The sequence below is a fragment of the Mus caroli genome, unplaced genomic scaffold (genome assembly GCF_978045245.1).
Source record: "Mus caroli unplaced genomic scaffold, Mus_caroli_1 scaffold_4, whole genome shotgun sequence".
In the NCBI taxonomy this organism is placed as follows: domain Eukaryota; kingdom Metazoa; phylum Chordata; class Mammalia; order Rodentia; family Muridae; genus Mus; species Mus caroli.
The window spans coordinates 60,101,470-60,173,558 of record NW_028227259.1 but is presented as its reverse complement, the minus strand read 5'-3'; the positions used below and the strand labels follow the sequence as shown (position 1 = coordinate 60,173,558).

The window sequence follows — 72,089 nt, the reverse complement described above, 5'->3', positions numbered from 1 at the left end:
GGCCAAGTAGCATATATAGGTAGACCTAAAACCACTTTGGAAATCAGTCTTGAGGTTCCTCAGAAAATTGGAAATAGTTGTACCTGAAGACTCAGCTATACAACTACTAAGCATATACCCAAAAGGTGCTCCACAATACCACAAGGACACATGCTCCACTATGTTCATAGCAGCCTTATTTGTAATAGTCAAAAGCTGGAAATATCCCAGATGTCCCTCAACCAAAGACTGGATGCAGAAAATATGGTTCATTTACATAATGGAATGCTTTTCAGCTATTAAAAACAATGACTTCATGAATTTTTCGGCAAATGGGTGAATCTAGCAAATATAATCCTGAGTGAGGTAACCCAGACCCAAAAGAACATACATGGTATATACTCACTGACAAGTGGATATTAGCCAAAATTTTCAGAATACCTATGATGCAACTCACAGACTATATGAAGCTTAACAAGGAGGAAGGTACAAATGTCAATACTTCAATCTCACCTAGAAGTGGGTACAAAATAATCACCAGAGGCAGAGTGATGGGGTAACTGGGTAGGAGAGGGAGGGGAAAGGAAAAAGGGTGGCTAGATCAGGTATGGGGAGAAAGGAGAGATGGACAGAGAGAGCCAGGAGAATGAATAGGAATGTATGTGTGTGTGGGATGAGGGTCAGGGGAACCTCTAGAAAGTCCCAGAAACCAGATATTTGAGAGGTTCCCAGAACCCAATGAGGATGACCTTAGCCAAATTGCCCAACAATGGAGAGATAGAACCTAAAGAGACCACCTCCAGTAGATATACATGGCCCCGTTTGAGGCATGAAACCACCACCTATTTTCAAAAATTTTTGACCCAGATTTGTTTATGTCTAAAGGAAATGCCGGGACAAAAATGGAGCAGAGACTTAAGAAAAAGCCATCCAAAGACTGGCACAATTTGGATCCATCCCATGCATAAGTACCAAACCCAGACACTATTACTGATGCCATACGCTTGCAGACAGGATCCTAGTATGGCTACCCCTGAAAGGCTCTAACAACAGCTCTCTGAGACAGATCCAGATACTTACAGCCAACCATTGGACTGAGATTGGAACCCCTGTGGAAGAGTTAGGGGATGGATTGAAGGTACTGAATGGATTGAAGGTAATGAATGGGATGTCAACCCCATAGGAAGAACAACAATATTAAGTAACCTGGACCACTCAGTGCTCTCAGAGCCTAAATCACCAACCAAACAGCATACATGGGCTAGTTCATGGCCCTAGTTAGGCAGAGGACTGTCTTGTCTGACGTCAGTGGGAAAGGATGTGCTTTATTCTGTAGAAACTTCATGTCCAGTGAAGGGAGATGCTAGTGGAGTGAAGTGGAAGTGGGTGGGGGCGCTTACCCTCTGAAGCAAAGTGGAGGGGGTTATAGGGGTAAAGAACTCATGGAGGAGTGACAAGGAAGAGGGGCAATAATTGAAATGTAAATAAATAAAATAATAAAATAAAAGCTATCCAGTAAAACAATATCATAATTACCTCCAATTTATCCAAGCTTATTCCTTTTCCCCCCTTTTCCTCATTCCATTTTGCTCCTTTGTCCTATTTCTCTGGCTTCACTCTTTATCATTGATTTCTAAGTTAAATGTCTTCCTACTTTCACATACACACACCAAACATGTCAATTGATAGATATTTCTCAATAGCTTCTTAGTTTTCTTTCCTTTCTTCCCTATTAAACATGATGGTTCCAACTACTTTTAATCCTGTATTTATATTCTTGTCCTGTACTGGTACTATTCTTGCTTTTCCACTGATTATTTCCATTGGTTTTCCCTGACACTGGCTCTGTTTTGTTATCTTTACTTGCTATCAGTGGCAGGTTACAATTTGGATCCTGATGATAGCAGTGGTGTTGGCTCTTGATCTTTCCTCTTGTTTTGTAAGTTTTAGGTAAACTAAGAACGTGACATCTCACTCAAAAACATGCCCTCTTTGCTCTTTGCCTTCTCAGTTTTGATTTAGGTAATTTTAATTTCTATTATACCATTTCTTCTCTTGGCTAATTATTTCCCAATCTAGAGTTCAAAGTTAAGAGGAGAACTTCAAAAATGCAAATAGATTGTAGGGTCTTTAAAGAATGTCAAAAACTTCTCCAGAACCCAGCTATGTAAGTATTAGCAATTATGTTGCCATCAAAGGTGTTTTGTTTTGTTTTGTTTTGTTTTGTTTTGTTTTGTTTTGTTTTGTTTTGTTTTTCCAGACAGGGTTTCTCTGTATAGCCCTGGAGGTTCTCGAACTCACTCTGAAGACCAGGCTGGCCTTGAGCTCAGAGATCCACCTGTCTGTGCCTCCCAAATTCTGGGATTAAAGGCATGTGCCACCACTGCCTGGCTGCCATCAAAGGTTTTAATAAATCTTGTGTGTGTGCATGTGTGTTTGTGTGTGTGTGTTTGTGTGTGTGTGTGTGTGTGTGTGTCTGTGTAAAACATTTGAAAGCAGAACACTCATCTTCATGACAGTGATTTCAGCATGAAAATGCAAGACTTAAGACTCAGAGGTAATTGGATCTCTGCTAATGTGAGACCAGTTTGGTCTACATCAGCAATTCTCAACCTGTTGGTTATGACACCTTTGAAAAACTAATGACCCTTTCAAAGGGGTTGCCTAAGAAAATCTGCTTATCAAGCATTTCTATTGTGATTAATAACAGCAACAAAATTACCATTATGAAGTAGCAATAAAAATAATTTTACACTTGGGGGTCACCAAAACATGGGGAACCGTATTAAGGGGTTGTAGAATTAGGATGGTTGAGAACCACTAGAAGACATAATGAGTTCTATGTCATCCTGGGATACACAGTGAGTCCCTGTATCAAATAATAAAATACTATCTGGCTTACAGAGTAGGAGTAAATATTTATTAAATAACTGCAGACACCATGGTCAACTATCATACAACTAACCCCTCAGATCTTACAAATATAGATGGAATACATGTGAATATCAGAAAAAACATCTTCATTATTTAAGAGGTTAAATACTGCTGCCCAAGTGAATGAATAGAAATGATGGAGCAAAGCATGAGATAAACTTTATTTCTGGTTCCCTTCCTTTTTCCAAGGTGTGTGATGGGGGGAATTACTACACAAAAGCCGCCTAACCCACCATCCACATAGACCCTGTTAACCTTTCCAGTATAGCCTATACTCTGGGGATATCAATGCCCGGCTACTACTATCTACATATCTAACTTTGTTGCAACTATTAAAGTAGCAGAAAGATGACTTTAATTTTTAAATTTGCACTGTTTCAGTTCTTTCCACTTTTACTCAGTTATCCATAGTTATTTTCAGTTACTTTCATTGTAATTTCATCCTGGGGTATTTGTATTTCTATTTTATATCTTTAAAAGCAGAATCTCAGAGCTTGCACTTTAATGTGTTTTTGCCTTGCTTCTTCCTGCTCAGAGAATCCAGGCTAAATTGCAAGTACAGCTGAACCACACTGACTGTATGAAACAAATTTTTCTGTAGTTTTCCTGGACCATGGAGCCATATATCAAATCTTGGAGTCATCATACCTACTTATCCTGCCAGTGAACCTCATTACTAATACCTCACCTCTGCATCTATTAGTACTTTCTAATTTGATTGTGTAACCATACTTTTTCACCATGCAAAATATACAATGGTTTAGAGATGGTCTAATAAGGACTTCTTGATTTTTTTATTTTGTTTTGTTTTTGCTTCATTTTGTTTTACTTCTTTGATTTTACTCTTTCCAATGTTCTAATGATTGGGGATAGTCATCCTGGATTTTTGTGAAAGCCATCACAGTAGCATGGACAGGTGGTAAAGAGTTCTCTGGTCATTTATCTGGCTGAAATCAATAATTCAAAATTCAATTCTATTACAATTTCCTTTGCCAATAACCTCATATTTATTTTGCAAAGCATCATTTCTTAATTAATAGTCAAGTTAATATAATTTACTTTCTATGTGGGTCTAGAAAATTTTGTTAATGTAATTTATATTCTAGTTGGTGAAATTACTAAACATCTCACCAAGAAAGAAGAAACTATTTGTGAGGCTTGGGTTTCTTCCTTAAATTTATGTCTGATATCCTAACTCTTAAGAATAGTTGAATTGAGAGAGTTGGTCTTTTTGTGGAGTTATTGTATGACTATAAGATCCTAGAGAGATTAAGGAATTTATGACTTATTCCAAGAGTGATGTTGTTAAGTGTTCTCTACTATGGCATGATACAGAAAGGAGACCTTAACTAGAACTTAAAGTCATCTTAACTGGAGAGAGAGAGATGAATACCAATCTTCGTGGAATTCCCAGCCTCAATAACTATATGAATAAGCTTCTGTGGTAGTTTGAATAAAATTGACACCCAGAGGCCCATAGAGAGTGACGATATTTGGAGATGTGGCATTGTTAGAGTAGGTGTCCTTATAGGGAGAAGTACTGCACTGTTGTTGGGCTTTGAGGTTTCAAAAGCTCAAGCCAGGCCCATTGCCACTCTCTCTTCCTGCTGCCTGCCAATCAAGATATAGAACTCTCATCTACCTCTATAGCAACATGTCTACCTGTATGCCACCATGCTTCCCAGCATGATGATAATGGACTTAACCTCTGAACTGTAAGTCAGCTTCAATTAATTTTTTTTTCTTTATAAGAGTTGCCATGGCAATGGTGTCTCTTCATAGCAATAGAAATCCTAAGTAACACAGCCTCTATTATTTATAAGTCATCTAGTTTTTGGTATGCAACAAAAGAAAATGAACTAAAATAGTACTAAAACAAGACAGTATATATATATATATATATATATATATATATATATACCTCTCAGAATAATACTACATATGTATCACAAAGCATCATGGGCAATGTAACACTGACTGTAATTTAAAATACCTAAAAAATGAAATCCTTCAGAGTTTGGAGGTTAAATAATAATGGCTATATTCACTCTATGGAAGAAAAAGGTATTTTCTTATACAACTTTGTATGATTTTGGTATGTTGACACAATCTCTCTTATCAGTCTTTTCTTTCTACCTTCTGTTAGAGTTTCTGTCTTCACATGATGATTTACAATGAGATATTTGTTGGATCTATAGCCATCCCCAATAAAGTATTACCTTTTCTTAATTTATTTAAAGTTACAAAGACATTATTCCCAAACAAATTCTCATTCAAACCTATAAGAAATAAGCTATACTGGTCCTTGAACATATCTTTTTTGAGGACAGAATTCAACATCCAACAAACATGTACTATGGCTCTGATCCCTTCTCTCCCACTGATAATGAGCAATTATTACATTTTAGAAATAACAATTTACTTGGAAATCATACTCTTCCTTTGTAAGATAAAATATCAAGAAAAGTGGACCTGGATCCGTAAAATTATTCTTGAATTATTAGTTTTAAGAATAATACTTACATTAATAATTGGAATGTTGCCAAAGTAGCTTGGTCCTGATGTGCATGACTCAGTTCCACACTAGATCCAAGTTTTCATTATCAAAATCCAATTTATTCTTCTTAATTATTTGGGACTCATTTCTGTGAGTTCATAGAAGCAAATTTCTTGTTGTGTCAAACAAACACTGTTTCTATGTAGTCACCTATCATCTTTTCTTCTTACTGTTCTTATACTTATTGCCATTCTTCTGTAATGACCCCTGAGTCTTGAGGGCAGGTGGGTGATGTTGTTGTCCTATTTACAGCTGAGTAATCTTCTAGTCTACTAGTTTCTGCACATTGATTATTTTCTGTGCTACTGAAAATTCAATTGAATAAAGAAGCAACTCTCGTAAGAGCTGAGAGGTGTAGTAATTAATATGTGAAATAGACATTAAGAATAATTTTTGCTAATATGTCCATTTAGCTGAATAATAGCATTAGACTTTTTTTTAGGGACTATTACCTATATAACAAGAGACTTTTAGTCTTAATAGTGTTAGATATAGATTCCACATATTGAAATGTGGCTTAGCATCACAGAAAATATAAAATTTATACTGTTATTGTAAGCATGGGCAGACATTTCCAGACCAGTAATGACTGTTGATTGTAGTATAAGACTGGTGATTATTTTCCCCTTGCAGTTCTGTGCCTTGTACCTTCCACTGTTAGACTTTTCAGAAAATTGTTAATTTCACAGATTTAAGGAAAAAGCTCATCAATCTAAATCCTCATGATCAAATTAATTAAAGCAATTTTTAATTGTGTACATGGGGTGTCTCTCTGTAGTTGTGGGTTTGAAAAGAAGAGCATTGGATGTGAGGAAGAGAAGAATTTTATACTTTAGGGGTAGAGGATTTGTTAGACTGATAGTGTGATTTCAGAAGCAGGATATAAGCATAACAAGGTGGTCATAACAAAGTCTTGTGAAACTAAGGCATGGATGCAGGATGGACATGTGAGGTAGTAACAAGATAGTCATAGCAAGATAGTCATAACAGCAGGTGGTAATAAAGGTTCTTTGGAACAAAGGTGTGGTTGCTGTTTTTCTGGGATAGGCACTACAGAGCCATTTGTAGTTAAAGTTACAGGTGGGGCATAGCCCAATCCTTGAGAATCAGATTTAATCCAAAATAGTAATGAATCTAAATTATCTTTTCTGTAGATTAGCTTTCAAGACTAATATGGAGGCAAGCATATTTAATCATATTTCTCTCTTACTGGGGTCTCTCTAGCATGTTGAAAATAAAATTAAGGGTTTTAGCATTCCTGACACAATAAAAAAAGAAGTTGATGAGTCTAGCTGCTTTTTCTTCTTGCTCTCCTCATACCTCTGTGTGTTGTTCCGCTCTAGTCACACTGCTACATTCAATCTTTTGACCCACCTCTTCCTGAGGTATACAAATCAGGCCCACACTACATTCAAGTTTTTGTTCACAAGATTTAGCTTCTTAAAGAGAAGCAAGCCTAATTTAAAATTATATTATTTCCCACTAAAGTCCCTGTTATTTGATATCCTATAAGTTTTCTCTACTTTCATTTCAAGATGCTGCATGAGCCATTAATGTCCCTAATTTACTATTATCTGGTTGAGTTATAGCATTAGTAGATAAGGGCCTATGCTCTATATGCTTATTTATAACAAGTACATAGATTAATACCTAGCTCAAGGGACATATGCAATGTCATATATTGTATTTTTAATTTTAATTTTAATTTATTGATCATGTTATTTGTTTACATTTCAAATGTTATCCTCCTTCCCAGTCTCCCCTCCATAAAGACCCTCCTCATCTCCATTCCCTTTGCCTCTAAGAAGGTGCTTCCCCACACACCCACTCCTACCTCAACAGTATAGCATCCCCTTAATAAGTGAATGAATAAATGATAATTTGGTTTTATAATTATTTCACAGCGGATACATTGAATATTATTTGACCAGTTTTTTATTTACAAGTAATCAATTACAAAAATGGGTTTCAAAGCAATAACTAATTCTGTTATTGTTGAATTACGCTTTCTGTGTCTAAGGATTGTGGAATAATTCAATTTGATATAGTATAATGTTAAAGATTTCTATAAGCAAGACAACCATCATTTTGTCAAATTAGGTAACTTGATAAGTTCTAAACGGGTTCTTAAAAGAGGAGTCTATGTGAACTGATAGATCCCCTAAATTCTTTTGGCATGATTCTACAGTTAGGAACACTGGGGAAGCAGGAAGGAGGTGTCTTTCTTTCCTCATACAAACCAGCTTTCTATGTAACCAAGTGACATTTATATGTGCAGAGGCCACTGGTGCTATGCATGGAGTTCTGAATTTGTTAGTCTGGATTTGTTAAAAGCACCACTCATATTGTTATTGTTGGTTTTATTCCTATTGTGATCAGCTTCCCTTTTAAAGCAATCTGTGACACATTGAGAAATACTTCTAGGAAATTGCTTTGCAACTCAAGAAGGGCACTTCAGAACTGAGTAATTGAATATTTCACAGAGGGATGTACTGAATGCATCAATTTTCTCTGAGCTTTGGTGAGACTCACCTACATGACAATGTGCTACTCTGGAATAGGTCCTGAGTGTCTTCACAATAGGTTTTTCTTTCTTTCTTTTAAAAATATATGTGTAGGTGGCCTAGAAATCATTGTGACTGTCATCTTTAAGATTCCCTATCATGTTATACTAAAGAACATGATGTCTGATGACATTTGAAGTTAATTTTCTAAAATAAATAATTTTCTTTTTTATGTATTAATATGACATTATTTTGTGGAAAAAAAAACCCCAAATATTTTCTTAAGGAGACATAATCATCTCATTGATTTAGACTCTGATTCTTTTTCTTATTTCATTAGCAACTTTATTTTAGAACTGTCTATATAACTTAAAATACATGGTAGGGAAGAAAAGAAAGAAAACTAATGTGCTGTATAATACATGCAAAAAAAACCCCACACAATATAAAGTTGTTGGAAATGTTAGCATTAAGTCCAAAATTACCAGGGAATATTGAAAAAAATAAAAAGATGCTCACATCCTGGTGGAACTGCAGATGTTTGCATTATGAAATATTTATAGTTCAAATAAAGTCACTTTTAGAAGTTAACATACAGCAATTTAAGCCCTTAAAAATCAAACTGGAATTGAGAGCAGAGTTTGGGCACTAACCTATTTGAAAAGCATTTACCTAAAAACTACAGGCTGGAGAAACACACCCGATTTCTTTTCCTAGTGATGTTTACCCATGAAGATTTATGGCATACACTACAGTCTCCTACACACTGCGGACATCACCTCCAGAGGACCACAGATCTTCCCTTCAAAGCTTCCTTGCCCACACTCATCCCATTATATCAACCGCCAACTCCAACAGACAGTTTCTAGAGGCCAGAGGTCACTCCTGCCAGTGAATCAAGCAGGTTAAATGCAGATCTTCACATCTTCCTCTTCTCTAAATTCAATAGCCCAGGCAGAGGAGAGGAAACTGTACTCAAGGTGTATTTGATGAAAAATAAAGCTGTTTCCCATAAAATAGAAAAAAAACCAAATAATTTAAATATATAATAGTCATTTGCCAGATAAACATAATTTAAAAGCAATACTTCTGATTATTCTGTAGGAAAGAAGGCAGGCGTGTTGGCAAAAGGTTCCGAAGAGCATGCTGACAAGCAGATAAACAGATGTTGCAGTAGACAGATAAACAATGCTTACCCTGAAGCCAATATTCATCCCTAGAGTAATATTAATGGGGTGTCTCTCCTGTGAATGATTTTACTTCATAAGTGGTGTCTTCACAGTAAACATTATTTTATCCTTAACACTCTTTGATGAAGTCAAAGATATATTTCTTTAACAATACTGCCCCCCCTTTTTAGGTATCATTCCAACTTTATGGAATACGTTTTCTCTTATTCTGGGACATGGACTGTAACTGTGTGTGAAATTGTGAAAAACCATAGAAAATATCCACAGGGGGAATAAAATCTGGAGTGTAAAAAAATAAATAAATAATAAGAAAAAAGTATCCATAGTCACATCCCAATTCAACCTTGTTTTGATATCTTATTCTTGAAGCTCACAGAAAAAAAAATAAAGATTTTGATTGGTTTGAGTCTGATATAGCATTTAAATATTAAGACATAAAACATTGTTTTTCCCTTATATTTTGATAATGAGAAAATATAAAAGTTTAAAGAATGTATATTATAAAATAAAAAGTCTGGTGAGGGATAATTTGGGTTGTTACAGTTTTCTTTTCCTTTTTTTTTCTTTTGGTTTTATTCAAGACAGGGTTTCTCTATGTAGCCCTGGCTGTCCTGGAACTCACTCTGTAGACCAGGTTGGCCTCAAACTCAGAGACTTAGTACTCAGAGATCCATCCGTCTCTGCCTCCCAAGTTCTGGGATTAAAAGCATACGCCACCACTGCCCAGCACTACAGTTTTCCTCAGTACCCTTCATTACTTTCTTTTTTCATATATAAGACAGCAGCATTATTTCTATCAGAATCAATAAACCAACAAATATGATTGGCATGTTTCTTTTCCAGCTAGCACTTTGCTTTACTTCAAGAAAGAAAGTAGTTCTTTATACTTATAGTAGTTTATTTTATAAATGACACTAAGAAGAACATTGCCAAATTTTCATCTTAATGAGGAAAATCTTGCTTTATGATTGATTTACTTGATTGATCTTGTAACACATCTTTTCAGTATTTGCATATTTATTTAGTATGCTTGAAAAATTCAAATATAAAATATATCCTGGTAATTAGTTATAAGGTCTCATCAGAGATAAAGGTTTTCATTTTAAGTCCTTTCTTTGGATAACACATTATCATCATTAACTATTTTTCCAGGTGTGAACTATTGTCTTGGTTTATGTAAAGTATAAAACAGTGAGCACAAGTCAACTACAAGAAGCATCAGTGAAGTACCACTGTGTTCAGTCTTCCAAATACCTGGTTTATTAATACTGATTTCTCCATTTTGTAGGTGAAAATAAATTTAAAAATAGTTATACCACATGGCTTCTAGATGATGGTGGTCAAATCTAGTCTCACTACAGTATCTGAGTCACAGTTCACTAAGGCTACTGCAGTACAACACTATAAACTGGGTAGTTATAAACAAAAGAAACTGATTTCCCACAGCCTAAGTATCTGTTAAGGCTTTTCTTCCTCACTGATAATGGTCATCTGTAAGTCTCAGAGACAGAAACTAGGGGATTCAAGTCAAGTGCTAATTCCATCCTTGAGGTTTTTCCTTCCCAAAGTTCCCATCTCCAGATACCATCACTTTGGGTATAAAAAATGTCAAAGCACAAAATTAAGAAGCCAATGCATTTATCCATGTAGCATAACTATTAGACAACTTAAAATAAAATGCTCGTCGTGAATTATCCATCAATGAAAGTCTTGATAGCAAGAAATTTAGTGAGATAACATATTATTGAATTGCAAATTGGTCAATACTTTTCATACTTCTTCTCGAAGGTACAAAGAAACTGATAAATAATGTTGTCAACTGGGGCTCCTAATATACTGGAATGTTTTTATTAGAGTGTGTTACAATATCTGAGGAAGCATTTAGCTCAACCTTGAAATGTTTTTCAGCTGTCTGTTTACTGTTAGCTCGCCATGATTTAGCACAGAAGATAGGCAGGGACATTCTGTGCACGCACAGATTCACTCAAGTCAGCTTCTAGCAAGTCAAGTCCAGAACATTAGCTGTAGTTATCACAGTTGGTATGGAGGAAGAATTGAATATACTCTAGTATATACATGAGGATGGAATGTGGGAGTAGGAATGGTGAGTGAGACATAGGGAGAACATTCTAGGCCAAAAGAACATGTGTGGAGACCATTACTGTGGGACAAGACATAGAGGTTTCAAGAAACTGACATGACAATGTGGTTTAGGAATGATTATTCTATGGAAAACTGTGATAAATCAATGCAAGAGCAGTGCCATTTCACTAACTGTCCTGGACACAAGCAGAAAAAAATACTGTTTGAATGAAATCCTACCACTTCCTTAAGTAGAATGAGTTGTTCCATGTTCAGGCCAGACATTAAGTAGACAATTGCTAAACAGAGATTCTCACTGTATTCCAACTTCTTTAGAGTCCCTGTAGTTCCTGATTATATGATCTCTGAGAAGTAAGTCCTCTGCTCAGTTGACAGGTCAAAGAATACATTGACTGTCCATGTTTGATTACTGTACATGCTAATAATTTTTAATTTTTATGGTGCCCTCAAGCAGTAAATATTCCCCTACTAGTGCATTTTTGTGTTATTTTGACAGTGTCAATATCTGCATCTGCATTATGTGCATGTATGCTATTGATAGCCAAATTAGCTAAATGTGCATAACTATTAGACAATTTAAAATAAAATGCTTGTTGTGAATTATCAATCAGTGAAAGTATTGATAGCAACAAATTTAAGGAGATAAAATATTATTGAATTGTAAATTGGTCAATACTTTTCATACTTCTTCTCGAAGGTACTAAGAAACTGACAAATAATGTTGTCAACTGGGACTCCGAATATACTTGCAACCGCAAGGCTGATATCAACTTGTCAGAATAAGAAGGTTTTTTTTTTTCTATCTATAAATTAATTTATCCTAAAAGTCAGAATAACCACACTGGTGCTTAATTTGTAGGATTCTGTTCAATAACTCTTACTCACTTGTCCATCAGCCATGAACTAGAGATTCCCTCTGTCATACGGATGTTTTTCTCTTGGACATCTAAATCTCCAAAGACTCACCGCGGCCTGCAAAGGTGACACATTTATTATTTGAGAGGAGAGTGGCAGTGAGGTGTGTTTGTCAGTTTCTTTAAAGCTATGAGAAATAGCAGCTGCTGTTACCTCCATCTGACCCTCTGTGTCACAAGGAGAAGGTGAAGTGACAAACCTTAAAGGGATGTTACCTTGTGGCTTTTGTCTTCTTTTCTTCCTTAGCTCCCTGGGGTCTTCTTCCTGGAGTGAAGAAAAGCAATACATTCTAAGACATTTAATATTTTAGAGGAATTAATATTTCAGTTAGTGATGGATCAAGACAGTAAATTGAGCTTTGGATTATAGACTGATAGACTGAAGTCAGTCCAGAGGAGCATCAAACAGATGTATTGCAGAGGCACACACACACACACACACACACACACACACACACACACACACACACACACACTGTGCAAAGTCTGCCACACAACTTGGTCCCTGGTTACAATTTCTCATTCTAAAGAAAAAAGTTTCACTGGTAGTTTCTTTTAGTATTCTGTTTTAAAGGAAGATATTAATTTCAGTTTCTTTCTGTGATCCTATAGTTCTTTGGAAAGCTATTTTATTTCTTCCTATGTTGAGTCCACAGATAATCTTATCTGTGTGTTCTGGTGCTAAGTCTGTACTTATGCCCAGCTTTATTTCCAGAGATTGTATCTTTGTCTTAATTATCTGTTTTCTCTTCTAGTTCGAGGCTATAAGAAACCATGCAAAGTTAGAGGGAATGACAATACCAAAATGAATAACTAGTGTTTTTCAGAATATCAAATTGATTTCGAGGGCATGTTTGCATACATTTCTCAAATAATCACATTCAAATTATCTCTTTGGTTAAAAAAAGAATTGCAAAATCTAATGGCTTTATTTCACCGCAACATGTCCCATGTTAAGATGCTTATCTGTGCTCATGTCTCTTTGAAGAGTGTGTCTTCTCTTTCTCTCTCCCTCTCCCTCTCCCTCTCCCTCTCCCTCTCCCTCTCCCTCTCCCTCTCCCTCTCCCTCTCCCTCTCCCTCTCCCTCTCCCTCTCCCTCTCCCTCTCCCTCTCCCTCTCCCTCTCCCTCTCCCTCTCCCTCTCCCCCTCCCTCTCCCCCTCCCCCTCCCCCTCCCCCTCCCCCTCCCCCTCCCCCTCCCCCTCCCCCTCCCCCTCCCCCTCCCCCTCCCCCTCCCCCTCCCCCTCCCCCTCCCCCTCCCCCTCCCTCTCCCTCTCCCCCTCCCTCTCCTTCTCTCTCATCCCTCTCTCCCTCTCTCAGATTTTCTTTATGATTTTATTCTGGCTGACCACTCTGTTTTTAGTCTGGTTAGTCATCAGCATTTATTAATTGTCTAGAGTTTCTCCTAACATTTAATGGCTGTGATTATTATATCAGTGATGACTCTGTGTTCCAGATGGATTTCTCTATAGGGTGACCATCTGGGTCAATTTATGAAGGGTACATCTTGATTACACTTTTTTCATTCGAAAACATTACCAAATGTCTGAAAGGTCTGGGGTTTCAGACTTGATTATGATGATTACAGCCTTCACTGATGACTAATGTACTCAGGACCCCACTTCTTCTACCATTCAGCAAATTCACTGCCACTCTGGTGCAAAGTGAGAGCTAGATGCTTCCTGCTGGACAGTCTCTGGGTAACCATTGGAAACTGAAATTCTCACCAAGCAGTTTGCCTGTATCTTTATGCTTCCAGCCTGGACTCCTGATAAAACTTGATCTAGACAAGTGAGTTTTAAATTTGACTCCTGGAGGAATCATGGAAGTATAACCTAGGCCATTCCACAAACATGTACAAAACATCCAACAGCTGGGGGGGTTCACTGATTACAGTTTAGTATTGGGATCTCTCTGCCTTGGTGATTGTAATTATATAAAAAGACAAAGGACAAAATTGCAGAGATTACAATAGTTTCTTCAAACTGCATATAAAATTAATTTTCTTCATAGCAGTATTGGAAGATACAATCAAAGCTAGGAAACACAAAATAATAAAAATATAATAATAATAATAATAATAATAATACAACCAACAGGAGACTTTGAACCCCTGAAAGATTTTCCTGTTAACAGACTGCAGAGACTTCATGCTTTATAAAAACTACGACATGATAGAATTTCTTCCTTAAGCATATAATCACGTCACATATATAAGTGCTTCTGAAACTGCCCTTGAACATGGAATATATCTACAAGAGGATAAAAATGAATCCTTAGAGATAGAAACTGAAGTTTGATGGGGCATTTTCTCTTGATCTCTTGCTGACAAATCTTGTATTTTTCTATTTCCTCTCAGTTTGGCTTCTATTGTTTGTGACATTTCCATTTGGAATTTTATTATGAAATATAAGCATAGTTAAGAAAATAATGGTACCAGATAATGACCACTGAGGCAGATACTGCTAAATGATAATCCTATATCCAATTGGCACTGTTTTACTTAGCAGAAATAAGTTATCATTTGGGGTAGTTGTATGAATAGCCTACAATTATCCATTTTCATGACCTCCTTCCAGAAAGGCTGGCCGTGTGACTTGGTCCTGACTTTGGTGGTATGATTGTTGAAGAATGGCTGCCTTTCTCTCTCTCTCTGAACAGCAAAAAGAAGGTATAGCTTTGTCTCTCAAAGGTTAGCAATTTATTACTGTCAATACTGAAAAGTGACAGGGAAACTTATAGGAGGAAGTAATATCCAAGAGATCAGCTATGCAGAGGCTTGCCGTTGTGCGTAAGGACTAATGTTAAGTGCACAATATTCCGGAAGTGTAGTGGTTTATACATACCAGTATTGACTAGCTAAATGTTAGTTGATGTACAAGCTGTAATTGATGCTGTTTACCATTTAAAGGCATAAATGTTGTATCCCAAATATGGTTTGTTTAAAGAACAGATATGAAAACTGAAGCAAACAATATACTATATGTTTGTAATTTCTTTTACAACAAATATTAGCAAGAGCCAATCAATCTCTCTGTATAGTCAAGGCTTGGGAAACTTGCCAGTAGGATACATATCAGTTGTATCTTTGGCCATGAATTACTTTTCAATTTCTGCTGCTCCTAAGGTGTTGCTCCATTAAGGTTGTGGAGCTAATCCCACAGACATACTTTTCCAATGATTATAATATGCTGCCCTGTGCATCATTTCAGACATTACCAGAAGCATTTCCCATTGACAGAGTAGCAGGAAAATATTCCATCAGTAGGAATCAAGTATCTCCTAACATATGGAGAGCTGTTGAGAAGCAGGGAGCACAAGGCTGCCTCTTGCTGATCCATACTGCTTTTGAGAGCAATGTAAAATGTTCTCATCCCCAACTCTCTCACTATTACCATGAAGTCAAACTTGTTGTATTCTGAACTAAATTTGAGAAAGATGCATATCATGGATAGACTAAGTTGTTATTTTATTTTCACATCTTGCTGCTTCGCTGCCTTCCAGTTTTATTTGCTTTAAAACTACTGGCATGGGCAGCAGTTGTTCTTAACCTTCCTAATGCTGTGACTCTCATGTTGTGGTGACCTCCAACTATAAAATTATTTTGTTGCTACTTCATAACTGTAATTTTTGCCACTGCTATGAATTGTAATGTAAATATATGTGTCTTCTGGTAGTCATAGGTGAGCCCTGCAAAAGAATCATTGGGACCCCAAAGGGGGTTGCACCCCTCAGGTTGAGAACTGCTGCTCCAGATGACCTATGAAACTTTAAGTATAATTCTTCCTCTAGATTAATGGCCTATAATAACATAGTGTTAACATATTGTTTTCAATTGCCCAAGAATCATTGAACAAAACATAGTGACAACTGGTATGTTTCATAATGTGGTTAAAGTATAGTATAGTTATTTCACCATTTTAGAATTTCAAGACAGGAGCAAGCTTTAAGGCCATATGTGAATTCTGTGATAAAGCTCAAATTCTCCATGTATCTGAAAGTCTAAGATTCTTCATTTACTTATTCATATTAATTCTATTTTATTTTCTGTTCACTTGATGAATCGACTTTTGATGTCTATATATATGTGTATGTATATATATATATATATATATATATATATATATATATATATATATATATAAAACATCTACTTTGATAATAAACACAAGTTTCTTTCTATTTTTGTTAATTTTTGTTTTATACACTTTGCCAATCTATTATCAGGTTCATATTGTTAATGTCATTACATTTCCATGACAAAGTGAACTGTAGTCATAATTCCTTTTTGAAATTCAAATTGTAGTCTGATAGTAATGCTTTTTTATTTTTCCCCTATTCGTTTATTTATTTATTCATTTTACATCTGGATCACTGCTTGCCTTCTTGGTCCCCCCTTCACAGAGACCCTCCTTCCATCCTCCTCCCTTCTCCTCTGAGAGGGTTGCCGCCCCTGCCTCTCCTCCAATATCCCTCCCACCCCGGTGCATCAAGTCTCTTCAGGCTTAGTTATATCCTTCCCCAATAAGGCCAAACAAGGCAGCTCAATTGGGGAACAGACACAAGTACTTTAGGGATAGCCACCACTCCTGCTAAATGGCAAGATGCCAAATGGATCCCTTCAAAATCAGGAACTCATTCATTTTGCTTATTTTTGTTTTTGTTGTTGTTGTTTGTTTGTTTGTTTGGTGATTTTTTTCATTATTATTTTTGGGAGCTTTATGACATTCATTATTGTTTTTAATTTAAAATACATTTATTTAGTGTAGGGGCAGGAGCATGTGTATGTCACAGGAAGCATGTAGAGGATACAAGACAGGCAGGCAGGTTTTCCCTGTATGTCTCTCTTTTTATCATGTTGATCGCAGGGATTGAACGCTAGTCATCACACTAGGCAGCAAATAGGCTTACCCACCCCACGATCTTACCAGCAAGGAAAATTTATCATTATATTGTTGTTGTTGTTGTAACATTGTCATTGTAGGTCCACATCTAGACAATAAGAGAAGGAAAAAAAATAAAGAACACTGTCTTAGTCAGGGTTTCTATTCCTGCACAAACTTCATGACCATGAAACAAGTTGGGGAGGAAAGGGTTTATTCGGCTTATACTTCCATACTGCTGTTCATCACCAAAGGAAGTCAGGACTGGAACTCAAGCAGGTCAGAAAGCAGGAGCTGATGCAAAGGCCATGGAGGGATATTCTTTACTGGCTTGCTTCTCCTGGCTTGCTCAGCCTGCTCTCTTATAGAACCCAAGACTGCCAGCCCAGAGATGGTCCCACCCACAAGGGGCCTTTCCCCCTTGATCACTAATTGAGAAAATGCCTTACAGTTGGATCTCATGGAGGCATCTCCTCAACTGAAGCTCCTTTCTCTGTGATAACTCCAGCTGTGTCAAGTTGACACAAAACTAGCCAGTACAAACACCAAGAGGTTTTATAGCTTTATTTATAGCCAGTGGGAGAATCTATAATCAAAGTCTGTTATTCAATGTAATATTCAAAGTAAATTGCTAGAGTTGATAAGTAAATTTAGGGAGACTGAGACATAAAGTCAATAAGAAAAAGTCAACTGGGTTTTTATAATGACAACAAACATTTGGAAGAAGAAAATTTATACCACACAAGAGAACCAGATTTTCTATCATAACAACAAAAACATAAGGTATTGGCAAAACTTGGGTAGGAACAATGAGTAGGTAGAACTTTTTAAAAACTAATAAAAATGTCAGAGCCATATCTATGTATATAAACATATATGATGGATGAAAAATGGATGATTGCCTACAATTATCTTCAAACCATAGGAAAAAATATTTTTCAGGTTCTAGACATATCTTTTCTTCGGTAGCATGCATGCATGGCTTCCATGAATCTTTGGATTGAGTTCCCAGCATCACATTTTCAAGGTGTGGGTGTACACATTTGAAATTTCACAATTCTGGAAGCAGAGGCAGGATATGAAGCTCAATGTCACACTGAGCTCAAGACTGAGTATGAAGCCCACCTAGGATATAGAAAACCATGTCTCCGAAATAGAGTTTTTCCCTTCTTTAGAGGATCCTAAGCATCCACACAAACTGAAAGTAAGCAAAGTATGGATTAATCACAAGAGAGAAAGTCTTTATATGCTAAGATTGTTTTATAGTAAATAAAATAATAAAATAATATTTAAAAAAATGCAAAGCAAGCCATTAAAATGGTTGAAGTAGTCGGGTTCTCATCATCCATTTTTCTGTTCCAGACAAGGATGAGATACACACGGCATATGGGGAAACATGAGAGATCCCTACACATTTATCTATCTTTCTTTTGTCAGTAACACATGGACTCTAGACTTGTATTTTCCCCTCCATGATGCTTTTCTGTGTGATTGTTCTCTTCAGAACCACAGAGATGTTTCCTTGTTTGGAGGCAGTACTAATAATATTGATTGTAATATTTAGTATCAGTGTATGGAATTGAATAGTAATAAATCTATTTAATTATGATGCCCAAGACATCATGATTAAAGGATCAGTAGTAGTTTTAGACAAATTGCAAGACCCCAACTAACTTGGACAGGAAGAAGGTACATTCCTTTTTCTGTATAAAAGGAAAACTGTGATTTGTGAAACAAGTGTAGGACTTGAGAGAATCACAATCTCAGTGGTGTAAAAGTCTTTGCCTGGACTCTGCTTGTCTGAATGATGTGGAAGCAAAGAAGCAAGTCAGAATCTGTTGACTTCTTTGCTGTGCCTGTGCCTGTTATGGCACTCTGCATTCAAAACATGCAGGTCACATTAGGACCAGCCACCTCAACTTTGAAGCGAGCATGTAAGTGAAAATGATTAAAACGAATAAAAAGTCACCACCAAAAGTTAGTTCCTTCTTAAACATTCTGTACAGGAACTGTTTTAGTCATTCAAAAATGAATTCCCTTAATTTAAAAAATGTTTGACTTCAGCCCAAATGTAAAATTTCTTTTATGCCATTGAAGTATACTAAGTTGAATAATTTTTTAAAAATGAGAAAACTACATACATTTGCTTCCACTTAAATCAGCAGGCCATTTCTGCAGTCTGTCATATCAAACCCAGAGTGAATAATAATAATAATAATAACAAAAAACAAGTTTTTCTCAATAATGGGCTTTGGAGAATAATGCTTCTAAACAATCCGTAGGCCCAAAATATTTCTACCTACGTACAGTGAAATTTACATATCTTAGTAGAGACAAATGTTACCAAATCACAAACGTCATGCCTGTGTTATTTTTAAAAAGCAGGTAGTGAACCATGTTTATCCTTGAAAAGTCTAAGAGTAAATTATATACATTTGCTTTTTTATTCTCATTTGAAGGAAATATAATGGTTCAAATGATTTACTGAGGCAGTCTTGAGGTGGGAGGTGAGAGGGGCTCTCTGTGCTGTGTGCTTGATGGTGCTCGGAAAGATTCCTCTATCTGTTCCAGTAGTCTTCTTCTTGCCATGTTGGCATACTTCAGTGCCATTTCTAAGTGGTGTTTGTTTTAAAATGATGGCTACATCTCTGAAGGGAAAAAATCATAAAGGATGTAATATTTGTAAATATTAACAGACTAGGTATCTAGACAGTCCTCTGTGTCAAGGTACTTAACACTAAAGCCGATGACTGGCCCTCATATGGTGGAAACAGAAAACTGACTTCTACAAGTTGACCTCTGATGTCCATGTGTGTGCACACTGCAATATAGAGAAATGTTAACATTTTCAAAAAGTACTAATGCTCTTATAAAGGTTTTTGCTTGCATGTGTATGAGTGAGTGTGTGTGTGTGTTTACATAGGACATGTTGGTTATGCTAATGCTCTGCCCTCTTATCATTTTTCACCTTTAAATGTCATGATGCCTTCATATCATATTGCTGTGGTAACAAATTATTACTACCTTAGTGGCTGTTTCTAACATAAGCTTATTATCCTACATTTTTGTCAGTTTGAAGTCTAGAGTGACTCTACCTGGCTACCTTCTTTCTGGGAGCTCTAACAAAAATTCCATTCCTTTGTTATTTTCACTTCTAAGAAACACTTCAATGTATTGGCATGTGGCTGTACACTGCTACAACCCCTGCTTTTACCACCACCTGACCTTTAATTGGACTTAGCAGCTTCCTTCTTACAAAGAGGCTTACAACTACATGGGGGCCATCTTGGAAATGTTCCCTTTTAAAGATTCTAATTGAATATGGAATATACTTTCTGCCTTGAACCATAATGTCATTATAGTTTCTGAGCATAAGACATGTATATATTTGAGAGGGCACTTTACCTCAGATTCAGGGAATTCAATATTAAAGTACTTTTTAGAAGTACTTTAGAAGGCTTAAAATATGAAAATGTTATTTTAAGAAAACCAATGAAGTTTTAAAATATTATAAACTCTATATGTGCAAGTAACAGAAATTTAATAACTAAGCATATATTCTATGTCATATTTTCATGAACTACTTATAAATATAAAGGAAATAATATGTAACTTAGTGATAATGGTATTAGGTCCCTTGACATTTCATCTTAATAAATGCTTCCTTCTGTTACTGTTTCTGTTAACCAAATTCCTGTGTCTGTTTTAATACTTTCATATTTGATTACTTCTAAAGTGAATTTGATACAAGTATGATACAATCGTGTATGCCTTTCTTAGGTTGAATATCTAAAAGTGTAGGATTCCTGATTCAAAGATATTTTATTTGATAAAATTATGCACACATATGTCTACCTAAATACACACTTACAATATTTAAACTGCTACCTTTTCTCAACCCTCTCTTCATTGATGATATGATTTAATTTGTCTTGATAAGTTTATATGAAAAAATAATACTGCACTAAAATTTCAGCCTAATAAAATCCTTATAAAAATATTCCAGCAAGTTAAAAATATCAGAAGACTCACCATCAAAGTATCTAACACATTAGTGACTTAAACATAACAACTTAAAGACTTCTCTAATGGGACATAATAGGGGAGCATTTGATCCATTAATGTGTTTGTATGCACACATGTAGGAAGATCATAGACAACAATAAACAGGTACATATCCCTATGAGTGGGAGGATCTATTAGAATGATAGGGCATATTAAGATCACAGAGAAGCATGTTGTGGGACTCAAGAGCTCAATGAATATGAAAGACACATCCAGGTAGCGCTAATGTTTATAAATTTTGGGCAGAAGATTCATCCTAACTTGGAAATGTGAGTCTGTAATGAGGACCATTTGACTGAGTCTGCTGCCTTAAGATTTACACTGTGACCAGAAGTTATTGCTGTGGAATTTCAGACCATTACTTATAAGAAAGATTTTTCTTATACAGCAGAAGATGCCTCTCTAGGAATTTAAATAGGGAAGTTTATAATTTAACTTATGGTTAAAATACAGTAAAAATCTTACCTTAGCCGATAGGTAGAAAAATGTTCTTGTATTTTCACAGAATAAAGAACAAAAACAAGGAAAATCTAAAAAGCAGACATTTTGTGAAAGTGGTTTATAACAAAAGTTTTTACCAAGGAAGCATATAGAGAAATTGGGGAAATGCATAAGAAATGTGATAGAGACTATAGAAAGGCAAATGATTTATCCCTGATAAACAGTTTCAATACTACAGATTTTAAACCTAGAGCTGCCTTGCCGAAGGCTGATGCTCTTTCTGTTTTTTTTTTTTTTTTGGATTTGTTTGTTTTGTTTTTGTTTGTGTTTATAATTTTAATTCCTCCCATTACTAGCTATCAATTGTGTTTATTTGTCTGCTATATGATATTCCCTTTTATTTATGTATTTATTTATATATTTATATATTTATTTACAAGGCAAACACTTGTTTATAAACATTTATTTACAAGTCAAACTTCCCCTAGTTCCTCCTCTCATTACCCCTTTCATTCTCCTATTTGAGGTTGCTGCCCCACCCCACCCTCTGACCAGGTATTCCCCTACCAGGTATCATCAAGTCTCTCCAGGCTTATCCTCTCACATTGAGGCCTGACAAGGGAACTCTGCTGGTGAGCAGATTCCATAGTCAGGTTTTAGGGACAGCTGCCACTATTGTTGGGTGACCCACATAAAGACTGAGCTACACATGTGTCTGATAAATATAGCCCTACCCTTGTATGCTCTTTGGTTGGTGACTCGGTCTTTTAGAGCTCCCAGGTATCCAGGTATCTGCTTATTACTTTAACCCCTGACCAAATAAATGGAAAATTTCTTGTTTCATGATGAGATTTATTGCAAAGGATAGAATATAGTATTTAAATGAGTGAATTTATGTGTGTGTAATAAAAATAGAACTTGTATCAAGATATCTATTGACATGAGTGAAAATGTTTCCACCGTGCATAAAAGCTGCACAAACATAACTTTTAAATCAATGTATTAGAAATTTATGGTGGGCAAAAACTCTGGAAAGTACTGAAGGCTCAATATTTATCAAAACAGTTCATGTTTTATTAATTAAAATACAAATAAATATGCAAATAGAACTATGCTAATACCTAAGAAAGTTTTAATTTACTATACTCTCTGAATGACATAAACATGTTTATTTCTTTTCCTTCTATTTTCTATTGTCTGTAAAAAATCAATATATGCTAGATAAATTCTGTAACATAGAACACTCTGTCACATAGTTAAGTTTCAGTTAATATTGGTTCAATGAATAAGTTATAGACTCAGAGACTGAAAAATCAGTAAAAAGGCAATGTTGAGAAGTCTATTCTAGGTGAATTCTGAAAGATGAGTAATACTTCCCAAGATGTAATAGAAAGGGAAGATCCAGTGTCATAAGGGGAAGTTATGTACAAGCTTATCATAGAAGTGCATACAATGAGTAAGTATGTAAATACATAAACAAAACAAATCAACCCTGGGGTAGCTCCAAGTTCTATTGGGTCATGTTATAGGTGAGACTCCTAGCAGTAGGGAATATGAATCTTAAAGTGACCAGTTCCCATAGCCATGCAGGACTCCTTGAGGACAGGAGCCCATCTGTTACACCTTGGACCCAAAATGTGCCCTGCCTACAAGATGTTCAGGGACAAAGACAGAGCAGAGATGTAGAGAATGGCCAACCAATGACTGGTCAAAACAGAGACCTATCCTATAGGCAAGAACCAATACTTGACACTATTAATGACACCAGTCAATGGAAATAGATAACACAGAGCCACAGCCAAACATTTGATGGAGTTCAGGGAGTCTTGTGGAAGATCAGGAGGAAGGAGTGAGGGACCCAGTGAGGACAAGGACTCCATAGAAAGAAAAACAGAGTCAATTAACTTGGACGTTTGTAGGCTCCCAGTGACTGAACCACCAATCAAAGAGAAAGCATGGGCTGGACCTAGAATATATATATATAATCAGAAATGCAGCTTGGTCTTTGACTACGTGCAGATTCTGCATCAAGAGAAGTGGGGGCTGCCCCTGAATGTGTTGTCTGCTTGTGGATCTTGTTCCCCTAACTGGGCTGCCTTGTTTGGCCTCAGTGGAAGAGGATGCACGAAATCCTACACTGACTTGTGCAGGGAGGGAGTGGGGTGAACCCATGACTCCTGAGATCCAGGGAGAGATGGGAGCTGGTACTGGGATGTATATAAATAAATAAAAAAACAAATAAATATATAAAATATTTTTCTGTAAGTCTTGAAAGTGTAACTAAAAGTGTAGGAAGTGGGTGTACTATCAGGATTATGCTTTGAACATGTTTGTGATAATTGTTCACAGTGAGAGGGAAAGAAATGCTTATAAAGTCCAAGTAGAGAACTATAAGAATTAAAGCATCTTTAAAGAGGATGAATTGAAATTCTGATAGTACTGAAGAAACTCAAGTTAAGAATAGATACTTTTCAATGAAGCTGAAAGGAAAGATTTTGTTGTTGTTTGTTTGTTTATGGAAAGTAAGTTGAAGTAAATAATAAACCAAATACTCACTGGATATGACTACTGAGATGGCATTGCTAATTTTATTAGAAAAATATCAAGTTATTCTCTGTAGTATATACATGTGCATAAATAAATACTAGAGCTATTGGGTATCACCACTAGGCTTTATTTCAAATATGAAAAACAGTCAAGAGTAAGCTAAGGCATAGTCAAGAGCTAAAATGTAGATAAACCTGAAAACCTGGATATTTAAATGAGCCAATATTCGCAATGAGTAAGACTTTTACTTTCTATGAATTCAAAGCTGCTTTAGAAAGTATATTTTCTTGAGCTTCATGGGGTCTGTGAATTGTATCTTGGGTGTTCTGAGCTTTTAGGCTAATATATACTTATCAGTGAGTGCATACTATGTGTGTTCCTTTGTGACTGAGTTACCTTGCTCAGGATAACATTTTTAAATTCCATCCACTTGCCTAGGAATTTCATGAAGTAATTGTTTTTAATAGCTGAGTATTATTCCCTTGTGTAAATGTACCACATTCTCTGTATCCATTCCTTTGTTGAAGAACATCTTGGTTCTTTCCAGCGTCTGGCTATTATAAATAAGGCTACTATGACAATTGTGGAGCATGTGTCCTTATTACATGTTGGAGCATCTCCTGGGTATATGCCTAGGAGTGGTATAGCTGGGTTCTCAGATAGTACTATGTTAACTTTCTGAGGAACCAATTTTCATAGTTGTTGTACCAACTTGCATTCCCACCAACAGTGGAGGAGTGTTCCTCTTTCTCCACATCCTTGCCAGCATCTGCTGTCACCTGAGTTTTTGATCTTAGCCATTATGACTAGTTTGTGGTGGAATCTCAGCATTGTTTTGATTTGCATTTCCCTGATGATTAAGGATGTTGGTCCTGTGTAGGCTCAATGGCCCAGTGTAGGGGAATGCCAGAGTAGGGAGGTAGGATTTGGTGGGTTCCTTTGTGACCGAGTTACCTTGCTTAGGATAACATTTTTAAATTCCATCCACTTGCCTAGGAATTTCATGAATTGTTTTTAATAGCTGAGTAGTATTCCCTTCTATGAGGAACACCCTCATAGAAGCAGGGGTAGGAGGACTGGGATAGGGAGTTTCTGGGGAAGGGAAAACTGGGAATAGAAGTAACATTTGAAATGTAAATAAAGAAAATATCTAATCAAAACATTTTTAAAAGTTTTGTTGTGTATATACCATACTTAAAAATATATTTGAATGTATGTTTTCACGGTTGGTCCTTGGTATTGGGTAATCAATTGATGTGCTTTCTTCTCTGGAGGAAAGCTTGTTTCTACTACTCTCAGAAATCCTTTGAAGAGAGAGTCTCTTATGCAATGTATGGAAGCATCACTAGTCAATAAAATGTCTTTGACCTATGAGCTTAGGTTGAAAATAAGGAGGTGGAAGTTACAGTACAAAGACAATTTCTGGGATACAGTCACACACAGGGAGATTTGCTCTATTTTCTGAGGAGACACGAAACTGTGCAAAGAGGTAAACAGTCATATTTCCAGTCATAGAATAAAATAAATGTGTTGATTAATGTATGAGCTAGTGAAGGAACAAGTCAAAGCTTGTGGCCTAGGCATTTATTCATTAATCATAAGTCTCAGAATCATTACTTCAGGAACAAAGAGGCTGGGTGGAAAAGCTCCTAGTTACATTTCTTAGTTGCCTATAGTTCCTTGTGTGTGGTTGAGGCCTCATGGTCTTCTCCTCTTCACTGAAACTGAAACCCTGTGCTTATTGATGAACTTGTCATAATTGCCATGTAATGGAAACTCTGGACTTTAGCAACTGTCCAGGGGAGATAAAGAAAAGCTTCAGGTCCATGCTACATGATTTGTCAGTGATAAGATACTTGTGTAACTTTAGGACATCAGGTGAATACAGGCGGAGATACTGTATAAGAGAGATAATGATTCAGAACTATCTAGTTTTCTGTCCTTGGTCACATTAGGACTGTCAGAAATGGATTCCATCAAACAGACTAGGCCTTAAATCCAATCAAGGAATGACAGGTTGTCCTATAATGCTTGTGCTATTGCAACACAAAATAAGACCCCTTGTTTTCTTTTGTTTTGATTTTGTTGTTTGTTTTGTATTTGTGCATGTTTTATGTCATTTTGGCTTTTTCCCACATGAAGTTTCTTCATCTGTAGCTCAAGGTCTTTTAAAATTATTTTTCTTTGATTCAAAATAGATTCTTGTCTCATACAAAATACATCCCTATAGTAACCCTTCTCTCCATTTCTATTCCTCTGACTTCCTCCCCATCTCTCTTTCCTCTAGATCCATTCACAAAATTTAAAAATATATAATTAATTGTAGCACCAGATGGAAATATTGACGGAATATTTAAGAGATACTTTTAAAAAGATAAATTGTAGGAATTTCGAGAACAGACCAAATACAAAAGGGCTCAAGATTAAAAAGACAAAGTAAAGGATATCCCTGAAAAAAAAAACATTACAACAAAATTATACATACTGAATCAGTTATGTTTATATATTTTGAATATATGTGTGGTTATATATCTTTGCTTTGTTCAAATTAATAGATTCTTTTTCCTTTCTGATACCTACATACATACATCCTGATGTATGCATATATGAAAAAATATATTCATATATATATATATATATATATATGAATGTATTAGAATGGAAAAAGAACCTATTAATTTGAACAGGTCAAAGAAGTATATATAAGAAGGTTTAGAAGGAGGGAAATTATGGCTGAAATGAAACAATTATATTACCATCTCAAAAAGTAAAAATAAAAATATTAGAGAAAGCAAAAAAAAAAAATCACGTGAGCAAAACAAGCAAATAAGGTTTGCTAAACTTATACAATTTCAAAAAACCATCAGATTTTGAATGAACTCAAAGTGGAATGAAAATTATCTGCCTAAAAGAAAATTGATGATACCAATTGTAGATATCTCTTGAGCAATGATGAAATTTAGAAAAAAATGCAGAAGTTTATGAAAGAAGGAATATTAGCAACTGTCAACATATGACTTTTATGTAGGTTAGCTATTGTTCAAAAATAATAGAATAAATATTTTGTACATGAATTTTCAAAAATATTATGAGGGTACATTTCCCAGGAATTTACAAAAGTGATCTTAATGAAGAAAAGGACATTTATGGATGTAGGAAGATTGTCAGGGGTAGAAAGGAGAAAAGAGTGTGGAGGGGTAGCTATGAGTACTACAAATAAAACATATACATGGGAACTGTCACAAAATAAAAGCTATAAAATCTGATAAGAAAAATAAAAAATAAATAAGTCAATTCAAATGACAATACATTCTATAAATGGACAAAACACACAAAAATTGGAAGCACAAATTGAGTTGAAAAGAACACTGGTGAGGATTATAAGATTTACTTTAGGGAAAAAAAAACAAAACCTCTATCTACATGTAATTTACCACAGAATCATTTAAAGCTTATACAGTAACTGAAAAACATTACCCCCAACCTCGATAAATCTGTTGAATTAGTTTTAACATTAAACAAAGTTCAATGTAAGGATAAACCACTGTATGGGACAGAAATTTTATTTTAAATGATGAATATAGAATAATTACAATTTAGTAGCTAATATAGTTACATCATTTCTTTACACTAATCCACAGTTTAGGATAGTATGCTTTTAGGATTAAAAATTGTTTTTATTTAGAGCTCGAAGACCATTTTCTTACAGCCAACAATTTTGCTTCAGTATCCTGGGCTCTTCCCATTTTTGAATTTTTGAATGTATCTTCTTATAGTTTTGTTCCCCTTTCTGCTGAAAATAACTTACACACACATGTTTTTACAGTGTACTGACTGTTTTATGGGTAATTTTAATCTCATATTACATGATTCAATTCTTCAAAACTTGTGTTTCTTACTGCTTAAAAAGTATTAATTTTTTGCCTCTTCTCGTCTCAGCCTATTTTCCAGCTGATGTTTCATGTTAAATACTTTCTTTCAATTTTAACCTCTTCCTTGAGCTATGATCTGTGCTTTCTGGTTTCTTCTTTCCTGATTTATTTGTTATTCAAATGTTTTGATTCTGCTTCCCAGCCTTGAGGATGATATTGTGATTAAGAGTATGGATTTAACCAATGGAGGAGCTAGAGAAAATACCCAAGGAGCTGAAGGGGTCTATAATTCTATAGGAGGAACACCAATATGAACTAACCAATATCCCCTGAGCTTGTGTCTCTAGCTGCATATGTAGCAGAAGATGTCCAAGTCAGCCATCATTGGGAGGAGAGGACGTTGGTCTTGCAAAGATTATATACCCCAGTACAGGGGAACGCCAGGGCCAGGAAGTGGGAGTGGGTGGGCTGGGGAGCAGGGAGGGGGAGGGTATAGGGGACTTTTAGGATAGCATTTGAAATGTAAGTGAAGAAAAATATCTAATAAAATTTTTTTTTAAAAAGAATATGGATTTCTGAAAAAGTGAGATGGAATCACACTATTATCCATTTTCTTAAAATGACACATAATATGTTCATATGTGTACATATACATAGATAGTTTAAATGAAAATTTCCCAACAGGATCCATAGACTAAAAAACAATAACAAGGACAAGAAGTTCTGTCATGGAACATTGTAGGTTGTTGCTGTTGCTGTTGCTCACCTGCCAGACACTGGAGATAAGTCTCTATTGCCAATGATATTATGGACTCTGGGCATAGGACACAGAGTTTGTGCTAGGTCTGACTTGGCAGCCTCCTCCCAGGGAGCTCATTTTCATGATACCAAAAGGTGACATTCAAGCTTGCAAAGGAGGAAAGCACCAAATAGTCCAAGCCAAATAAATATAGGACAGAAAGCCATAAAATGTCCCCTCTAACCCTGCACTGAAAAATGTTACATTATCCTTAAAAAAAAATCAACATGGAAATCTCATCTTACAATTCATACTGCCTACAAACTCAAATCAAAATGAAGTAGAATTAACAGAAAGAGCAGTGAGGTTGATTTCATTCTGGAAACTTGAGGAATTTGATTCAATTTAACCCTGTATCTTTTATCTCTCTCTAAGTGGCCTGAAAAACGTCATGACCTAATGATAGCTCCATTTGGAGCTGTTTGGAGTGTTAAAGGGATGGACATTTTGTATGTATTTTAGAATATAACATAACAAAAAGAAAACAAACAAACAAACAAGAGAAACTGAGGAGAAAGTGACCACTACAGAAAATGATTGTAAGAAGCTGAGTTGGTGAGTTCAGGTGATGTATGTGTGCAGTGGACCAAAGATGGGTGGTGTAGCAAGAAACAACCACACTGAGTTCCTGAAATTATCATTGCTTCTAGGCATCTTGACTTTAGGAATTGATCTACAAACTCTGAATGTATTATCAACTATCTGAATAAATATTCTCTTATTCATTAAGCTATTTTTTGAGTTAATTCACGTAGACAATGAGTTTTATGATGTGGCGAGAGAATGTGGCTCTTTCTCTTAACCACTGATCCATCTCTCCAGTCCCATTGATAGACTGCTGTGAGCCACCATGTGGTGAATGGGAATTGAACTCAGGACATTTGGTAGAGCAGTAGAGCAGTAGGTGCTCTTAACTGCTCAGCTATCTCTCCAGGACTGGCACTTTCTCTGTAAGAATAGTCAGTAAATGATTGTAACCACTGAACCATATTTAGTCTATAGAATTTTATTTCTTTGTCTTTGAGTTTGTTTATATACTGGATTACGTTGATGGATTTCCATATATTGAACCATCCCTGCATCCCTGGGATGAAACCTACTTGGTTAGGATGGATGATTGTTTTGATGTGTTCTTGGATTCGGTTAGCAAGAATTTTATTGAGGATTTTTGCATCAATATTCATAAGGGATATTGGTCTGAAGTTTTCTATCTTTGTTGGGTCTTTTTGTGGTTTAGGTATCAGAGTAATTGTGGCTTCATAGAATGAGTTGGGTAGAGTACCTTCTGTTTCTATTTTGTGGAATAGTTTGTGAAGAACTGGGATTAGATCTTCTTTGAAGGTCTGATAGAACTCTGCACTAAACCCATCTGGTCCTGGGCTTTTTTTGGTTGGGAGACTATTAATGACTGCTTCTATTTCTTTGGGGGATATAGGGCTGTTTAGATCATTAACCTGATCTTGATTCAACTTTGGTACCTGGTATCTGTCTAGGAACTTGTCCATTTCATCCAGGTTCTCCAGTTTTGTTGAGTATAGCCTTTGGTAGAAGGATCTGATGGTGTTTTGGATGTCTTCAGGATCTGTTGTTATGTCTCCTTTTTCATTTCTGATTTTGTTAATTAGGATGCTTTCCCTGTGCCCTCTAGTGAGTCTGGCTAAGGGTTTATCTATCTTGTTGATTTTCTCAAAGAACCAGCTCCTTGATTGGTTGATTCTTTGAATAGTTTTTCTTGTTTCCACTTGGTTGATTTCACCCCTGAGTTTGATTATTTCCTGCCGTCTACTCCTCTTGGGTGAATTTGCTTCCTTTTGTTCTAGTGCTTTTAGGTGTGTTGTCAAGCTGCTAATGTGTGCTCTTTCTAGTTTCCTTTTGGAGGCACTCAGAGCTATGAGTTTTCCTCTTAGAAATGCTTTCATTGCGTCCCATAAGTTTGGGTATGTTGTGGCTTCATTTTCATTGAACTCTAAAAAGTCCTTAATTTCTTTCTTTATTCCTTCCTTGACCAAGGTATCTCTCGTTAGATGCGGAAAAAGCATTTGACAAGATCCAACACCCATTCATGATAAAAGTCTTGGAAAGATCAGGAATTCAAGGCCCATACCTAAACATGATAAAAGCAATCTACAGCAAACCAGTAGCCAACATCAAAGTAAATGGTGAGAAGCTTGAAGCAATCCCTCTAAAATCAGGGACTAGACAAGGCTGTCCACTTTCTCCATACCTATTCAACATTGTACTTGAAGTCCTAGCCAGAGCAATTCGACAACAAAAGGAGATCAAAGGGATACAAATTGGAAAAGATGAAGTCAAAATATCACTTTTTGCAGATGATATGATAGTATATATAAGTGACCCTAAAAATTCCACCAGAGAACTCCTAAGCCTGATAAACAGCTTCGGTGAAGTAGCTGGATATAAAATTAACTCAAACAAATCAATGGCCTTTCTCTACACAAAGAATAAACAGGCTGAGAAAGAAATTAGGGAAACAACACCCTTCTCAATAGTCACAAATAATATAAAATATCTTGGCGTGACTCTAACTAAGGAAGTGAAAGATCTGTATAATAAAAACTTCAAGTCTCTGAAGAAAGAAATTATAGAAGATCTCAGAAGATGGAAAGATCTCCCATGCTCATGGATTGGCAGGATCAACATTGTAAAAATGGCTATCTTGCCAAAAGCAATCTACAGATTCAATGCAATCCCCATCAAAATTCCAAATCAATTCTTCAACGAATTAGAAAGTGCAATCTGCAAATTCATCTGGAATAACAAAAAACCTAGGATAGCAAAAACTCTTCTCAAGGATAAAAGAACCTCTGGTGGAATCACCATGCCGGACCTAAAGCTCTACTACAGAGCAATTGTGATAAAAACTGCATGGTACTGGTATAGTGACAGACAAATAGACCAATGGAATAGAATTGAAGACCCAGAAATGAACCCACACACCTACGGTCACTTGATCTTCGACAAGGGAGCTAAAAACATCCAGTGGAAGAAAGACAGCATTTTCAACAAATGGTGCTGGCACAACTGGTTGTTAACATGTAGAAGAATGCGAATCGATCCATTCCTATCTCCTTGTACTAAGGTCAAGTCTAAGTGGATCAAGGAACTTCACATAAAACCAGAGACACTGAAACTTATAGAGGAGAAAGTGGGGAAAAGCCTTGAAGATATGGGCACAGGGGAAAAATTCCTGAATAGAACAGTAATGGCTTGTGCTGTAAGATCGAGAATTGACAAGTGGGACCTCATGAAACTACAAAGCTTCTGCAAGGCTAAAGACACCATCAATAAGACAAAAAAACCACCAACAGATTGGGAAAGGATCTTCTCCTATCCTAAATCAGATAAGGGACTAATATCCAACATATATAAAGAACTCAAGAAGGTGGACTCCAGAAAGTCAAATAACCCCATTAAAAAATGGGGCTCAGAACTGAACAAAGAATTCTCGCCTGAGGAATACCGAATGGCAGAGAAACACCTGAAAAAATGTTCAACATCCTTAATCATCAGGGAAATGCAAATCAAAACAACCCTGAGATTCCACCTCACACCAGTCAGAATGGCTAAGATCAAAAATTCAGGTGACAGCAGTTGCTGGCGAGGATGTGGAGAAAGAGGAACACTCCTCCATTGTTGGTGGGATTGCAAGCTTGTACAACCACTCTGGAAATCAGTCTGGCGGTTCCTCAGAAAATTGGACATAGTACTACCGGAGGATCCAGCAATACCTCTCCTGGGCATATATCCAGAAGATGTCCCAACCGGTAAAAAGGACACATGTTCCACTATGTTCATAGCAGCCCTATTTATAATAGCCAGAAGCTGGAAAGAACCCAGATGTCCCTCAACAGAGGAATGGATACAGAAATTATGGTACATTTACACAATGGAGTACTACTCAGCTATTAAAAAGAATGAATTTATGAAATTCCTAGCCAAATGGATGGACCTGGAGGGCATCATCTTGAGTGAAGTAACACAATCACAAAAGAACTCACACAATATGTATTCACTGATAAGTGGATATTAGCCCAAAACTTAGGATACCCAAGATTTAAGATACAATTTGCTAAACGCATGAAACTCAAGAAGAATGAAGACCAAAGTGTGGACACTGTGCACCTTCTCAGAATTGGGAACAAAACACCCAGGGAAGGAGTTACAGAGACAAAGTTTGTAGCGGTGATGAAAGGATGGACCATTTAGAGACTGCCGTATCCAGGGATCCATCCCATAATCAACTTCTAAACGCTGACACCATTGCATACACTAGCAAGATTTTGCTGAAAGGACCCAAATATAGCTGTCTCTTGTGAGACGATGCTGGGGCCTAGCAAACACAGGAGTGGATGTTCACAGTCAGCTATTGGATGTATCACAGGGCTCCCAATGGAGAAGCTAGAGTAAGTACCCAAGGAGCTAAAGGGATCTGCAACCCTATTGTTGGAACAACATGATGTACTAACTAGAACCCCGGACCTCTTGTCTCTAGCTGCATATGTATCGAAAGATGGCCTAGTCAGCCATCAATGGAAAGAGAGGCCCATTGGACTTGCAAACTTTATATGCCCCAATATAGGGGAATGCCAGGGCCAAAAGAATGGGAATGGGTGGATAGGGAAGTGGGGGGGCGCTATGGGGGACTTTTGGGATAGCATTGGAAATGTAATTGAGGAAAATATGTAATAAAAATATTAAAAAAAAAAAAAAAAGAACCAGTGGAATGCCAGGACCAAGAAGTGGAAGTGGGTGGGTAGGGGAGTGGGAGGGGGGTCTGGGGGACTTTGGGGATAGCATTTGAAATGTAAATGAAGAAAATACCTAATTAAAAAAAATAAATTGGAAAAAAAAAGAATTTTATTTCTTTATGATGTTGTTCTCTATTTCTAAAAAAAACTGTATTGATTGTTGATGAATATTACACCACACACCCCAATTCCACTTATCCTACAGTCTCATTGTCTACAATCCTCCCTTGTAACTTCCACCCAAAAGAAATTAAAAAACAAAACAAAACAAACAAAAATCTAGTCATGGAAGGAAGCTGTAGCATGTCAGAATATGGCACACAGTGTACTCTTTTATCCACACATGTTTACTTATAAATATTTCATTGCAATGAGTAATTGATCTGGTTCAAGGCATCTAGATTCTTCTATTACATAGACACTGGAGGTTTGCTTTCTTGTCTTGTGCTAATTATTCCTTCCTGACTACTTGAAAACAGTCTATAACTGTGTGTATGTGCATCTATATCTATATTTCTTTTTTCCCATAATTTGATTTTTTCTATTTATACTACATTCCAATTGCACCCCATTCCACTTGTTCTCCCTGCCCCACCATTCCAAATTCCTCCAATTGCTTGTTCCCCTTCTCCTCAGAGAAGGGTAAGCCACCCTTGAGTACTACCCCATTCTAGGACACCTAGTCCCACCAGAGCTAAGCAACTGCTCTTCCACTGAAGCCAATCCAGGCACTCCAAGTATAGGAAAGGGATCCAATGGCAGGAAACAGAATCTTAGACTGCCCCATCCATCCCCATTTTTTTTTTCAGGATCCATATGAAGACAAAGCTACACATCTGCTATAAATGTGTGTAGGGCCTAGGTCTAGCCTCTGCATGCTTTTTGATTGGTAGTTCAGTCTCTGTGAACATCCATGGACCCAGGATAGTTGACTATGTAGGTCTTCTGGTGGTATCTTTGACATCTCTGGCTAGCTCAAACCTATTGCCTACTCTTGCACAATACAGTCTGAGTACTGCCTGATGTTTGGCTATGGGTCTGGATCTGGTTCCATCTGCTGCTGCATGAGGCCTCTCAAAAGATAGTTATTCTAGGTTCCTGTCTGTAAGCATAGAAGATTTTCATTAATAGTGTCAAGAGTTGTCTCATTTTTATGGTATAAACCTTGAGTTAGTGCAGTCATTGATTGTGTGTTTCTTCAGTCTCTGCTCCATTTCTATCCATATACATCTTGTAGGTAGATAAAATTTGAAGGTTTGTGGGTGTGTTGATGACTCCCTCCTTCTACAGGATGTCCTGTCTGACTAAAGTAGGAGTCTACTTCAGTTTCTATATCCTCTGCTGACAGGAATCTCAGCAAGGATAACTCCATAAACTCCCTATCCAATATCAAAATATCAGTAACAATCATTGGTCATTAATATCTCTACAAATCAATGGAGTCAATTCCAGAGGGTAACAGAATGAAGACATTAACAGAATCCATTGTTCTGTTGTATATAAGAAACACATATCACCAAAAAAGTTAGTTGTTACCTTAGAATAAATGGCTGGAACAAGGTTTTCCAAGCAAATGGACTCAAGAACAAGTTGGAATAGTTCTTCTAATATCTAATAAAATAGTCTTTCCAACAAAATTAATCAAAAGAGACAGAGAAGGATGCATCATACACATCAAAGGAAAAACCCACCAAGAGGACATGTCAATTCTGAATATCTATGCCACCAAATAAAGGTCATCTATATTCATAAAGGAAACAATACTAGACCTTAAATCATTCATTGATTCCCACACATTAATAGTGTGAGACTTCAATTCACCACCTTCACTAGTGGACAAGTAACTGAGATAGAAACTAAACAGAGAAATAATGAAATTAACAGGGATATGATTCAAATGGACCTAACAGATATCTATAGAATATTTTATCCAAACACAAAAGAATATACTTTCTTCTGATCACCTTATAGAACCTTCTTTAAAATTGACTGTATAAGTGGTCACAAAGCAAACATCAACACATGCAAGAGGATTGAAATGACCCCATGCATCTTATCAGATCACCATTCATTAAAGTTAGACTTCAACAACAAAAACAAGAAGCCTACATACTCAAAAGGAAACTGGAAAATTCTCCACTAAACAATGACTGCATCAGGGAAGAAATAAAGAAAGGAAGTAAAGAATTTTCTGAATTGTACCTAAACTTATGGGACATTATGAAAAGGTGGACTCCAGAAAGTCAAATAACCCCATTAAAAAATGGGGCTCAGAACTGAACAAAGAATTCTCACCTGAGGAATACCGAATGGCAGAGAAGCACCTGAAAAAATGTTCAACATCCTTAATCATCAGGGAAATGCAAATCAAAACAACCCTGAGATTCCACCTCACACCAGTCAGAATGGCTAAGATCAAAAATTCAGGTGACAGAAGATGCTGGCGAGGATGTGGAGAAAGAGGAACACTCATCCATTGTTGGTGGGATTGCAAGCTTGTACAACCACTCTGGAAATCAGTCTGGCGGTTCCTTAGAAAATTGGACATAGTACTACCGGAGGATCCAGCAATACCTCTTCTAAGCATATATCCAGAAGATGTCCCAACCGGTAAGAAGGACACATGCTCCACTATGTTCATAGCAGCCCTATTTATAATAGCCAGAAGCTGGAAAGAACCCAGATGTCCCTCAACAGAGGAATGGATACAGAAATTATGGTACATTTACACAATTGAGTACTACTCAGCTATTAAAAAGAATGAATTTATGAAATTCCTAGCCAAATGGATGGACCTCGAGGGTATCATCTTGAGTGAAGTAACACAATCACAAAAGAACTCACACAATATGTATTCACTGATAAGTGGATATTAGCCCAAAACTTAGGATACCCAAGATATAAGATACAATTTGCTAAACGCATGAAACTCAAGAAGAATGAAGACTGAAGTGTGGACACTGTGCCCCTTCTTAGAATTGGGAACAAAACACCCAGGGAAGGAGTTACAGAGACAAAGTTCGTAGCTGTGATGAAAGGATGGACCATTTAGAGACTGCCGTATCCAGGGATCCATCCCATAAGCAGCTTCTAAACGCTGACACCATTGCATACACTAGCAAGATTTTGCTGAAAGGACCCAAATATAGCTGTCTCTTGTGAGACAATGCCGGGGCCTAGCAAACACAGGAGTGGATGTTCACAGTCAGCTATTGGATGTATCACAGGGCTCCCAATGGAGAAATTAGAGAAAGTACCCAAGGAGCTAAAGGGATCTGCAACCCTATTGGTGGAACAACATAATGTACTAACCAGAACCCTGGAGCTCTTGTCTCTAGCTGCATATGTATCGAAAGATGGCCTAGTCGGCCATCACTGGAAAGAGAGGCCCATTGGACTTGCAAACTTTATATGCCCCAATATAGGGGAATGCCAGGGCCAAAAGAATGGGAATGGGTGGGTAGGGAAGTGGGGGGCGCTATGGGGGACTTTTGGGATAGCATTGGAAATGTAACTGAGGAAAATATGTAATAAAAATATTAAAAATTAAAAAAAAATGAAAACAGTGGTAAAAGGAAAGTGTATAACATTAATGCTCTCATAAAGAAATTAGAGAATTCTCATATTAACGAATCAAAAGTACATCTGAAGGCTCTAGGAAAATAATAGCAAACACAGGAGTAGTAAATGGAAGTAAATAATCAAACTCAGCACTGAAGTCAATCAGTTAGAAACTAAGAGAACAATACAAAGAATCAAGGAATTCAAAAGCTTGTTCTTTGAGAAAATAAACAAGATAGACCAGTGCTTAGCTAAAGTAACTTAAAGGCAGAGAGATAGCACCCAAATTAACAAAATCAGAAATGGAAAGCAAGACATAACAATAGACACCAAGGATATTCAAAGAATAATTAGGTCTGACTTCACAAGCCTGTACTCCACAACATTGATAAATCTAAATGAAATGGATGATATTCTAGATAGATATTATCTACCAAAGCTAAATCAAGATCAGGTAAACCATCTGAATAATACTACAACCCCTAAGGAAATAGAAGTACTTGTTATAAGTCTCCCAAACAAAAATAGCTCTAGACCAGATGGTTTTAGTTCAGAATTCTACCAGACTTTCAAAGAAAATGCCAATACTCCTTAAATTGTTCCACACAATAGAAACAGAAGGAACACTGCCAAACTCATTCTATGAGGCCACAGTCACCCTGATACCTAAAGCACACAAAGACTCAATAAAGAAAGAGAATTTCAAACCAATTTCCCTTATGAACATTGATGCAAAAATGGTCAATAAAAACTTGTAAACTGAATCCAAAACTACATTAAAGACATCATCCACCATGATAAAGTAGGCTTCTTTCAATGAATGCAGGGATGGTCAGTACAAGAAAATCCATCAACATAATCTGCCATATAAACAAAGAAAAAAAAAACATGATCCTTTAACTAGGGGTTGAGATAGCATTTTCAAAAATCCAACACCCCTTCATGATAAGTCTTGAAGAGAGCACAGACAAAAGAGATATACCTAAACACCATAAATTTAATAAACAGCAAGCCAATGGCCAACACCAAATTAAATAGATAGAAATTTAAAACATTTCCACTAAATTTGTAAACAAGACAAGACTGTCTACTCTTCATGTATCTCTTCAATATATTATTTGAAGTTCTGCCTAGAGCAATAAGAGACCTGAAAGAGATCAAGGGAATACAAATTGGAAAGGAACAACTAAAAGTATCTCTATTCACAGATGATATGATAGTATACATAAGTCATCTCAAAAATTCTACTAGAGAAATTCTACAGCAGGTAAACATCTTCAGCAAATTTGCTGGATACAAAATTCACTCAAAGAAGTAAGTAGTTCTCCTCTACATAAGGGACACATGGACTGAGAAAGGAATTAAGAAAATAGTGCCCTTCACAGTAGCCACAAATAATATAAAATACTTTGGTGCAACTCTAACCAAGCAAGTAAAAGACCAGTATGACAAGAACTTCAAGTCTCTCAAGAAAGAAATTGAGCGAGGTAGGGGAAGGGTAGAGATATCTCCTTTGTTCATGGGTCAGCAGGATTAACATAGTTAAAATGAGCATCCTAGCAAAGCAATCTACAGATTTAATGCAATTCCCATTGGAATCCCAACATAATTCCTTAAAGATCTTGAAAGAATAGTTCTCAACTTCATATAGAAACCAGAATACCCAGGGTATCTAAGATGATTCTGAACAATTAAAGAAGTTCTGGAGGTATCACTATCCTTGACTTTAAGCTGTACTACAAAGTAATAGCAAGAAAAACTACACAATATTGTTATAGAAACAGGCAGGTGCATCAATGAAATAGAATTGAAGACCCATAAATAAACCCACACCTTGGATAATTGATTTTTGACAAAAAAGCCAAAAATATACAATTGAAAAGTAAGAGCATTTTCTTTCTTTCTTTCTTTCTTTCTTTCTTTCTTTCTTTCTTTCTTTCTTTCTTTCTTGCTTTCTTGCTTTCTTGCTTTCTTGCTTTCTTGCTTTCTTGCTTTCTTGCTTTCTTGCTTTCTTGCTTTCTTGCTTTCTTGCTTTCTTGCTTTCTTGCTTTCTTGCTTTCTTGCTTTCTTGCTTTCTTGCTTTCTTGCTTTCTTTCTTGCTTTCTTTCTTGCTTTCTTTCTTGCTTTCTTTCTTTCTTTATATTTTTAGGTATTTTCCTCAATTACCTTTCCAATGCTATCCAAAAAGTCCCCAATACACTCCCCCCAGTCCCCCACCCACCCACCCCCACCCCTTGGCCCTGGCATTTCCCTGTACTGGGGCATATAAAGTTGGCAAGTCCAATGGGCTTCTCTTTCCAGTGATGGCCGACTAGGCCATCTTTTGATACAAATGCAGCTAGAGTCAAGAGCTCTGGGGTACTGGTTAGTTCATAATAATGTTCCACCTATGGGGTTGCAGTTCCCTTTAGCTCCTTGGATACTTTCTCTAGCTCCTCCATTGGGGGCCCTGTGATCCATCCAATAGCTGATTGTGAACATCCACTCCTGTGTTTGCTAGGCCCCGGCATTGTCTCACAAGAGACAGCTATATCTGGGTCCTTTCAGCAAAATCTTGCTAGTGTATGCAATGGTGTCAGCCTTTGGAAGCTGATTATGGGATGGATCCCTGGATATGGCAGTCTTTAGAATGTGGCATCGATATCTGCATGTAGAAGAATGAAAATAGAACCATATTTTTCACTCTGTACAAAATCCAAACCCAAATTGATCAAAGGCATCAACATGAATCCAGGCACACTTAATCTAAAAAGTTGAGAATAACATTGAACTCATTGGTTGAGTAGACGACTTCCTGAATAAAACACCAATGGCTATGGCATTAATAAATGTGACCTCATGAATCTGAAAATGTTCTATAAGTCAAATGACATCATTACCCAAGCAAATCAACAGCCTATAGATCTTCACTAGCCCTATATCTAACCAAGGACTCATATCAAAAATATAGAAAGAACTGAGGAAGTTAGACACTGTCAACCCAAATGACCCAATTAACAAATGGGGTACAGAACTAAATAGAATTCTCAACAGAGGAATCTTGAATGGCGAAGAAGCGCCTAAAGAAATTGTCAACTTCCTTAGTCATTAGCGAAATGCAAATCAAAATGACTGAGTTTCCATGTTATGCCCTTCAGAATGGCTATGATAAAAAAAAAAACTCAAAGTACAGTGTCTGTTGGTGAGGATGTGGAGCAAGGGGAACACTCTTCCAGTTATGGTGGGAGTAAAAACTTGTGCTACCATTCTGAAAATGAATTTTCTGTTTTCTCAGAATACTAGAAATAGTTCTATGTCAATGTTCAGCTATACCACTCCTGGCCATATACCTAAATGATGCTTCACAGCCCCACAAGAACGCTTGCTCAACTCTGTTCATAAAAGCTTTATTCCTAACAGCCAGGAACTGGAAACAACCTAAATGTCTCTCAGCTGAAAACTGGATACAGAAAATGGGGTTTAGTTACAAAATTGATATATGAGACCAGTGGAAGTATGGAACTGAGTGGAGAGAGTAGAGGGAGAAGCAGGAGAGAGATGATCAACTGTCAGGAAGAGTAAATCTCTAGGACATGCCAGAGACCTGGAATGGGAAAGAGGCCCCAGGAGTTCTAAGGCGGTGACTAAGTTTCCTAGAAGTGGATAATATGGATCCTGAACTGGCTACTTCTCAAAGCCAGGCAAGACTCCCAGTAGAAGAATAAAGACAACAACTTACTCACAATGTCATCCCAAAATATGTCCTGCCTACAAGATGTTCAGGGAAAAAGAGCAGAGACTGAGGGAATGGCCAACAAATGACTGCCCCAAATGGAGACCCATCCAATAGGCAAGAGTTAATCTTTGACACTATTAGTGACACTCCATTAAAATTGCAATCAGGAACATAGCATAACTGTCCTTATAGAGACTCCACACAGCAACCAATGGAAAGAGGTTTAGAGAGTCACATGTAAACACTAGATTGAGCTTGGGAACTCTTACAGAAAAGTTGAGAGAAGGATGAGGGTTCCAAATAGGACTGGAACTCCACAGGAAGACCAATAAAATCAACTAACCTGAACCCTTGGGATCTCCCAGAAACTGAAGCACCAAGCAAAAAGCAAGCATGGGCTGGACATATGCCACTGAACATATATCAGATGAGTAGCTTGGTCTTCATGTGGGTCCCCTAAACTACTGGAAGAGGGGCTATCTCTTAGCCTGTTGTTTGCCTGCCTGCCTGTGGATCTTGCACTGGGAGAGGATGTGCTTAGTCCCAGCAACTTGATGTGAGGTGTGTGTGTGTATGTGTGTGTGTGTGTGTGCGCGCATTTCTGTATGACACCAAGACTGGGGCTTCCCTTTCTCAAAAGAAAAGAGGAAGGGAGAATAGAGGGAGGGCTAGTTTGAGGGGGTACAGGGAGGAGAGGAAGGGCTGATATTGTTCTGTAAAGTGAATAAATAAATTGAAGAAAAACATATTATATGTTTATGCATGTATATATTATATAATACATAATAAATATATAATATTGTATTATAATATTGTATTGTTATATAAATAATCTCTTGTTGGGTCCATTTTTGCTGCTCTTATCTATTTGCATTCAGAGCTGGCCAATTAAGATTGCCTAATCGATTGAAGTACTCATGACTGAAGAAGACATGAGAGGTCATTAACTGCCTGTAGCTCTTCATTTAAGGAGGATGTTGGTGTCCACCCCCAACACCTTTGTATTGGAAGCCATCTTATCTTGTGAAAATTTAGTTCAAGTAAGCACATCTTTGAGGTTGAATGGGAGCAACTCATTTGTCATATACAGAAGTTTATAATTCACAGATAATGTCCTGGTACTCTGTCTTTGACTTTTTTAAACCTCACTTCCAACCTGTTCTTTAAGCTATAGTTATAGAAGCTGTGTTGTAGATACATCAGTTAGGATTGGCCACTGCATAGTCAGTTGTTTTCTGCATTTTGACCAGTTGTGGGTTTCTGTAATGGCCTCTGTCTGGTGTAAACAGAAGTCTGATGAGAAGTGAGAGTTATATTTATTTATGAGTATAAGAGCATTTAAGGACTTATACTGGTTTAAGACATTGGCAGTAGTAGGTTCTCCTCTAAGTTCCATGATATTTCCAGTTAATACTTGGCTGTGTTTACCTGAACAGGCATGAACTCTCCTGTCATGACTATTCATTATTCCCCCAAATAAATGCCACCAGTACATTTTTGGGTATATCTGGCCAAGATAGTCATTGTGGCTTTTTGAGAAACAAACAAGCAAACAAACAACAAAAAAAAAACCCTATTGCTTGCTTTTTCCTCTTAGCAACCTGAAATGCACCTAGAGCCATAGACTGTCCAACATATATCCAGTTTCATGCATTGAAAACCTCCCTTCAAGTTGTTGGTCAAGAGAGCACAAGAGAATCTCCAAACAATATGAGCTATTGCGATTGGCCTTGAAACTCCCTGACTTAATGATTAGTCCCTATTGCTGAAGTCACCACACTCTCTACACTTTGGTCTTAAAGGAATTGGGCTGGAACTAACTTAAAATCACTCTTAAAAGCTGAGTCATCTTGCAGCCCTCAGATTATAATAGTTTTAGCCACATACAGATGATTAAAGTGACACAGAGAATGTTGTAATCAAATGGACCAACAAATGTTATTTTTTACAAATAACTTTGTAGCCCAGTTATTCCTATTTACATTGCTACATCAAAATACTTACAAAGGTAAAGGCAGGAAGAATATAGTTTAGGCCAAGGTTTCAGTCTATAACCATATACCAGCACTGTTTCTGGGCCTGTATTGGGACAGAGAATGAATGTGTTCAAGGCACAGTAGCCATAGTTGCTCGCTTCACAATGGTCATTAAACAGAACAGAAGAACAAAACAGTCTCCCTCCTTCCCTCCTTCCCTCTCTCCCTCCATCCCTCCCTCTCTCCTTCTCTCCCTCCCTCCAATAACATCTCACATTTGTACATTGTATTGTCTCCCAATATGAATCAAATTATGAACCAGTCACTGTCTTAATAATCTATTTATGAGATCAGAAGACTCATATCTAGATACTTCTAAAGTGCAGAATTATAATTTGCTTCAGAGAGACATACAACTTTAACAGCAATATTCCTTGGCTTTAAAAGCTTTGTTTCACTTAATACCATCAAATCTATCTCATAGTACAAACATGATCATCTGTTTTGGGTTTTGGGGCTTGGGTCTTTACACGTTATGATAAAATTTATTTTAAATAATAAATTCTTGAAGTTTTTATTTTAAATCTTTTGTGTTTTATACAATATGCCATCTTCAGTTTAATATTCTATAATCGATTCAATCCTAAAATTACTGTAGATTACTTTACCATTCTTTTTAGATGCATATTTACCATAGAAAGCTTTGTTTTATCTTATTTCATGGATTAAAGAAATGTTACCTTCTCAGACATCATTAAATTTTCTTTAAGGTACTATAGTAAGCATGATGTCTTTGTTAGATGCTGGAAAAGTAGTAATCTTATATAAAATTCATAACCATATAATATAAAAATATGATAATCTAACATTAAATGTAAAATATTAAATTTCTTTTTTGTACAGTTGAGAATGTGGACTTTCTGCATTTACACTTTCAGTTAGGAAGATGGTTAACTTCTCTAGGAAGTACATAATCACTTTTGTCTAGCTAAGCACTTAGAGAAAAAGATTGTGGAAGTTTTTTATTGATGATTGTGCAGTTGTGATGAAATAATAAACGTTTATATTTAGCTCCAAAAATGATAGTATCGATTAAAGAGTAAATGGACTCCCCAAATTGTGTTTTGGATACTGACTTCTTCCATATTGTAAGCAAAAATGTATCTGGAAAGAATGTTCTCCCTCGCAGGAATGGGCAAGAAGCCAAGTATACCCAAACTCATATGGAAAGTCTATTTCTCTCACTGGGAGAAAGGGAAAATTCCCAGACATAATACTCCTTTCTTTCATATAAAACGTGCACTAATAGGCTTCATTGAGTAACTGACAGCTTTTGTGAAGAGTCTCTTCCTTTCAAATGCAAATATTTCAGAATCAGTCATGTTCCCAGCACAGCGATTTAAAGCCAAGTCATTCTCCACTGTGGGCTAACATAATTGCACACTTGGGACATTATATATTTATACAGATAATGGGTGCAATTTAAGCAGCTGCCTACTGAAGCTAATGGGAAGTCTACCTATTGAAAAATGATACAAATTTATATATATATATATGTATGTCTCTGTGTATCTGTATAATGCATATTTATCTATGAATATATACAGTTTTTTCTTTTTATCCTACTCAATCTCGAACAAGGAGTTTGACAATGCTTTTGCTCTGCAATTTGAATTCCCTCAGTGTGAACTCTTTTAGCTTATCTCTTTACATATGCCTTCCTTCTTTCCTTCTCTCACTTCATATTTCCTTTTATCCTGCTTTTTTTTTTCCAGACAGGATTTCATTATATGCTACCTCCTGGCCTTTAACTTGTGATACTCCTGCCTCAGCATCCTTAGTGTTAATGGCAGCTCCATAGACTGTATATCTTTCCTAAACAAAATTATTGAGTGAGCAGTGGTGGACAATTCTGTATTGGTATCAACAACACATCTTCACTATAGCTAGGATTAAAACTCTTATTTTATAAATTTTTGCATATTTCATTAACAAGAACATATTTTAAAATCAAAATTTCAATTCCAATTCTACTGATTTTTATGTAGGTGACTTTAGGTTATTTAACTTTTCTGAGATTCAGTTATTTATTCTTGAAAGTGACATCTTCTTAGTCAAGACGTGTCACCTTAGATACTGAGACTTAGTTTGATCTTTTGACCTAAGTTTCCTTGGAGTATTCAGTCTTGAAAATTCACAATTTAATGCCCAATAAGGGTTCCTTAGTGAGTTTTCCTTTAGATTAATTATTATAAAGCTATCATAGAGTCTCTCTGCCCAGACATTGCAGAAAAGGGAATGGGGACAAAAGATGGTAAAAGTCAGAAGTAATAGGTGTCTGCAACAAAAGAATGTTTGCTGCATTTGTACATGTAAGTTCACTGTGGCTGTGACTGCTGCACAAAACATGCCAAGGTCCAAGCTAGCAAAACAAACAAACAGACAAACACAAACAATAAGAACAAATAACAACAAAAACAAAACAACTTCCATCCTGGGTGTGGGAAGGGCTCATGAAGTAAAATTACTTGCCGTGGCCAAGTTGTCAGTCGATGCTGTTGTAGAGCAGGAGTGTCAGGCTCCTTCAGGAATGTGATTTCTGATTAGATAACCATAATTCAGTGGAGGATTCTTCACCATTCACATACAGATAACACTAAGTGAATTAATGAGTTTAAAAATATAGCATATGTGGTGCACAAGGAAATGTACTTTAGAGGATAAAAGGATTTTGGAGGAGAGAAAAGGAAGCAAATTTGATAATGGTATTCTCTACGTGTTCAAAGACTAAGAACCACAAATAGCTCGGAAGAAGTAAAATATGAAAACTTTAAACTGTGTTTTACTTGTCTGAAGTTCAACAAATAAATATATTTTGAATGGGGACATGATTACTCAGGAAGCTGCAAATGGACATATTGAGCTCTCATTGCAGGGCCAAACCGTAGCTATATGAATAGGATAGTGTACCATGCATATGCCAATGTCTTTTTCATTCTAGCCAGTGAATTCACAATCACTGCAGACATGGTCCAACAAGTTACCAAGGCTTATCTGCTCTGGATTCTGGTCTATGTGATTTTTACAAAGATCACACTTGTTGCCAAGTGTTATCTGTCTTCTGTTTCTATTGTGTTAAACTTTCGAGTATATTTGCTACTTACTTGTTTATTAGAGATCTATAATATTTTGCACATTGATTTTTATATGTATCCAATTTATTGAATTGTCTTATTATTTTACTAATAGCTACTTTTTAATTATATTATCTTAAAAGGAAGATTTTTAATGTAATTTTAAATATTTATATATAATTTTGCAAGTGACTTGTTTTGTTCAAATGGGTGATTTCACCTGTGTATATGTTTGTGTAGAGTGTGCATTTAGTACCATAGAGTCCACAAGAAGCTGTCTGGTCCCTTGGATCTGAAATTAAGGGCTGGTGTTAGACACTCTATGGGTGTGGAGAACAGAGTTTTGGTTCTTTGCAAGAGCAACAAGGGCTATTAATTGCTGATCCATCTTTCCATCTCCAATATCTTCCACTTTAAAGCTAGTTTAGTAGTTAGGACCTTTAGAACAGATACTTTGTCATTGGGATCAATGAGAAATCCTCTCAGACTCTGGTGTTATGAATAATGTTTTATCTAGGTTTTAAGATAGATACTTTGAGGGCATAGAGAAAGTTTCAGTGATACTTTGGAAAAAATCTGTGAAAGGTTTTAAAACATTTTTATGCTTCTATAGAGATCTATGACATTTTTCTAATTTATAGTTTCAATCATATATGATGTTTGCAATAAATATATGCTTAATGAAAAATTTCAAAAGAAATGTATGTTTGAAGGGAGGCAAGACAGATCTGTGGGTAATGGTGCTTGCTGTCCAGACTGAGCACTTGAGTTAGATCCATGAGTTCCATAAGATAGAAGCAGAAAACCAGTCCTGCTGGCATTCCTTAATCCTCTATGTATATGCGTTTGGACGCGGATTATGGGATGAATCCCTGGATATGGCAGTCTTTAGATGGTTCATCCTTTTGTCACAGCTCCAAACTTTATCTCTGTAACTCTTTCCATGGGTGTTCTGTTCCCAGTTCTAAGAAGGTGCAAAGTGTCCACACTTTGGTCTTTGTTCTTCTTGAGTTTCATGCGTTTAACAAATTGTATCTTATATCTTGGGTATCATAAGTTTTTGGGCTAATATCCACTTATAGGTGAGTACATATTGTGTGAGTTCCTTTGTGACTGTGTTACCTCACTCAAGATGATGCCCTCCAGGTCCATCCATTTGACTAGGAATTTCATAAATTCATTTCTTTTAATAGCTGAGTAGTACTCCATTGTGTAAATGTACCACATTTTCTGTATCCATTCCTCTGTTGAGGGGCATCTGGGTTCTTTCCAGCTTCTGGCTATTATAAATAAGTCTGCTATGAACATAGTGGAGCATGTTTCCTTTTTACTGGTTGGGACATCTTCTGGATATATGCCCAGGAGAGGTATTGCTGGGTCCTCTGGTAGTACTATGTCCAATTTTCTGAAAAACCGCCAAACTGATTTCCAGAGTGGTTGTACAAGCAATCCCACCAACAATGAAGGAGTTTTCCTCTTTCTCTACATCCTCGCCAGCATCTGCTGTCACCTGAATTTTTGATCTTAGCCATTCTGAGTGGTGTGAGGTGGAATCTCAGGGTTGTTTTGAGTTGCATTTCCCTGATGATTAAGGATGTTGAACATTTTTTTCAGGTGCTTCTCTCCCATTCCGTATTCCTCAGGTGAGAATTCTTTGTTCAGTTCTGAGCCCCATTTTTTAATGGGGTCATTTGATTTTCTGGAGTCCACCTTCTTGAGTTCTTTATATATATTGGATATTAGTCCCCTATCTGAGTTAGGATAGGTAAAGATCCTTTCCCAATCTGTTGCTGGTCTTTTTGTCTTATTGACAGTGTCTTTTGCCTTGCAGAAGCTTTGCAACTTTATGAGGTCCCATTTATCGATTCTCAATCTTACAGCACAAGCCTTTGCTGTTCTATTCAGGAATTTTTCCCCTGTACCCATATCTTTGAGGATTTTCCCGACTTTCTCCTCTATAAATTTTAGTGTCCCTGGTTTTATGTGGAGTTCCTTAATCCACTTAGATTTGACCTTAGTACAAGGAGATAGGAATGGATCAATTCACATTCTTCTACATGATAACTGCCAGTTGTGCCAGCACCATTTGTTGAAAATGCTGTCTTTTTTCCACTGGATGGTTTTAGCTCCCTTGTCAAATATCAAGTGACCATAGGTGTGTGGGTTCATCTCTGGGTCTTCAATTCTGTTCCATTGGTCTACTTGTCTGTCGTTATACCAGTACCATGCAGTTTTTATCACAGTTGCTCTGTAGTAGAGCTTTAGGTCAGGCATGGTGATTCCACCAGAGGTTATTTTATCCTTGAGAAGAGTTTTTGCTATCCTAGGTTTTTTGTTGTTCCAGATGAATTTGCAGATTGCACTTTCTAATTCCTTGAAGAATTGAGTTGGAATTTTGATGGGGATTGCATTGAATCTGTAGATTGCTTTTGGTAAGATAGCCATTTTTACAATGTTAATCCTGCCAATCCATGAGCATGGGAGGTCTTTCCATCTTCTGAGATCTTCTTTAATTTCTTTCTTCAGAGACTTGAAGTTCTTTTCATACAGATATTTCACTTCCTTAGTTAGAGTCATGCCAAGGTATTTTATATTGTTTGTGACTATTGAGAAGGGTGTTGTTTCCCTAATTTCCTTCTCAGCCTGTTTATCCTTTGTGTTCAGAAAGGCCATTGACTTGCTTGAGTTAATTTTATATCCAGCTACTTCATTGAAGCTATTTATCAGGCTTAGGAGTTCTCTGGTGGAATTTTTAGGGTCACTTATGTATACTATCATATCATCTGCAAAGAGTGATATTTTGACTTCATCTTTTCCAATTTGTATCCCCTTGATCTCCTTTTGTTGTCTAATTGCTCTGGCTAGGACTTCAAGTACAATGTTGAATAGGTAGGGAGAGAGTGGACAGCCTTGTCTAGTCCTTGATTTTAGTGGGATTGCTTCAAGCTTCTCACCATTTACTTTAATGTTGGCTACTGGTTTGCTGTAGATTGCTTTTATCATGGTTAGGTATGGGCCTTGAATAGGAAATCTTTCCAAGACTTTTATCATGAATGGGTGTTGGATTTTGTCAAATGCTTTCTCAGCATCTAAAGAGATGATCATGTGGTTTTTGTCTTTGAGTTTGTTTAAATACTGGATTACATTGATGGATTTCTGTATATTGAACCATCCTTGCATCCCTGGGATGAAACCTACTTGGTCAGGATGGATGATTGTTTTGATGTATTCTTCGATTCTGTTAGCAAGAACTTTATTGAGGATTTTTGCATCAATATTCATAAGGGAAATTGGTCTGAAGTTCTCTATCTTTGTTGGGTCTTTTTGTGGTTTAATTATCAGAGTAATTGTGGCTTCATAGAATGAGTTGAGTAGAGTACCTTCTGTTTCTATTTTGTGGAATAGTTTGTGAAGAACTGGGATTAGATCTTCTTTGAAGGTCTGATAGAACTCTGCACTAAACCCATCTGGTCCTGGGCTTTTTTTGGTTGGGAGACTATTAATGACTGCTTCTATTTCTTTAGGGGATATAGGGCTGTTATATCATTAACCTGATCTTGATTTAACTTTGGTACCTGGTATCTGTCTAGAAACTTGTCCATTTCATCCAGGTTCTCCAGTTTTGTTGAGTATAGCCTTTTGTAGAAGGATGATGGTGTTTTGGATTTCTTGAGGATCTGTTGTTATGTCTCCCTTTTCATTTCTGATTTTGTTAATTAGAATACTTTCCCTATGCCCTCTAGTGAGTCTGGCTAAGGGTTTATGTAATGTCTATTAAACAATGGAAATCACAAGTATTCTTATAAGAGGTCTTTCATTCCATAAAAGGAGTTGTAGAAGTATAAGTAAGGAAGACACATGACAAAAGGAAAATATCTATGCTTTACTTGAATCCATGTGTCTGTGTGTTGCCAGCCATTTAGTAGTAGAAGCCTAAAAGGATGTTCTTGGAAGGACTACACTTCATATATCATGCAACTTTCATACACTTATGTAGATTGACTTTTTTCTCATATTTTCTTCCCAATATTTGCACCTCATTGACAAAGAAAAATCTGGTTTGTTTTTATTTGAGCATTTCTGCATTTAAGTTAGATTCTATTGTGTTTGTTCACTCACCCATTGGTGGACACTGGGAGGTTTTTTACCTTTTAACTATTCTAACTTATACAACAATTGAAATTTTGCTTTCTTGGATTAATGGAATGGTTGGATCCCATGGTAAATTCTACATTTAATATTTTGAAAAATGTAATTTTTTATACAGCAGCTACACAATTTTACATTCTAACTAGCAAAGCACAAAATGTCCCAGTTTCTCCATATCACTCCTAATACATAATATTTTCTATTTTGTAAATATCCTCATGAGTTTGAAGAGATGTTTCATGGAGTCATTGACTTCAAACTCTTTAATGTGGGTACATACTGCCTGCTTTTTGTTTTTGTTTATTTTTTGATTGGGTTTTAAGTTATTTGTTTTTGATTGTTTGTTTGTTTTCAGTAGGGTTCTGCTTTGTTGTTGCTAAGTTACAGGTCTTTGTGTGCTCTATGTAGTAATTCCTTATTGTATATATTTTCAAATATTTTATCCAACTCTGAAGGTCGACTTTGCACTTTTCCCAATATCTACATATATTATCTCCCCCAGACAATTTAGGATTATGATGAGAGAACCAAAACCTAACAGTAAAAATGTGATAAATAGCATGTAAAATTATTCCACAGGTGAATGGGTCCATCTAAAATTGCCCCATAGAATTAGAAAATACACTTTAGAAATAATAAAATTATTTTAGACCAAGAGGACTCATAGATTGAAGAAGTAATTAAGAAGATAATAGATATTTTTCTGTAAGAGATAACATAACTTGTAAAAATATATTCTATTCTCAGAGATAGGTGTATGCAGGTAAAATTTGACCTAACATATGTAGAATTTTATTTTCTGTAGCTCTGATTCCCCTTTCCAAGTAGAGAACACTGTAGAACAGAAAATGACTAATGATAATGGACGTTAAATTCAGGCATCATTCTGGAGGCCCAGTGGTAAAAGAAGCAGTTATCTTGACAGACCTCTGCTAAACTATCAACCATGTAAGTATTGCTTTAGGTGCTTTTGGAAATACTACAACGAAGCTTTCTGAATTACAATTGCATGCACAACCTCAGTCATCAGCATCAAGCATTATACACCAGAGAAAGAGTCAATACTTATCATTAGAGTAGGACATATATATTAACACACACACACACACACACACATACACACACACACACACACACACACACACACACATTGGTGTATGTTTTGGGCTACTTTATTGGGCTCTATTAACCATATTCCCAACTCTTATTCCAACCCTATCCCTTCCAACCCCAGCACTAGTTACTAGAGAGGAATGTTTAGAAGGGAAAAGAGGTATAGACTTCTTTAGACTACATCCTGCTGATTAGCACATTTGGTTCCTTTGGACAAGTCCAATCTTTATTGTCAGGATACCTCCAAGCAGCACTAGAAAACTAGCAAACCAGCAAGAGAAAAATGCAACAGTAAGAAGCAGCAACAGCAGGTAACATCAGCAGTGGATGCAGGATCGAGGAGAGCAGCAGCCACCTCCTATCGGTACTCTGGAATATTATATATATATATATATATATATATATATATATATATATATATATATATATATATATACTGCATGCACAACCTCAATCATCAGCATAAAGTATTATACACCAGAGTCAATCAGAGTCAATATTATCATTGGATAAATAATATATATTATTTATACCATACCATATTCACATAAAATAACAGGTTTTTTAAAACAAAATTCTTAATATATATATATATATATATATATTATGTGTGTGTGTATGGAGTGGATCTTAAGAAAATAAATGCTTTATCATTAATTTGTAAGACAGAAAAAGAATGTTACAAAAAAATAAGTACAGAATATGTAGAATGTAGACATTCCAAATGTAAAAGACCTTTTGTTTATAGTTAAACACATTATACCAAGGACAAGAGACCTATTGAACACTATACCATGAAAGAAAATTATTCAAGGTAATTACTCAAAATATAGAAAAAATCAATTAATCTATTTTTTATCCACTGTTTATCTACTATTTATTTTTCTATATATTTGTTTATATGTGTACTTACATTCTCATTGTCCTTCCCCCAAGTACTAACATGAATTTAAATATCACATGAATGAAAAAATGAGAAAGGGATTGAGTATTAAATGACTCAAAAATTCATATCTCACAATAAAAATCAATAAAATATCAAGTGTATATGAATACACTAGTTGATATGAGCCCCCAAACACATTAACCGCAGAGGACTGCTGGGTCTGGGTTCAATCAGAGAATATGCATCTAACTCTCAAGAGACTGGAGGCCCCAGGGAGTTTAGAGGTCTGGTAGAGTGAGGGGTACAGGAGCTAAAATGTAGATAAACCTGAAAACCTGGATGTTAAAATGAGGCCAGTAGTGACAATAAATAAGACATTTACTTTCTATGAATTCAAAGCAGCTTCTTTAAAAAGTTTATTTTCCTATTGACAGTCTCCTTTATCTCACAAAAGCTTTGCAATTTTATGAGGTCCCATTTGTTGATTCTTGATTGTAGAGCATAAGCCATTGGTGTTCTGTTCATGAACTTTCCCCCTGTGCTTATGTGTTCGAGGCTTTTCCCAACTTTCTCTTCTATTAGATTCAGTGTATCTGGTTTTATGTAGAGGTCCTTGATCCACTTGGACTTGAGCTTTGTACAGGGAGATAAGAATTGATCAATTTGCCTTCTTCTACAGGTTGTCTGCCAGTTGAACAAGCAATATTTGATGAGTACATTATTATAAGTGAAAGCAGCTGACCAACACAGTGCTTGTTTCTCCATTTATATGAAGATCAGAGTCCTTAATTCATGGAGAAAGCTTTTGGGGCAACTTCTAGGAATTTGGCCAGAATTTGACATTGGACTAGGACAACGAAGTTCTCTCAAGGTAAATACAGCTGAGGAATGTATTGTATTCCTTGTATCTTGGTCATTTTGATAACCCCTAAACACAGTGACCACGGGACTTTGTTTGCTGCCTTCTTTGATTACTTTGATTATTGCCTTGTTTGTTCCTTGACTACTTTGTTTATGTTTTGTTTGTTCCTTGACTATTCTGTTTATGCTTTGGGACTGATCATAGTCTTTGTATGTACTTAGAATGATATAAAAGCAGACTGGGGAAAAAAAAATGCTTCAGCTTCAGAAAAAAAAAAAAAGGAAGGAAGGAAGTGATATTTTGACTTCTTCCTTTCCAATTTGTATTCCTTTGACCTCTTTCTTTTGTTGTTGTTGTTTTGTTTGTTTGTTTGTTTAATTGCTCTGGTTAGGCCTTGAGTACTATATTGAAGAGGTAGGGAAAGAGTGGGCAGCCTTATCTAGTCCCTGATTTTAGTGGGATTGCTTCTAGTTTCTCTCCATTTAGTTTAATGTTGGCTACTGGTTTGCTGTATGCTGCTTTTACTATGTTTAGGCATGGGCTTTGAACTCCTCATCTTTACAAGACTTTTAACATGAAGCGATGCTGAATTTTGTCAAATATTTTTTTCAGCATCTGATGAGATGTCCTCCTAGAGATGAATGGATACAGAAATTGTTATACATTTATTTAATGGAATACTACTCAGCTATTAAAAGCAATGATTTCATGAAATTCACAGGCAAATGCACAGAACTTGAAAATATCATCCTGAGTGAGGTAACCCAGTCACAAAAGAACACACACAGTATGCACTCACTGATAAGTGGATATTAGCCCAAAAGTTTGGACTAGCCAAGATTTAATTTATAGACCACATGAACACCCAGAAGAAAGAAGACCAAAGTGTGGATGCTTCAGTGCTTCTTAGAAGGGTGAACAAAATACTCACAGGAGAAAATATGGAGACAAAATGTGGAGCACAGACTGAAGGAATGGCCATCCAGAGACTGTGGCACCTTGGTATCCATCACATATAGTCACCAAACCTGGACTCTATTGAAGATGCAGGGAAGTGCTTGCTGACAGAAGCCTAATATGGCTGTCTCCTTAGAGACTTTGTCAGAGCCTGACAAATTCAGAGACAGATGCTAGCAGCCAACCACTGGACAGAGTGTGGGGTCCCTGATGGAGGAGTTGGAAAAGGGACTGAAAGAGCTAAGGGGGTTTGATGTCCCTTGGAGGGAGCAACAGTGTTAACTGGCCAGATGCCCCCCCACCGCCAACCAGAGCTCCTGGGGACTATGCCACCAACAAAAGAGTACACATGGAGGGACTCATGGCTCCGGCTGCATATGTAGCAGAGGATGGCCTTGTTGGGCATAAGTGGGAGGAGCAGCCCTTGGATCTGAGGGGGTTTGATGGCCCAATGAAGGGGATTGCCAGGGTAGGAAAGTGGCAGTGAGTGGGTGGGTGAGGGACCACCCTCATAGAGTCATGTGATAGGAGGTTCTGGAGGGGGGACCTGGAGAGGGGTTAACATTTGAAAAGTAAATAAAGAAAATATCCAAAAAAAGAAAAAAGTGTATGACCAATATTCAAAATGCTGAACAAAATACTTGTCTTATAACTTTATATTGCATTACAGTATGCTTCAAATTGGAAGAGAGAAAATAGTCCACTATTCTCAGATGTGCAAAAGTCTCAAAAATGTCTTCCATATAATGTACAAAAGGGATGGAACAATACATTTCGAATTTCACATTTAGAAAGTACTTTAGACAAAGATAGGTTCCAGCATGGTCATTTAGTACCTTCAATAACTTCAAGGTAGAATGGCTGGTGGAGAACCACATTTCTTTAAAACACTGACATAGATAAAAAACATATAGCCTGTGCTCTAGTAAATCACTGGGCTCTGGTCATGTGTAAGGTCTCAGGCCTGAAACTTTAGCCTGAGAATCTAATTAGTAGAGTTGTCTATATGTGGATAGGAAAGCATGAGCAGATACTGAGTGCTTAACTGATGGAATACATTCTGACTAATGCATCCTATGGGGTCTTGAATAGGAACAGTCATCATAGACTCATGTGTGTAAATACTTGCCCTAAAGGGAGTGGCACTATTAGGAGGTGAGGTCTTGTTATAGTAGGTATGCCCTTGTTAGAGGAAGTATGTCACTGTGGAGGGGGACTTTGCTGTCATATACTCAAGCTAGGCTGAGTGTGGCAGTCTCCTACTGCCTGCTGATCAAAGTAGAACTCTCAGCTCCTTCTCCAGCACTGTCTGCCTTCATGCTGCCATTCTTCCTACCATAACAATAATGAACTAAACCTCTGAAAATATAAGCCAGCCCCATATGCTTACATTTCCCAAAACTCACTTTTAATAAGGATTCTTAAATGATTTAACCTCCCTTCTAACCCACCAACCACCAGAGTTACTGTGAAGGGAAGGCTAATAGAGCAAAGGAGGATGTGAACCTCTTTAGAAATAGTTCTTTGGAGCAAAAACCATTTACATGGTCAGAATATCAGCAGTTCAGTTCACATGAATCTGCAAAGGCAGGTTAATTCAGGAAAAACAGTGAGGCTCTGCCAACTTGCCCCAGTCCAACGTGGCAAAAAAGCTATCAGAAAACCATCAGTCCTTTGGTGCATTTCTTTCTATGAAATCACAACAAACAATGACCTGCAAAGAATGCTAAGATAAACCAAAAGCATATAGTGACTGTACTGGCTGGTTTTGTGTGTCAACTTGGAATAAGCTGGAGTTATCACAGAGAAAGGAGTTTCCATTGAGGAAGTGCCTCCATTATATCCAGCTGAAAGGCATTTTCTCAATTAGTGATCAATTGGGGAGGGCCTCTTGTGGTCGATGTCATCCCTGAGCTGGTAGTCTTGGGTTCTATAAGTGAGCAGGTTGAACAAGCCAGGGGAAGCCAGTAAAAACCATTCCTCCATGGCCTCTGCATCAGCTCCTGCTTCCTGACTTGCTTGAGTTCCAGTCCTGACTTCCTTTAGTGATGAATAGCAACATGGAAGTATAAGCTGAATACACCCTTTCCTCCCCAACTTGCTTCTTGGTCATGATGTTTGTGCAGGAATAGAAACCCTGACTAAGACACTGGTATTCACTCTTCACTCTATATGTAAGTAGATTAAACTCTGACACTTGTTCATGTTAATTTTTAGAATACTTTCTAAGTTTTCTTTTCACTTGGTTATAATTAGAATTCTGTTCCAGAACTTTCTCTCCTTTAAAAATAACATAGGTTAAAGAGAGTCTTTTTTAAAAAAAATTTAGTTGTGTTGGGGTAGTGGTATGTGTATGTACTCATAAAATTCAACATTCTTAGGTTTTAGAAAGTATTAAAATTATATTTCATAAACAAATACTCTATGACTAATGGATTATAATATGTATTGAAATTGTTTCTTACTAAGGTTAATGGCTTCACTAGAGATAAAAGCTGTGACCAGAATAAAACTTGCTCATTCTTTATTTCTTCCTAAAAATTTATTTTTGCTGTCCACATATGGAATATTTTTTCTCTTTGTTTCCATAAGAATTAGAGTAATGTGCAGGAACAGAGAGCACTTACACACATACACTATAGGCATTATATACATATATATGCATACATATATATAAATATGTGAGAGAGATGTATATTGCATAAATAAAATATATTTCACATGAAGTATTATCTAATATGTTTATAGAAGCAAATGAGTCCCATTAGCCTCACTTTGCAAGCTGTATATCTAATAATCTCAGTGGTGTGGTTTCCACAATGGAGAGATAGAGATGGAGAGAGAACTATGCTTTATAGATGCTGGTCTGAGTTTCACACCTGAGATCACAGACTAACAGAATACTTATTTATAGAAGATCAGTGATTCAACTTAAACACTAAGCAAGAGAATTAAAAACTTTAACTTTTAAATGTACTTAACCATTGATTAGAATAGATGATGCCAGTCCAAGAAGTCAACAATTTTTATCATTTAACAGCCATTTAAACATCTGTTCTGAGACATTGAGCAAGGGCTTCCCCTCCTATTGATGACAAATAAGGCCATTCTCTGCTACATATGTTGTTGAAGCCATGGGTCCCTCCACATGTACTCCTTGGTTGGTGCTTTAGTCCCTGGGAGCTTTGGAGAGGGGGTGGTCTAATTGGTTGATATTGTTGTTCTTCCTATGGGGTTGCAAACTCCTTCAGCTCCTTTAGTCATTCCCCTAACACCTCCACTGGTTATCACTCTGATGGTTGGCTGCAAACATTTGCCTCTGTATTGGTTTGGTTCTGTTAGAAACTCTTAGGAAACAGCTATATCAGCTATATCAGCAAACACTTTTTGGCATCAGCAATAGTATCTGTGTTTGGTGTCTGTATATGGGATGGCTCCCCAGCTGGGGCAGTGTCTGGATGGTCTTTCCTTCAGTCTTTTCCACTATTTGTCTCCGTATTTCCTTTAGACATGAACAAATCTGGGTTATATAGAGAAATATTAGGGAGGGTGGGTGGGCTGGTAAATGAGTACTCTCATAGAAGCAGGAGGAGGGGGATGGGATAGAGGGTTTGCAGAGGTGAAACTGGGAAAGGGGATAACATTTGTAACCAATGGAAGAAAATAGAATTAGAAACACACACAGCTGTTCTGGACTTGTAGACACAGGTAGTAATAATAATATTTAATTAAACACTTGAACACATCATAGTCAAATGCAATAATCCAATTGTTAATAAAAAGTACTCATGAGAATTTTATATCTTGTTCATTTGACATCATATATATATATCCTTAAATGACATGAAATTCCCAAATAAATCAAGGACAGAATTCCACAAAATGTGGAATTATTATAATAAACTATTTTTTATTTTGATTACTATATTTACATTCTATTTGTTGCCCCTGACTCATTATCCCCCATCCCACAGTTCCTCCTCCCATTCCTCCTCCCTCTTGCCTCTGAGAGCATGCTCCTCCCACCAGGCAACCCCCTCTGCTGGGACCTCGAAAACTGAGTACATCTTCTTCCACCGAGGCCAGACCAGGCAGACCTCTGCTGTATATGTTCCAGAGGCCTCAGACTGGACCAAGTATTCTCCTCATTGTTGCTCATGGGAGTTCCCAGAGGTCTGGGTTAGTTGAGTCTGCTGGTTTTACTATGGGGTCACTCTCACCTACAGGTTCTTCAGTCCTTTGCCTAATTCAACTGCAGGGATCCATTACTTCAGTCCAATGGTTGGGTATAAGCATCTTCTTCTGTCTCAGTCAGCTGCTGGTAGGGCCTCTCAGAGGACAGCCAGGCCAGACTACCATCCATAAACACATCATAGCATCAGTAATAATGTCAGGCCTTGGTGTCCCAGAATGAGGTGGGTCTCAAGTTTGTCCTATCTTTGGAATTCCTTTCTTTCAGTCTAATCTCCATTTTTGTCACTGAAGTTATTTTAAATCATACCAATTTGGCATTAGAAATTTTGACTGTGGATTAGTTAGTCATCTAGTCCACTGGAGGCCCAATCTAGTGGAGGTGGACTCTTTGAGTTCCCTCTCCTCAGTGTTGGGCATTTTGTCTAAGGTCACCCTCATTAAGTCTTAAGAGTTTCCCACCACCAGGGCCTCAAGTTCTTTCTCGCATATCCTATCATATCCTCCCATATCCTACACTGAGGATGCTTATTTCCATTTATTCTCCTGAGCCCCTGGGCTTCTCTCCTGTTCTACCCCTCATACTTGATTACATTGCCTTTATCCCCTACCCATCACCCCTTCCATCCAGTTCCCTCCCTCTCTCTGCCTCCCTTGATTGTTTTCTTCCCCCTTCTAAGTGGATTTGAAACATCCCAGCTTGGGCTTTTCTACTTTTTATAGTATGTGGGTTGTATCCTAAGTATTCTGTTTCTTTTGCCGAATATACACTTATCAGTGAGTACATACCATGCATGCATGTCCTTTTGGGTAGGAATTACCTCACTAAGGATGATATATTCTAGTCCCATTCATTTCCTGCAAAATTCACGATGTCATCATTTTTAATAGCTGAATATTACTCCATAGTGTAAATGAACCACATTTTCTTTATCCATTCCTCAGTTGAGGGACATCTGGGTTGTTTTTAACTTCTAACTATTACAAATATGGCTGCTATGAACATAGTAGAGCATGTGTTCTTGTGTTATGGTGGGGCATCTTTTGGGTATATGCCAAAAAGTGGTATATCTGGGTCTTCAGGTAGAACTGTTTCCAATTTTTTGAGGAACTGTCAGGTTTATTTCCAGAGTGGTTAATCCAGTCTGGAATCCCACTAGCAATCTTTTTTTTTTTTTTTTTTTTTTTTTTTTTTTTTTTTTTTGGTTTTTCGAGACAGGGTTTCTCTGTATAGCCTTGGCTGTCCTGGAACTCACTCTGTAGACCAGGCTGGCCTCGAACTCAGAAATCCACCTGCCTCTGCCTCCCGAGTGCTGGGATTAAAGGCGTGCGCCACCACGCCCGGCCCCACTAGCAATCTTACATCTGTTATAATGGCTAAGAATAAAACTCAAGTGACAGTACATGCTGGTGAGGATGTGGAGAAAGTGGAACACTACTGCATTGCTGGTAGGATGCAACTACTCTAGAAATCAATCTGGCTGTTTCTCAGAAATTTGGAAATAGTCTATCTGAAGTCTCGGCTATACTAGACTATGATATATACAACTTGTCTGTATTTTACATATATCAATATTTATAATACAAATAGGATTATTGTATACACAATTAAAAGACATTCATAGAAGAATACATGGAGGACTGATAAGGATGTTTATTCTTTTCCATGATATATTTTAAGTTGTACTTGATAGACTAAATTTACATATATATTATGCTAATTTTTATGGACATTTACTTTATTTAATGTCAACAAAAGCTGATAAAATGATTGCCCCCACAAATAAGTCATGGAAACATTACCTATTTGAAAGAACAATACCATTAATTATGAAATTTAATTGCAAGAAAAAAAACCACAATAGTTATTGGTCAAACCAATCTTCTTTAGTAGCTCTAAAGTGTACAGATGCTAATTTTTAAACAAATGTGACAAATACCATTTCAGCTTTCCTAACACTTCAGGATCTACATAAACTTGATTCTGTGAATAAGGCAGAGAGAATGGCAGTGCGGTCATCAATAATTAATCCAAAGGCATAATTTTCCAAACAACTTTTAGTAACAAATTACAACTTTTTAAATGTCTAAAACTACACAAAACTCAAAGCAATGTATTTTTCTACCTGAGATCAAAACAAGTTATTTTTTTCATATTTAAACATAATTCTTAGTATTGAGGCAAATCTGAATTCACATGATACACTGTAAAAGTTTCCCAAAAACTTTGAGGAAATCTCCTATTTCGTGTATGTGTGTTTGTGTGTGTGTATGTGTGTGTGTGTGTGTGTGTGTGTGTGTCTTTTAAAGGCTACTGAGAACTTCATGAAGTTAACAGGCCTACAATGGGACCATGTTATGACTCATTGTGTGAGAATAAAAGGCACTCATTTATATAATGTTCCTGCATGTGCAATATGAAATGGAATCCAAGAACCTATGTATATACACACAAATAACTATGGGTTCAGAAGTGAAGCTCACTTCTAGAAAACTCACTGTATTCTTCTTTGGAGCAGAAGCTGAAAAACAGTGATGTAGAACAAAACACATGTGTGAAAGCTCCCACCCTAAGCACTAGCCTGTGATTTTGTGAGCTGTAGTTTCTTTAATGAGTCAGCTTCATTTCCTATTCCTTCCTCTTGCTCTTTACCACAAAACCAAACCAAACCAACCAAAACCAAACCAACTAACCAATAATGACAAAAGCTACTTATACAGCTGCCTCCTTTATGGCACTTTGGCAATGCTTCCAAATCCTGAACACAAAAATAAGCTAAATGAGATGAAGAGAGGGTGATGTATGGAAAGAAGCCTGTGAGAGTGACTGAGAAAGACGGTAAGGAAGCCTGAGCAAGAACCTACCCGCAAAAGACAGAAAGTAAGAAAGTAGGGAGGCATTCCTCCTCTGCTCCTTCTCACAGCCTTTCAAACTCTGAATAAAAAATGACTCAGCTGAGTGAGAGAACTGAGTTAACAGGTAAAAGAAGTACATCAGGGCTTTAGCTATCAATGAGTTTCTTTACTCTTGTATTGGCATTGTCAATACCACTCTTGTTGGTGTCAGCCTTTTCTGTGATCTTCTGTATTTGCTGGTTTTGAGCATCAATTTCATTGCCCATATCCAGAGCCATGTTCTTTAGTATACCTAGGATGCTGCCCACTTGAGTCAGGTTCTCATCCATCTCATCTTCTCTGGCGTCATTAGTTATACGTTTAAGGTATGCACCACTGGCTGCTCCTGAGTTTGCTGAGGCTGACCATTTGTTATCAGGCTCGGTTGCTTAAATACTACTTTGCTAGGTGAGTTGTCACCACCATCTCCCCATGTTGCCTTATAGTTCTTTCCAGATTTAAAGTTCTTTGTCCTATTACAAGAGCAGACTCAGAGGTCACAACACTTGTTGGGTTCTGTTAAAGTCTTCTCTGCCTCTCTCATGTCTTAATTTATTTGGTTCATGTCTTCTTCTAAGTGATTTAGTTGTTCCCCTTGCTCTTCCAGCATAGTGATGGTCTTGATTCCTGCATCCTGAGACTGAATGGCTAAACCCAGGATTCTCCTTGTGCTTTCCAGAGACTCATCAGTAACCTGGTGAGCCCGCAGCTGAATTTCTTCTGGTGACAGATTATCCATGATGAATCAAACTACTGGACACAGAAATATGGATACTCTGTCCCGCTGACCAGCTCCCTCAGCTACTTTCCAGAAGGCTCACCTTGCTGCTCTGGCCACCCCTCTTCAGCCCTGGCAGTTCTTGGACTCTAAAAGATTGGACAGGGTGGGTGATCACTCATGCCAATTATATTTAATTGCATGATAAAAGACACAAGGGAATAAAGACATTTCAGAGGAAAGAAAAGAAAAATACAAAAATCATCACCTAAGATTTACAATTATTTATTCTGTCATAACAGGTTTTCATATCACTTTCAATTGATGTGTGTCACGGCTCAGCCAATTGTGGCTCTTTGGTACATGGGACAAAAGTTTATTCTTGAATATTACTTAGTATCCTTCCTTAATTAGGTCCTCACCATCTTCAACTATCCTTAATCATAGATCAGGATAATCCTGAGTGATATCAACAAGGTATCTTGTTTTCAGGAAACACTCATTTTAGTTTCTATTGTAGTGTGACAGTCTATACACATTCTACCCAGCACAGTAATTTCTTTCTAGCCTGTTGTCTGTGAGCATGTATAATCCAAATGACCCAGATAAACTCTTCCAGTTACATTGAATCATTGTTGTTCATGGTAAAACCATCTCTTCCTTTGTCACATGTCTACCCACAACTTTTAGCTTTTCTTCATTGTGGATAGAGTGAACTGCACAACCAAAAGTTTAAAAAGATTTGCTGCTCAAACCCAAACAGGCTCATCTGATGTTGTATTATGTTTTCAGTTAACCGAGGAGTCAGAAATAACTACATGTACATCACATTAGAAGGCATATCCCTACATGCTCCATGCTATGCTTATAGATCCACATGGTTTGAATGTCTCTGTATTTTTAGATTAATATCTGTAAACATCTTACTCAAAGGTCTAATGTAGTCGTATTGTTGATTATTTGATTCAATCACTATAAATTCACAAGCATTATGGATATCTTTAATGTCACCCTTGAAACCAGTGAAAATCACATTCCTTGTGACCAAATTGTGACATGGGTCAGACAATTAATATAACTATGTAAATGTATAATTTTTAGTAAGTACTAAAGAAAATAGCTTCTTATGTTTGATGTGAACAGCTATGGAGACAATTGTGTTTTTTGTATGAGAATAGCTATGCAAAAGGTCTAAGTAGATGGTTACTTTCCTTGAATTCCTAGTAATAGTAGATGTGATTGCAATCATAGCCAGGTTTGATTGCTAATAATCTGCTGTTCTTCTCCAATGTCTACCAGTATTTTGCACAAAAAAGACAGGAACAGTGAATGAAGATACACTGGGAATCACACATTCTATCTTTTAAGTCATCCTTCAGCAATAATGTATCATTTCTTATTTATAAATTCTCAAGGTAGGTAATTCAAATGACTTCCATTAATTTTATCCTACTGTAATGTTCTATTTTTCTATATGATAGAGGAATAATATGGAGGTTCTACCACCTGTAACATAGGATCATTCAAGTTATATTTTCAGATACTGTGGAAATGGTCACTGTAGACACTGAAACCAACTTGATTCACTCTGAGATAGATCCTAGCTAAAACTGTTGCTCACATAACTTCCCAAAGCTTCTAGTCTGACCTAGAATGACAATAGTGATTCTTTTGGTTCTTTGCAATTAGTCTCACTCTAAAGAATATGTTCAGCAGTAGTACCCTGAAAATTACATTGGCTTATACAAACAGAATTCAGAAAGACTTGGAGAAAAAAACATCATTTCAAGTTTGTTTCTCAATAGGTCTTATCCTTACCACTGAAAGACGTGTGCATCAACAAACTGTGTCAAATCTCTGAAGCAGTTCAAATACTATGGTGTTTTCTTTCTTTCTTTCTTTCTTTCTTTCTTTCTTTCTTTCTTTCTTTCTTTCTTTCTTTCTTTCTTTCTTTCTTTCTTCTTTCTTTCCTTCTTTCTTTCTTTCTTTCTTTCTTTCTTTCTTTCTTTCTTTCTTTCTTTCTTTCTTTCTTTCTTTCCTTCCTTCCTTCCTTCCTTCCTTCCTTCCTTCCTTCCTTCCTTCCTTCCTTCCTTTCTTTCTTTCTTTCTTTCTTTCTTTCTTTCTTTCTTTCTTTCTTTCTTTTAAATCTGTTTAATGATATACACACCCTTGAGGTTTGGTAAAGAGCAGAGTAGTTGCAAGTAATCAGAGAACCATGAGAAGGAATTGAGCTCTGTCTCCAAATATGGTCAAAAGTTTTAAGTTCAGATTCATTAGTACATATACAATGATCTACAAAAAATGTTCAAGGAGCAAAAAATAAGAAAAAGAGACCCTGCTGGGGAATCACATAATTAAGAAGGACATTAACTAGTAATCAAGGGGTACATTGCTACTTGTGTCAATATGTCTGCTCCTATCTCCTTCTCTATATTCACACACTGTTCCTCCTCTCCTTTCCTTGGTGAGATATTATTTTACTTTAATTGCTCTTAGAGAACTTAGAGAACATGATATTAACAGTGAAATAATCTTGTCTAGATTTAATATTTTTGAAATTAAAGTTGGTTCAAAGGCAAACAAGAACATTGATAATCAATCACTATGATAGATGAGGTTATAAATTAATTATAATATGGACTGGACACTCAGAAAACAAATCAACAAACTGCCCATTTCTTTCCCTCAGCATAACTCAGAAGTAGCACCTCTCTTCACACTTGTTCCATCTTAAAAGTGAGGTGTAAGAAAACATTATAAAAAACAGGTCTTTTTTTGGCCTTTTCTCTTGATACAAAATTGTTTTTTTTTTCTTAATTTGGCTATTTCTCATTTTCCTCTTCTCTGTTATATTATATCATATAACAAATGCTTTCCTTGTTACTTCCATGCTCAGCTGACTCTTCACCATGATATTTCTCACTGTTATTCAGATCTCATCACTGGATATCACATCAGGAGTCATCAGACAGTGACCTCAACATTGAATATCAAATATTAGCCATCAGAACCTAAGATAATTGTATGTGCAGTTCAGATATTATGTCTCCCAATACTATACCATCATTATCATTTGTGTGGCCATTGAATTGTTCCAAAGTTTCTCTCCTCATTTAAGGTTTTACCAAAAATTTTTGGGACCCTTTACTGTTCCCTGATCACACACAAATCACTGAATTCACATTCCCCATTCATAGAACATGAAATACTCTAATATTTGCAGCCTCCTGTATTTTCTCTTTTTTTCAGTATTTATTTCATTTACATTTCCAATGCTACCCCAAAAGTCCCCCACATGCTCCCCCACCCACTCCCCCATCCACCCACTCCCACTTCTTGGACCTGGTGTTCCCTTGTACTGAGTCATATAAAGTTTGCAACTCCAATGGGCCTCTCTTTCCACTGATGGCCAACTAGGCCATCTTCTCATTCATATTCAGCTAGAGACACGAGTCCAGGGTGGTACTGGTTAGTTCATATTGTTGTTCCACCTATAGGATTGCAGACCCCTTTAGCTCTTGGGTACTTTCTCTAGCTCCTCCATTGGGGGCCCTGTGATCCATCCAATAGCTGACTGTGAGCAACCACTTCTGTGTTTGATAGGCCCTGACATAGTCTCACAAGAGACAGATATATCTGGGTTCTTTGAGCAAAATCTTGCTAGTATATGCAATGGTGCCAGCATTTGGAAGCTGATTATGGGATGGATCTCCGGGTATGGCATTCTCCAGATGGTCCATACTTTTGTCACAGCTCCAAACTTTGTCTCTGTAACTCCTTCCATGGGTGTTTTATTCCCAATTCTAAGAAGGGGCAAAGTGTCCACACTTTGGTCTTCGTTCTTCTTGAGTTTCATGCTTTTAGCAAATTGTATCTTATATCTTGGGTATTTTAAGTTTCTGGGCTAATATCCACTTATCAGTGAGTACATATTGTGTGAGTTCCTTTGTGATTGTGTTACCTCACTCAGGATGGTGCCCTCCAGGTCCATCCATTTGCCTAGCAATTTCATAAATTCATTCTTTTTAATAGCTGAGTAGTACTCCATTGTGTAAATGTACCACATTTTCTGTATCAATTCTTCTGTTGAGGGGCATCTGGGTTTTTTCCAGCTTCTGGCTATTATAAATAAGGCTGCTATGAACATAGTGGAGCATGTGTCCTTCTTACCAGTTGGAACATCTTCTGGATATAAGCCCAGGAGAGGTATTGCTGGATCCTCCGGTAGTACTATGTCCAATTTTATAAGGAACCACCAGACTGATTTCCAGAGGGGTTGTACAAGTTTGCAATCCCACCAACAATGAAGGAGTGTTCTTCTTTCTCCACATCCTCGCCAGCATCTGCTGTCACCTGAATTTTTGAACTTAGCCATTCTGACTGGTGTGAGGTGGAGTCTCAGGGTTGTTTTGATTTACATTTCCCTGATGATTAAGGATGTTGAACATTTTTTCAGGTGCTTCTCAGCCATTCATTATTCCTCAGGTGAGAATTCTTTGTTTAGCTCTGAGCACCATTTTTTAATGGGGTTATTTGATTTTCTGGAGTCCACCCTCTTGAGTTCTTTATATATATTGGATATTAGTTCCTATCTGATTTAGGATAGGTAAATATCTTTTCCCAATCTGTTCGTGGCCTTTTTGTCTTATTGATGGTGTCTCTTGCCTTTCAGAAGCTTTGCAATTTTATGAGGTCCTATTTGTGGATTCTCGATCTTACAGCACAAGCCATTGCTGTTCTATCAGGAATTTTTCCCCTGTACCCACATCTTCAAGGCTTTTCCCTAAGTTCTCCTCTATAAGTTTCAGTGTCTCTGGTTTTATGTGTAGTTCCTTAATCCACTTAGATTTGACCTTAGTACAAGGCGATAGGAATGAATAAATTCGCATTCTTCTACATGATAACTGCCAGTTGTGCCAGCACCATTTGTTGAAAATGCTGTCTTTTTTCCACTGGATGGGTTTTGCTCCCTTGTCAAAGATCAAATGACCATAGGTGGATGGGTTCATTTCTGGGTCTTCAATTCTATTCCATTGGTAGACTTGTCTATCGCTATACCAGTACTGTACACGATGGTGTTTTCTTTAAAAAATATGTTCTATTGTCACATCTCGAAACTTTGTCTCTGGAGATGTGACGAAAGGATGGACCATCTAGATTCTGCCATATCCGGGGATCCATCCCATAATCAGCTTCCAAACGCTGACACCATTACACACACTAGCAAGATTTTGCTGAAAGGATCCAGATATGGCTCTCTCTTGTGAGACTATGCAGGGGCCTAGTAAACACAGAAGTGGATGTCATGGTCAACTATTGGATGGATCACAGGGCTCCCAACGGAGAAGCTAGAGAAAGTACCCAAGGAGCTAAAGGGATCTGCAACCCTATAGGTGGAACAACAATATGAACTAACCAGTACCCCGGAGCTCTTGACTCTAGCTGCATATGTATCAAAATATGGCCTAGTCGGCCATCAGTGTTAAGAGAGGCTCATTGGACTTGCAAACTTTATATGCTTAGTACAGGGGGAATGCCAGGGCCAAAAAGGGGGAGTGGGTGGGTAGGGGAGTGGGCAGGAGGGTATGGGGGACTTTTGTGATAGCATTGGAAATGTATATCCTGAGCTTTCGTCCCCACCAGCAAGAACACGCTCAGGACAACCGGAATCTTCTGAGGCAAAAGCTTTATTGCTTACTTCTTCAGGAGCCAGTGGAGAAGAGAGAAAATGGCGGAGCCCCATCCCTTTTATGGAGGATTGTCCTCTGCCTCGGACATGTCGCTCCCTGATTGGCTGCAGCCCATCGACTGGAGTTGTCATCACGGGGAAGGCAGAGCACATGGAGTGGAAAGCTACCCGGGCACATGCGCAGCTTGCTTGTTTACTACTTAGAACACGGGTGTCAGCGCTATCTTATAATGGCTAATGTGAGGGCGGCTCCTCACAAATGTAAATGAGGAAAATACCTAATAAAAATATAAAAAAAGTTCTAATTAACCTGTATCAATATATCAGAACACTCATCAGATGACTAGGGTCACTACTGAAATCAATTAACTAATTTTAAGTTATTTTGTATATTTTTTTCCTATTTTCTTCTTTTATTAGGGCAGTTGAGTCACTTGGTGTTAAATTCCATAACATGCAAAATATTCACAGCATTTATCTTCCTTAATTTAGAAGATCTGGTTATCAGATATGAGCAATCAAATAGTTTTTCAAGATTTCTGGTTTTCCCATCACACGTTAAAGGTATACATTTTAGACCTTCATAACTTTGGTGAATAAGTCACTATTGACAAACACACTTTAGTATTCCAGTCTCCTTCTCTCCTGAAATACCAACTTGTACTTTAAACCAAACCAAGGCATGTCTTACATTTTCACCTTACTTTTTTCAGGCCATTTTTTGTTTCGTATTTCAACCCATTAAACAAAATACCTGTTTGACTTTTTGTAAATGCAGAGTTTCTACTCAGTTAATCAATCAGGTCATTGAGTTAAAACTGATTCATCTTTATGCTCCTCTGTGGTTATTTAAATATGCTTGACCCATGGGAAATGGCATTATTAGAGGGTGTGGCCTTATTGGAGTATATGTAACCTTGTTAGAGGAAGTATGTCCCTGAGGAGTCAGGGCTTTGAGGCCTTATAGTCTCAAGTCTGGCCAGTGTGACACACTATCCCTGGGATCAAGATGCAGAATTCTTGGCTCTTCTAACACAAATTATCTATACATCATTCCATGCATCCCACCATGATGATAATAGAACAAACCTCTGTATGCCAGCCATCTCCACTTAAATGTTTGCCTTTATAAGAGGTGCTTTAGTCATGGTGTCTCCTCACCATGGGAACCCTAATTAGGATGGAATTGGTACCAGGGACTAGGTTATTGGGTATTGCTTATGATAGGCATGACTATGCTTTTTTTTTTTTTTTTTTTTTTGGAGAAATGTGGATTTTAGGACTTTGGATTTGGAAAGCTGTAGAATGCTTAACATAAGCTTTATATGCAATCCTAGTAGGAATGTAGAAGACATTAGTTTTGATGTGGTTTGAACTGAGGGAACAGATTGAAGAGGTTTTTAGAGAAGAGTTTTAGTTATTGAGATCTTGAGATTATTCTTGTGATATTTTGGTGAAGAATGTGGCTGCTTATTGTCTGTAGAATCTGATTGGGGCTAAAGTGAAGAAATTTAGATTAATTGCATTGAGGGAGGGAATCTCAAAACTGCCTACCATAGATTCTGTCCTGTGACCCACAGGACAGAGTCTTTTGATGAAGAGCATTTTGATCAAGTATTCCAAAGCTCAGAAAGAAAAGAATAACAATAATAACAAATAAACAAACAAAAGCAAATTGTATGGTTCAAGTGTTAAAGGGGCACCAGTAATAGAATGGAGCTAAATCTGATGTTCAAACACATAAACAGATTAAGAGAGTGGTGACTTCAGATTAAGAGCCTACCTGTCTATGCTTATTGTTTATGCATTTGCAGTTAAACAAGGGATATTTCTACCATACCATGCATTATTATGACCTGTTAATTGCTTTTATTTGAACATAAGAAGATATGGTTACATGTCAAAGTGACAAGGGATGGATTAGGATGGTTATTCTCAGTTGTCAACTTGATTATATCTAGAATGAACTACAATGCAGAAAAAGTGGGCATACCTGAGATCCAAAGCTTGAGGCACACTGGCTATGCTTATAATGATTCTGTGAAAAGGAATTTTAAAAGAGTGTAGGTGCTGGAATCATGGTACACTCATTTAGTCCCAGGAAACAGAGGCAAGCAGGTCTATGAGTTTAAGACTAGCCTGGTAACAAGCAAGTTCCAGATAAAGTAAAGCTTAAGTCTAAGTGTGGTGATAATTTTAATGCCAGAACTGAGGAGACAGAGGCATCATGGGTAAGATGTAATAGAACAAGAGGGGCATATTTCAGTGCTAACAAGCAGCAGGACTTGGCAGATTTGCCAAACAGCTCTGGATTTAGAGTCAAGAATAGAAGGGGTCACTAGGACAATTGATCCTGGTAAAATAAGAAATTAGCAGTAGAAATCAGGGTTAACATATGACAATCTGTCTCTGCTAGTATGCAGGCTGCTCAACAGAAATGAAGGAATAATCTATAAAGAACACCAATACCCAGATGGAGAAATAGGAAGGAACTCATTGCTGCTCAAGATTTATGTGTTCAGGTTCAACCCTAACATTATTTCTGAAGTAAAATGCTTAAAAATCAAGTCTAGCCTTAAGTCATGCTCACCGCAGGAATCAGCTGTGATCATGGATGATAGTCAGCAAGTCAGTATTCTACTTAAATGTAAAGCAAATTTAATTGAAAAAAAAATAATTTGTCAAAATTCCTCATTCTAACACTTGTTAAAAATCAGAATAAAACTGGTTCTGCAGTACTATGTGCAACAACAACAACAAAAGAAATTAGCAGTTATGAAGAAAAGACGTACATCATTGAGATGAATTCATCTTGGAAGTATTTCCCGAGAACACATAGAAGCTGTGTTCCAGAGATAGATGTAGTATTGTCTTATCCTTGTTATAGACTATGGGGGCTACATCCATCTATTAGTGGTAAAGTGAAACTGAGACTCCAACCTGAAGTCAGAAATTATAGTACAAGGATATTTACTTACTTCTTGTCTGGTTTTATAATAATCACCTTACTGTTGTTTTGCTAAGGTGATTATTCTAAAAGTTTGAAGAGCATATTACTCCAGGAAGTGAGCTGAGAAATCTTTCTATTAACTAGGTATGCACAAGTCTAGAACTAAGTGGGAATGATGATGTTGGCTGTATCCAACTTGTTTCTCTTGGGCTTATAGGATGCAGTAAGGAATCCTGGATTCTATGTATAATCATAGGGCATAGTAATCATATCTGTGAACAGAGAGTCAATCAATTCTATCTCAGTCACATACCTAGGCAAAAAAAAAAAAAAAAAAAAAAAAAAAAATCCAGTGCCAAGATCCAGAACAACCAGGAGGGGTAGAAACTGAAAGCCAAGTAGCAGCTGGGGCATTCTTATTTCTGCCAGAACAGCGTACACACACACACACACACACACACACACACACACACACACACACACTATACTTTAACACATTTTTGAGATCCTTCAACATGAAGTAATTGTGCTAGATAGATGTTATATAATAGTGACAAAAACAACTACAAACTTATCTTCATGAGATTTACCTCTAAGTGGAAAACTGTATTTCTGCTCTATTTTTGGATGGGACAGTTCTCCTTAATGTGATGCAAGAATTTTTTTTTTTGTAGGTAGTAAATGAAATACTAACAAAGTTGAAGGAAGCATTTTCTTTATACTATAAAGCTGATTCTTCTCTTATTTCTTATTTGTTATTATCCTTTATCTAGAGCTAACAAGATGAAGAGCAAAATGATCATCTTCACTCCTTTTTTTTACAGTGTTCCAACAAGTTTATTCTTTTTCCCAAGGCTTATATATCTTTCAAACAGTATAAAATTACAATATGATTACTTTCTAGTTTTCTTATAGTGAATGACTGTGAAAAAAAAGTGTTCCCCAATACCCTTATAAGAAATAACATTACATAGTAAAGGTAAAGAAAACATATTCTTCTAAGTACAGTCCTAAGTACATTCATAACTAAGCAATGTGTTATTAACAATGTGAGCAAGCAAGGGAGTTTTCTCAGCTAGTTTCTATTACTGGCAGATAGCAACTTGTGGTTACAAAAAAAGGATTAATTGTTTTATTATTTGTCTTTTAAAGTGATCTTATAAGAAAAACTTAAAAGAATAACAAGCCTAGAGTTGTATATAAAAGTCAGTCATATCTACTTTAAACCCGCAGAATGCATATCTACTCATCAGCAATTCTTCTTAAATCCTATCAGGAAGCCGAGGGCAAAATGGGTATAAGAAATCAATCATCACCAGTCAGCCTCAGTGAGAGTCATCACAGCCAGTGCTACCATTGTTCTTGCCATTCTTCAATCTTTTCTTTCTTTTTCCCCAGAAGTCTTGTGTTTTATTAACACATTTTACAATATTTGCAGTGCAGAATCAAACCCGGCAATAAAGAAAGTTGTAAGGCAGATTAACTACTTTTTTTTCGTTTCTTTTATTGGATATTTTCTTTATTTACATTTCAAATGTGATCCCACTTCCAGGTTTCCCCTCTGGAAAGTCCCTATCACACCTCCCTCCCCCTGCTTCTATGAGGATTCTCCACCACCCACACTCCCACCCACGCCTGCCTCCTCACCCTGGCATTACCCTACACTGGGGCATGGAACCTTCATAGGACCAAGGGCCTCTCCTCTAATTGCCCAACTAGGCCATCCTCAGCTACATAT

The 72,089-nt window shown here is 36.9% G+C and overlaps 1 pseudogene; it reads right to left on the bottom strand.

Annotated features, from left to right (window-relative positions):
* Window positions 1-61,101: 61,101 nt before the first annotated feature.
* On the bottom strand, window positions 61,102-61,733 carry LOC110295434 (synaptosomal-associated protein 23 pseudogene; annotated as a pseudogene).
* Between the last annotated feature and the right edge of the window lie 10,356 nt (window positions 61,734-72,089).